Raw genomic sequence first — 72,089 nt, 5'->3', positions numbered from 1 at the left:
TTTTGAAAATGACTTTATTTATTTGAAAACGTCCAATTCAGTTTAGTTTAGTCAATAATTAAGGTCCAATAATGGTGTAGATGGATGGGCCTCGAAGAGACCTTTCAAATGATATATTATAAGCTCAATTCCGATGAATATTGAGGAAGTTATGGCCAAAATACTAAACTGGGCCCGGTTATTTATTTTAATACGGCCCAATGATCTAGAGGAGGGCCCAATATTAATTATTATTCCTAAAATTATTAGGATTAATTATAGTTTTCTAGAAGTTTCTAGAAAGTTCCTTTTAATTCTAATATTGTTAGATTTAATAATTAATTATCTTTAAAAAGATTTTTATTTGGAATAAAATATTGTTTTGTTATCTTAAAAATACGTATTTTATCTTCTGTACGGATTCCGTAGATCAAGTTGATTAAAGATCGGATTCCGCGTAAAGAAAAACGCGCTAGTACAGGCTGTCGCCAAACGACAAGTCTGTCGCCACGCGACAGACTCAGTCGCCGCGCGACAGACCCTGTCGCCTCGCGACAGAGTGGATTCCTGGCGACAGCGTGGAGTTTTATTCCTTATCAAATTCTATGATTTTTCGGACTATTTTCATTATAAATAGCGTCCGAATTTCTGTTTTCAGAATCATCAATCAATCACCAATTCTCATCAACTCTTCCTTAATTCTCTCTTTTCTCTCTTAAGCAATATAGCTTAATTCTTTCTCTCTTTTTCTAAACTAGCTTTTCAAACACAATTCCGCATTCACTAGACTTAGAGTCTCTTAGCCAAGTTCGAAGTTGCCTTCGCCCTAGACGTGCAAGGTTGATAATTTCTGAGAGTTTGGTCCAAATCTAGTCAAAACTTTATTTAATTTGATTTCAATTTAATTATTTGATCGTTCTTTATTATTTTCATTGAAGTTTACTAACTTGTGTATTTTGTTATTAGAAAGAGGTACGAGGCTTCAAAGTAAGTAGATTAGCTTACTCCCTATTTCTTTCACAATGTAGATTGCATGCTTATTATTATTATATTCCTAGTATCATGTTAGGATGTTTTTAATGCTTTCTAGTATCGTGTTAGGATGTTATTTTATGCTTTCTAGTATCATGTTTAGGGTGCCCTTATTATTTCTAATATCATGTTAGCATGTTAGTACCACGTTAGGTTAAAGCTTTGATCTTTATTGCTTAGTGACATGCTAGGATTTGTTATTAATCTTATTAGTATCATGCCTAGGATCTTGCTATTATATTTAAGCTTTATTAGGCCTTATCATGATATTATCATCATGATTATCATCATTATTGTTATTGTTTATTATTAAGTTGCTTGATATTATTTATATTGTTATTGCTTGATCACGCCTTTTATGCATACTTAAAGAGAATTTGTACTTGAAATCACGCTTAATAAGATAATTAATAATTTGGTTTAGGCTAATGTGATTTTAATTCAAGTGATCGCCAATAATAGTTTTATTTGTGCATTAATATTCAACCAACATAGATAAACAGGGTAGGTTCAATATAATGTTTGTATGTTATTCGAAAAGCGCGCATGAATACGAGCAGAACAAAGTAGAGGCCTATTTTATAGGGCGGGTCCTTTCTTTTGTAGATTGGATTCATACCCTCATCCCCGGACCCTATTTGGTTCAAGACCTTATGGAGTAGTTGATGGTCCTTTTGGATTGTCTTTTGGGTTTACAAGTTCCTAAAACTTGTTGGCGATTCTTTTTGCTCTTTGTCTTTCCCTTTGGAACGCCACCGTACTTTAGTGTATGATCACAGTGGGGTTCAAGTTTGCGGTTATCATAATGCTTGAAATATTCCCTACAGTTTTTGGCGACTCCACTGGGAGGATTTCTATTTATATTCCTGAAATTTATTTAATTTTGGCAATTATTTAGAATGAGCGGATGAGACTCGAAAAATTCTAAGTATTTCATGTGCGTGATTTGATTAACATTATTGTCATATGCATTAAAAGGTCCTCATGGGAGTACCCCATGAGTCAATCCATAGGAATTTTACACGTAGGAAATTTGAGAAATATCTTTCATGACTAGAATCGAAAAGATGATGCGAAATCTGGAAAATTCGAAGAACATAGAAACTTGCCAAGGCATGTAGGAACTAGCGTCTAGAAAACAGGGCTTGTCGCCCGTAAAAAGTTTTTGTCGCCTGGCGACAGGAGCTTTTTTGCGGCGACAGTCCCTATAGTCTGGCGCCAAGTTCTTCCAATACCGAGCCAGGGGTCTGTCTTCTTGCTTTGACCATTTCTAGTGTTGTTGGCTCGATTTTGCTTATTGATTGAGTCATTTTCTCACTTTTCTGAACCCCATATGTGTTCTACAAATGGAAATAACCCTCTGGGGGTTCCTGCTTCACCTGCCCAATGGAATATTCCACTATCATGTGCAAAGTTCAGATTTGGGTACGTGTAATGTTTGTGAATCCACCAAACCGTGGCGTCGAGTTCGATTTCATCACGAACTCGCGGAATCCTGTCCATTCGCTCCAACCCTCCCGGTAGGCTTGTGTGCAATGCATATGGATTCTTAACCATGGACCTTTTTGACTTAACCTATATCCTTGAACTTTAGAGAACTAGAGCCATGGTTAGGTTGCAAACTCATCATATTGTGACTATGTGAACTACTTGTTTACCTTGTTTGTATATATTATATATGTGTTAACCGTTTGTTTGACTTGTGTTTTAAAGACTAAATAAATTGACTAATGACTAAAAGGACTTTGTCTAATTAATTAATTAATTTTGAATTAATTAAAGGCTAATAAATTAATCAATTCGACTTAGTACGACTTTAGGCATGTCCATTTAGAGTAAAATTACTGGAAACAGTCCAGATTAATGTTCCAGCAATGGCACAGGAATTTGGACTGTGGCACTGCAATTTAGTGTCTGTCGCCTGGCGACAATTTTGTCATCTGGCGACAGGCTCTAAACAGTGGCGACAGTCCCGTTGTTTTAGCGACAGTCCAGTTTTCTTGCCCGAGTCATCACGATGAGTCTAATTAACAGTCTACTAATCAGTTTATTAATGGTTCAAACCATGTTCAAGTCTTTAATTGAGTTTAGGCACTTAAAGTCCAATGGTCATACACTAAGAGTCAAAGACTTTGTTCAATTAATTAATTAATTAATTTGAACTAATGAACAAGCCTAAAATCAAGTCATAGTTCCTTTTAGTCAACCCGGATTTTTATTCCCGTATACTACACATGCGTCAACTTGTTTTGGTCATAGCCGGAGTTCTAGGAAGAACCACGAGTCGTATAACCTATGGATCGGTAGCCCTGGGTTTTATCTTTATTAGGGCGTTGGTTTCGTCCCAATCAGAGTCACAGATTAAACGTTATGACTAAAATACCACAGCCTGTCCAGTTTAATGCACATACGTGAAGTCTTAACTTAGTCTTTGCTTGAGTCTAGTCACATAGTCTAGCCACATGGTCATGACACAAGTCTTAACATGTCACCTAAACTCACTAGTCTTATCACACACTTTGTACATGTCACCATGACCATGTCTTAGGTTCATGCATGAGTCGTTCTTCCGTCATTTGAGTTAAGGGTCCATTCTTTTCCTAATTCTTCCATATTTCTTCATCTACATCTTCTTCCTATTCTCCACATACTTTCTTCCATATTTCTTCATCTACATCATCTTCCCACTCTCCACATACTTTCTCCACAAACATTATTTCCTTCATTCTTTCATGATCTTTTCCCATCTATGCATGTTGAATCGAGTTTGAGTCTTGTAATTGACAATAATAAAAAAAAGAGTAATGATAAGATAAAACACAAGGCAAGCTTCTCACTAAAATTTCATGTTTTCTTCTTCTATTTTCAAACCGTTCCCCCATAAGTCTAGCATAGGCACCTTGCATTTTCCTTAGATTTACTTTGTAGGTTTTTACTTTTTCCTTTTAATAAAATGAGCATTTAATTCCTTGCATATGATCATTGCATTGCATAATTCAAAAAAAAATAAAAAATAAAAAATAAAAAAAAATCAAGGTCGAACTAAGCACAAGGTATACCAATGATTTGAGGCACCCTTGTAGCCATATCATATCTTCACCCTTTAAATATATAATCCTTTTTTTGATAAACCACTTTGAGCCTCGTCTAACGATAGACCTTTCATTTTTCAACCCACATCTACTTAACCTTGGGATGGGATGGTGTGTAATTTATGCAAGTTCCAAATATGAAAAGCTTGAGTGATCTCAAAAGAATAAAATAGAAATAGCAAAAATAAATAAAAGTGTACAAAAGGGCAAGTGTTCCAATGTCTTGGATATAAAAATATCTTTGATAAGAACATGTCTCAGATTGCGTCTCTTATCGACTGCTCGGTACCGTGCCTGAGAAACATGAATGCCAAGTGAGTGATAGACCGCATGATCGGGATTGCCCACACTTATAAAAATAAAAAAATGCAAAAGCAAAAAAAAGAAGAGCAAATAAAAAAAATAATAATAAAAATAAAAGAGAACTCAAAAATGAGAAAACTCAAGCATAAAAATATAAAGATTCAAAAGCAAGGTTGCACACCTTGGGGGGCTTATTCAGGGTCTTGAGCCTTTATCCCCTTCTTCTCTAACCTTTAGCCTAACCACGTTACAACCCTTAAAAGACCTTTTTGAGGTATACATACACTTGTGCGAGGTTCGGCTAGAGCTACGTTTGGCCTGATTCCTAACGGATACGTAGGCAACCTCATATTGAGGTGCGTCCATAATAAAAATGCATTCATTTTCACATTCACACACTTACACCATGATCATATCAAGGGATTTCCAATGCTCATCCCTATTTAATTACTTAGAGCTAGACTTGGGGGCTTGATCCTTACATCATTAGCCTACCTAGCCTAAGAGTCATCATTATTTGACTCTTATCAAATAATACTTTTCCGCACCGTTAGCCTTTGCAGCTTAACTTTAGTGTCACTTTCACACACATCACAGATATATGACTAAATAGACTTCCAACTAGGAACCCTTTGTCATGAAGTCTTAGCATACATAACGTTGAAGCATGCCTTGTCAAAATCATTCATCACTCATCACTTATAATCATCATTGTATCAAAGTATGAAGTGCTTAGCCTCTGTGCCTAAGTTACCTAAATGCTTTCATAATCGAGTCAACTAAAATAGCTTAGGATGAATTAATCCTTGCACCTTGAGGGATAGTATCAAATGCATATACTTGATTAAGCTCATTCAACATGCACCATCAAACACTTTGATGCTTTTTCGCGTCTTTCTTTTTCGGGAGAAAGTCGGTACCCTCCACAAAAATGACGGAAAATTTTTTCTTTTTTGCATTTTCGAGTCGCACACTACACGAGTCATGTACATTGAGTCATGTCGTGTCAATTCACCTTGGGTCAACCTCAAGTCAGTCAGTCACATTGAGTTAACCTCAAGTTAATCATTCACCTTAGGTCAACCCTAAGAAACACATCATGCCTTAGGTCAACCCTAAGAAAAACACCAGCAAAGTCTTTTGGCAATTCTTTTGATTTTTACAGGATACAACCATTCATCAAAGCTCTTTTGTTCAGAGACGCGTGGACATATCATCAAGCTCTTTTGTTCAGAGACGCGTGGACATATCATCAAGCTCTTTTGTTCAGAGACGCGTGGACATATCATCAAAGCTCTTTTGTTCAGAGACGCGTGGACATATCATCAAAGCTCTTTTGTTCAGAGACGCGTGGACATGTTATTTAAAGCTCTTTTGTTCAGAGACGCGTGGACGTATAATCATCAAAGCTCTTTTGTTCAGAGACGCGTGGACATATCATCAAAGCTCTTTTTTTCAGAGACGCGTGGGCATTCTATCAAGCTCTATAGTTCAGAGACGAGTGGACATATCAAGAAAGCTCCATTGTTCAGAGACGAGTGAACATTCCTCAAGAAGACTCCATTGTTCAGAGACGAGTGAACATTCCTCAAGAAGACTCCATTGTTCAGAGACGAGTGAACATCAACAACAACAAGATGGCGTTCTCTAGCTTGTAGAAGGTCGTCAAAATGCAGCAAAACGGTTACCTTCAGAGACGTGTGCTCGACGGTGCAAGATACGCGTTTCTTAACTCTTTTATCTGTTTAACTAATGATAAGTTTGCAGGTATCGGCGTTATAAGAATGATTTGGAATTGCAGAACATTTTGAATCATTCTCCGTCCCTATTGATACTTTGACTCTCGTTTTTCGAAACATAAGTTTCTTCAAACTCAGTCAAAGTGGGGGCTTCTGTAGACACCCATTTGTGTCTCCCCAAAACCAAACCCAGTGATGAATGCCTTGCACGTTGTGTTATTATCGAATTAGGTGAAAGTGATTTAAAAGCCAAGTGTTGCGGTTTAGTTTTAATTAAATTCTTTTCTCTCTATTTTGAAAATGACTTTATTTATTTGAAAACGTCCAATTCAGTTTAGTTTGGTCCATAATTAAGGTCCAATAATGGTGTAGATGGATGGGCCTCGAAGAAACCTTTCCAACGATATATTATAAGCCCAATTCCGATGAATATTGAGGAAGTTATGGCCAAAATACTAAACTGGGCCCGATTATTTATTTTAATACGGCCCAATGATCTAGAGGAGGGCCCAATATTAATTATTATTCCTAAAATTATTAGGATTAATTATAGTTTTCTAGAAGTTTCTAGAAAGTTCCTTTTAAGTCTAATATTGTTAGATTTAATAATTAATTATCTTTAAAAAGATTTTTATTTGGAATAAAATATTGTTTTGTTATCTTAAAAATACGTATTTTATCTTCTGTACGGATTCCGTAGATCAAGTTGATTAAAGATCGGATTCCGCGTGAAGAAAAACGCGCTAATACAGCTTGTCGCCAAACGACAACAGACCCTGTCGCCTCACGACAGACATTGTCGCGTCGCGACAGAGTGGATTCCTGGCGACAGCGTGGAGTTTTATTCCTTATCAAATTTTATGATTTTCCGGACTATTTTCATTATAAATAGCGTTCGAATTTCTGTTTTCAGAATCATCAATCAATCACCAATTCTCATCAACTATTCCTTAATTCTCTCTTTTCTCTCTTGAGCAATATAGCTTAATTCTTTCTCTCTTTTTCTAAACTAGCTTTTCAAACACAATTCCGCATTCACTAGACTTAGAGTCTCTTAGCCAAGTTCGAAGTTGCCTTCGCCCTAGACGTGCAAGGTTGATAATTTCTGAGGGTTTGGTCCAAGTCTAGTCAAAACTTTATTTAATTTGATTTTAATTTAATTATTTGATCGTTCTTTATTATTTTCATTGAAGTTTACTAACTTGTGTATTTTGTTATTAGAAAGAGGTACGAGGCTTCAAAGTAAGTAGATTAGCTTACTTCCTATTTCTTTCACAATGTAGATTGCATGCTTATTATTATTATATTCCTAGTATCATGTTAGGATGTTTTTAATGCTTTCTAGTATCGTGTTAGGATGTTATTTTATGCTTTCTAGTATCATGTTTAGGGTGCCTTTATTATTTCTAATATCATGTTAGCATGTTAGTACCATGTTAGGTTAAAGCTTTGATCTTTATTGCTTAGTGACATGCTAGGATTTGTTATTAATCTTATTAGTATCATGCCTAGGATCTTGCTATTATATTTAAGCTTTATTAGGCCTTATCATGCTATTATCATCATGATTATCATCATTATTGTTATTGTTTATTATTAAGTTGCTTGATATTATTTATATTGTTATTGCTTGATCACGCCTTTTATGCATGCTTAAAGGGAATTTGTACTTGAAATCACGCTTAATAAGATAATTAATAATTTGGTTTAGGCTAATGTGATTTTAATTCAAGTGATCGCCAATAATAGTTTTATTTGTGCATTAATATTCAACCAACATAGATAAACCGGGTAGGATTAATATAATGTTTGTATGTTATTCGAAAAGCGCGCATGAATACGAGCAGAACAAAGTAGAGGCCTATTTTATAGGGCGGGTCCTTTCTTTTGTAGATTGGATTCGTACCCTCATCCCCGGACCCTATTTGGTTCAAGACCTTATGGAGTAGTTGATGGTCCTTTTGGATTGTCTTTTGGGTTTACAAGTTCCTAAAACTTGTTGGCGACTCTTTTTGCTCTTTGTCTTTCCCTTTGGAACGCCACCGTACTTTAGTGTATGATCACAGTGGGGTTCAAGTTTGGGGTTATCATAATGCTTGAAATATTCCCTACAGCTACCAATACATATCGTCTTTGGCCGGACGCTGGAGTGTACGGCCCCAAGATGTCCATGCAACATTTTGCAAAGGGGAGCGGACTACTAATGGCCGACAAGCTGTTAGCTGGCTGATGGATTAAGGTCGCGAACTTCTGGCAGTTGTCACATTTCTTTACCATCTGCATGGCATCTGAATTCAAGCTTGGCCTGTAGTACCCTAAGTGGGTGGCCTTTTCAGCCAAGGCTCGTCCGCCGATATGGGAACCACAATGCCCTTGGTGGAGGTCGTCCAGCACATCATGCCCCCTCTCAAGGGTAATACACTTCAGGTAGGGCTTCACAAAGGCTCTCTTGAACAACTCCCCATTTTTTATCTCGAACCAGGCCGCTCTCTTTTTCATCAGCCAGCTCTCTTTAGGGTTGTCCAGGAGAATTCCATCACTAAGATAGGAAATAATTCCGTCCATCCAAGTTGAGCTTCTGTCTATGATCTAGATGGGCTCGGCATCAATACTCCGCTTCTCTTTCACTTCCGAAAACACCGATCTGGGAGTGTCACATGATGCCGAGGACGCTAACTTGGAGAGCGCATCCGCTTGATGATTTTTCGAATGGAGAACCTGTTGTAAAGAAAAATATTCTAGGCACTCGGCCTCTTCTTTTACCATCTGAATGTATTTCATCATGGCCGGCTCCCTATCTTCAAAGCCACCATTAACTTGGCTGATTATTAGCTGGGAGTCCGAGCAAGCTTCAACTTTAGTTGCCCCGACCGCCTTACACATTATAAGGTCGACCAACAAAGCTTCATACTCAGCTTCATTCTTTGAGGTTTGGAGTCGAAACCTCATTGAATATTCATACTTATCTCCATCACCCGGTTGCTGTTGCACTACCATCCACGTACACTTTCCAGATCTGGTCTCCAGTCGGCTGTAAATCAGGCCGAGTCATCTCAGCCAAAAAATCCGCAAAGGCTTACCCCTTGATTGCTTTTCTTGGTTCGAACACAATGTCGAAGCCTCTCAGTTCCAGAGCCCACCTGAGCATGCGGCCACTAGCTTCTAGAGTTGAAAACGGCTTCTTTAGAGGTGGGTCCATATAGACCACAATTGAGTGTGCCAAGAAGTACGGCCGCAGCTTCTTTGATGCCATATACAATGCTAGGCCAAATTTTTCAACAGGGGGGTACTTAAGCTCGACGTTGTGAAGTACATGACTTATAAAATAGACTGGGATCTGGTGGCCGTCCCTTTCATCAAGTAAGACGACACTTAAAGAATGTTCGAAGATGGCAAGATACATTTACAACCTCTCATTCTTGAGTGGACGGACGAGCCAAGGTAATGTATGCAGATGGCTTTTTAGCTGTATGAATGCTTCCTCAGCCTCTTCCGTTCACTCGAACATGGCTTTCTTTTAATAGTTTGAAAGAAATAACGACACTTATCCCCAAACCTTGACAAAAATCTACCAACTGCTGTTATATAGCCGATCAGCCTTTGCACCTCTTTGATTATTCTTGGTGACTTCATGTCCAAGCCAACCTGAATTTTTTCAGGGTTGGCCTCAATTCCACGTTGATCCATCAAAAATCCGAGAAATTTACCGGACTCAACACCAAAGACATACTTCTTCGGGTTTAACATCATCTTATGCCGCCTGAGTTCGGTAAAAGTTTCTCGCAAATCCTTCAAATGGTCGGCCGACTCTTTCTACTTGACAATCATGTCATCGATGTATGCCTCCAAATTTTGGCCGAGCTGATCTCTAAAGACTGTATTGACAAGTCGCTGAAAAGTAGCAGGGGCATTCTTGAGGCCGAATGGCATAACCTTGTAACAGTACAACCCTTGCTCAGTCACGAACGATGTCTTCTCTTGATCTTCTTCCCATAGGGGAATTTGAAGGAATCCGGAGTATGCGTCCGTGAAACTCATTAGGGCATGCCCGGCCGTTGAATCAACCAGACGGTCGATTGTAGGCAAGGGAAAGCTATCCTTAGGGCATGCCTTGTTTAAGTCTGTGTAATCCACACACATTCTCCAAGTTCCATTCAGCTTCTTCATAAGAACTACGTTAGCTACCCAGTCCGGGTAATAGCATTGTCGAATGAAACCGGCGTTCTACAGCTTTTTCACCTCAATCGCGACCGCCTAATTCCTTTCCTCTCCGTGATTTCTTTTCTTCTGGCAGACAGGTTTTATCATTAGATTCACGGCCAGCTTATGCACGGCCAGGTCAGGACTTATTCCTAGCATCTCACCAACATCGAATGGAAATACATCTTTGAATTCTCTCAGCAGCTGAACTAACTCATCCCCAAGCATACCAAAAGCTATAGTGCCTACACTGACCGTATGACCTAGTTGATCGGGGTCAAGCTCTATATCTTGGTGACTGCCGGCCGGCAAGGGCCCCAACTCTTCTGGCCGGCCGACAGTCATTAGCTGCTATGCTTGTTCTGTCTTGGCCGTCTTACGCTTCTGGCCGACCTGGTATGCTGGGAGTGAGGTTCCATCTTCTTTAGGCTCGGACGATTTTAGTCCGCGTGCGGTAGGCTTGACAGCCAAATGATTACATTCCTTAGCCAATTTTCTGACTTCCTTGAATTGTTCCAATTTTACCGTCCGTCCTCTCAAACTTTAGCAGCATTAGAAGAGGTACAATGACTGCCTTAGCTGCATTCAGTGTGGGACGGCCGAGTATAACATTATATCCTGTCAGCTCTTTAACCACCAGAAGCGGACAACCATATCTCTTCCTTCTCCTTTTTGCCCGAAGCGGATGGGCAGATCTATCCGCCCAACTGGGTGGATGACATTCCTCCCAAATCCTACCAGCGGGTGAGTGATGTCTTTTAGAGCATCCTTTAGGATGCTTAGATTCCTTAGGGCGACTAGGCTGATGATGTCGGTCGAGCTGCCCGTATCAATTAATATTTGTCCAACCTTCAAGTTGGATATCTTCATGATCAACACCATAGGGTCATTGTGCAGGGCTTTGACCTCCCCTCAGTCAGCCTCACTGATGGTTACTTCGGGAAAGGGTTCGGCCTTTACTACATCCGTTTGCATCACCTTTCCCAAGTTCCAAGCATCCTACTTGTTATTTTTCATGGTGGGGCCACCTAAATCAAAGGCTCTTGATATCACGGCCACAAAACCCGAATCAGTGTTATTCCCATCATCTTTCTTGTCATTCTTCTTGTCATTTTTCTTTTTCTTCTCGGACGTGTTGTCCGTCCGTGTGTACATGAACTTGGACTTCATCAAATAAGGATTCAACATGCCCTTCTCGGCCAACTTGTCCAACAACCTCTTCAGGTTGATACAATCGTTCGTGTCATGACCCACATCCTTGTGGTATGTAGTGACAGTACTTGTTCTTGTTCCTGTACTGGGCCGAACCTCTCAAAGGCTGGGGCTTTTTAAATTCAAACTTATCCTTAATCTCTATCAGAATAGAGTAGCAATCCTTGTTGAATTCATACTGGGGCGCGTACGTCTTGACTTTCTCTTACTTAACCTGCTGGCCGTCGGCCACCCAGAATTCTTTTCTCTTGTTTTCATCTTTCTTTCGACCGGCCGAGTCTTGCTGAGAAGGTTGTTTCTTCTTAGCCCCCTTGGCCGGTGCCTCTGATTTTGCAAGAGAACAAAAGTCCGCCGCGTCAATGTAGGCTTTGGCTTCCCGCAAAACGCCTACGTATGACCAAATCTTTTTTCACACCAAATCAAATTTAAAAATATTATCCCCGGAGAAATTCAAAATATGTCATTTCGTCCGGGAGATTATGAATCTAGGCTTTTTATTGGTTAAACCTTTGGACGTACGAGCGTAGTCCTTCATTTTTCCCTTGTACAATCGTTGCTAAGTTGAGACTTGTTTTCTGGGTGGAATGTTCCAAGAGAAATTCCCTACAAACAATAAACTGAGGCTGGTAAAACAATTAATGCACCCGGCCGAAAGGCTATTGAACCAATCCTACGCCACACCTTTTAAGGTGGCCGGGAAGAATTTGCACTAAGTAGCGTCATCTACGCTTTGCAAGTATATCGAATATATGTACGAAGTGATATGCTCCTCGTGGTTGCCCGTACCATCATAGGCACCCACGAGTACGCTCTTAACTTTTGCTGGTTGAGGAGAGGTTAAAATATCTTGCGAAAACGGAGGCGGCTTATCTCTAAGAGTCAGCAAGCGCATCTGCCAGTCTATTGGCTGGGGCTGCGCGAACGGTCTGACTAGGTAGGGAGCCTGACCAAACGTCTGGCCGTATGGCCCATAATGTCCGAAGACTTAGGGACTCGGCTGCATCAAGCCATTGAAACCCTAAGGGGACTAATATTGGAGCGATTAAACTAGAATAGGGGTTGGAATGCAGACAGCTTGAATCGTGCTAGAGATGGTCGTGTTGATATGCTGGGAGATAGGGTGGTTAGAGAAATCATCCAGCATGGTTGGGGTAGAGGCCGTGTTGGAGTAGGCGGCACGATCCCGTTGTTTCTGCCGAATGTAATCCCTTACGTTCCTAAAGCGTCGAGACGGCTCAGGGTCCTATCTTTGAGGTTGTCGGCCCCTCCCCCTAGCCGACTGGGTTTTCGGCAACAGACTAGACAGGTTTGTCCGTGGCACCCTAGGAGACCTTCCGTGCGGCCGGCGGAAGGGAGTGTTCCCAGCATCTGTTGCATTAGTTCTATTCTGCGTCTTCTTTGGAGCACCCTCTCCCTCTTTCCTCAGCGGCTGCTTAGAGATAGAGGCGCGGTTGCTCTCAAACTCCTTGCGAAGCTTGTTGAGTTAGGCCAGCAGAGTAGCTGCAGTAAATGGAGGTTGCTCGGCCTCATGGAATGAGGCGGTCAGTGGAGCGCTGGAGTGTATTGTAGTGACTATATCCTCTACATGTCCGTCCTCGCCTTAACGAGGGCCGGTATTAGGTGTCTGACCATCTATTAACATAGCATACGAGTATCCCCACAGACCGCGCCAAATGTTTCGGGGTATTTTTGGATTTCCTCGGATACTGGTGATGCTCTTCAGGCAATGAGACTTGGACACCTGTAAAATGAACGAATATTCCATCACCACAATATTTGGCTCCGACGATCAAGTTAGAGATCGGAAACGGAAAAGCTAGAGAGAGAAAGTAGAGAGAAGTTAGAGCTATTTAGTGCTCTATTTAATGTTATGTCACAATCCACCCCTCCCATCATAAATGATTGGGGTATTTATAGGGGTGGGAGTGTGTGCCCCTTTAGGGTTTGACCGTTTGTACCCTAAAATTCCGTGACATGATTAGCTGCGCAATCAGAGAATGCCACGTGTTGCATGGGGGCGCCGCTTTGCGGCTTTTAATGATATCTTTCGGGATTTTGGCCCTGATGTAATAAGGGTCTTTTTCTTGCTGATTTCAGGTGCTCATTTGGGCATCAGACACGCGTCATTTTCCCATATGGACACGTGTCGCCCTCTGACTGGGCTACGTGTCACTACGGGATTGGACCACGTTTATGGGGTAATTTTTACCCTAAACACAAAGGACTAATAAGCCATTGCTAGGTATGCAAGTGTTCTTTCAATTTTTGAAAGGCCGCCTCAGCAACATCTCCCCATTCAAATCTATTCTTCTTCCTGATTGATTGGAAGAAGTAAAGAGATTTATCACCTGACCGGTAGAGGAATCTCCCTAATGCCGCCAGGCAACCGGTGAGTTTCTGAACTTCCTTGATAGTGCGGGACGATTTCATGTCAATTACCGCCTGTATCTTCTCGGGGTTAGCCTCTATCCCCCTTTGATGAATCAGCAATTCGAGAAACTTCCTAGACTCAACACCAAAGACGCATTTCTTAGGATTTAACATGATCTTATTCCTCCTGAGTGTGGTGAAGGTTTCTTGGAGATCAACAAGGTGATCCGTCTGTAGCTTGGATTTGACTACCATATCATCAATGTACGCCTCTACAGCCCTCCTCTACAACCAATGTTTATTGTGTTTTTATGGGTATTTTATTCCTCCTGAGTGTGGTGAAGGTTTATGAATATGAAATGAATTTAGTGACTTTGTAATGGTGATTTCATGATTGAATAAAGATGAAATTTATGGGTATTTTGCCATGTTTATTGTGTTTTTATGGGTATTTTTGCCAATACAGTGTGTTTGCTAAAGTTGTAAAGACAAGAATTGACATTCATATATAATCAATAAACTGCCATTTTCAATCCCAAAAATGATAGAATATACAAATCTTCCCAGAAACAGCTGTTGACATTCATCCATAACAAAGTTCAAATTGAAATAAACCACTTGTTTAAGCAAAAAACATATAGCTCAAAAAACAGAATGTCCACCATGTTTACTCAACTAATAAGTTATTACAGTTTTCTTGGTTGTGATACAAAGTTGCAAATAGCTCCTGATCTGGTGACTACAGATGGTTGTGGTTGAGTTGCAGCTAACCTTGCACTATTTTTGGTATTTCTAGGTTGAGAAGGATTAAGCTGAACATTAGTAGCCTAAGAAGATGCATCCTTTTTGTGTTCTTTTTTTATCCACCCTATTTTTGCTTTGTAGTAGCTCCTCCCTTACAAGTCTGAGCATTATGGCCATAATCTTGACACTTGCTGCACCTAACAGTCTTAGTTCTCTTGCCCTTCCTTTCCTTTGTATCATCTCTCTTTCTATTTTTGCAAGGTTTCCCAATTCCTCTTTTTAACTCTGGTTGCATTATCTTTGGCACATTGAACTCAGGCCACTGTTGATCATCAGGTATGGACTTAATCCTATTTGCATAGGCTGCCTTGTACCTTTTGACGGAAAACTACTCATCCACAAATGCATGAGGATCAAACTTTGAATCTAATATAGCCCTCATTCCTTGTTGTAATGGTAGTGGAGGGTAATCATATTGTTTACATTTCCTTGGAATTCTTCTGACCACTCTAACACCTATGTTTGCTTCAATCTCAGACCCATTTTCAAGTTCACTAGCACCTATGTCAATTGCAATCTCTGGTTCAACTCTTACTATGTCCCCTGTTTCAAGCCCCAACCAGTACTCAAATCCCTTTCCTCTCCCTCCAGCACCCCTTCCTCTCCTACCCCCTCTCCCCCTATCCCTCCCCCTCCCTTTCCCTGTACTTCGACCAACCCCTCTCCCTTTCCCTCTCCCTCTCCCCCCTCTATTACCAACTAACTGAACATCTGCATTTAAATTACCCTCATCTTCAATTGGTTGATCGCCTAGCTCCACCACACCTCTGTCTTCACCCCTAACCCCACACCTCCCACCTCTAGTTTTAACAGTACCTCTTTTTTGAGTCAAATCACCCATTTCATCCAAGTTAACATCATTAGATTCAACACATGTTGCCTGTGACACTAACTCTTTGCTTCTCCTAGTTGGTAGTTTTGAAGGTCTGCCTATTTCAGGTATAAAGGGAACCGCAGTTGCATTATTATCTCTCCCAATCCCACTGTAACCAGAGACTGAAATACCAGCAGATTCTGCAACACCTTTCATTTGTTATGTTCCTTAATCTATCTTGCATTCCTAGTTGTCCTTAACGCCTTAGCATCTTTAAAAATCTGACTTAGACTATCAGCATCATACACCCATATGTGTATCTCATTCTTTCCAGCAAAGTCAGAGAACATCTTCATTAAGTCCTTATCACTATTAAGATAATGGTAATTTTTCTTATGCACATATCTAAATGCGAGGAATTTGGGCATTTCAATACGACGTTCAACAGCATAATCCAATAATCTATAATCACATCGGTAGGTTTACCTTATCGATGTCCTCGACAACAACATCTACATCACAACTTCTAAACTTGAATTTCAACACAATAGCATCACCCATTCTGGATTTATTGAACCAAATACACATCTCAATTCAACTTGCAACATTAAGTCAATAAATCTGTAAACATTCATCATATTCTGGACAGAACTAACAACCCTAGAAATACACAAGAATTTCTCCATTACAACCACACGCATTCACATATACAAACCCAAAACAAACCACACACCAATTAACAATAAAATAGACCCTAAATTTCGTGAAAGAGTCAAAATTTTAGCACATTAAACCCCAGATTTCTCAAACAATCATCAATGGAAAAAACAGGGCAATTATAACAGCAACACATATATATTCAAAAAAAAAATTTAGGGTTCAGATAGGATGACATACCTTCCAAAAGGCGAAATTCAGCACCTTGGAGAGATTTGGATTGAAATTCGTAGATTGATGATTGTTGTTTTAGCGCTCGAAGTTCATCAACGCAGCAGCAGAAGTTCGAACGTCTTCAACTAAATGTGCCTTTAATGAATGATCAGTGGGGGTGCATTTACAAAATTAAAAGGGGGTAATTTGGTCCATTCCATATTATGTAACCATGGTTAGTCAATTTAACTTAATTATGTCAGATTTAGTAAAAAAAATGCTATATTAAAAAGTAATTAGATTACTAATGCTATTTAAGAGATTTTGAAAAAAAAAAATTTGCTACTAGTGAGAATGTGCAATAGTTAGTTGCTACCAATGAGAATTTCCCTGTTTTTTTTTAAGACTTCTCATCTTCATTTTATTAACCTGCAATAAAAGAAAAAATGAGCAACAATTACACAACTGATTAAAAAATATCAATTCTAAATATCACTCAAATCCATAAAAACACGTCCAACCATTAAAATAAATCTTCTGGATTGCTCCCCAAACATTCAATATCGAAAAGCAAAAGACGAAATAACGAATGTGAAAATTAAAAAAAAAAAATCAACCCCAAATTTATAAATTATACTTAAAATTACAAAAAAGGGCAAAAAATCAAATGGTAAAACAATGGTTACGATCTACCAATGGTGACCGCCGCAAGTCCTATGACGTTGACTACCTCCTTCAAATCGGGTCACAGTGACATGGACGAACTGCACAACATGAGTAAAACCATAAATTGAAATAAAATATATAAAATTATGAGAACTATATTCTCAACATAAACCATTTCAGAAACCCTGAGAAAACACTTTCAAAACTTACCTCAAAATCAAGATTTGATTATGATTAATCAAGCAAAATCAACAAGTTAGATCTAAATCATAATAATTTTGATAAAGAACCCCAGAACAAAAGACATATATAAAAAAAATTCGTGCATCACACGGACTTATATCTAGTTTTTTAAATATGTTCAGATTGTTCACTTGAATTTGATTGGTATTTCAGTTAATCATTTTTGGGCTTTTTACAGTTGAGTTTTTAGGAGATTGTTGTAATGTTTCATCTCAAAGCACCTCATAAAAGATGTAATACAGCTATATGAATATCATTTTTATTGATATTTGGTTCAATTAATCCAAAATACAAGAGATGTGCATTGGAAATTTGTATTTAATTGCTCACACTTATATTTTGTAAACTAGATTAGGTCTCGTGCCATGCACAGTAATTTAACAACATTTAATCAATTAAAGAAAAAAAAATTGTATTATAAATAACATAGATAAAAACAAACAACTATAACATATTTATATATAATGAAATAAACATGAAATACTGCCTATAATGAAAGAGTTGATTAGACATATATTAAAACTACATGACTGTATGAGTGTAATCAAATTCAATGATAAATTAGTAGTATCAATATTCTTATCAACCAAAATTATATAAGTATTTCAAATCATATATTACAACTAGTGAGCGAGAATAATAGCCCTGATTTAATGATATTTGGTTATTTTTTTCCTAAAACATGATAAAATATGAACGTAATGGAGATACAAATAAATAAATAAATAATGATAGTTTAATCAAATTTTCTTACATAACTATTATATGGATAGATAAAGTGTCTATAATGTTATTCATATTCGAAATAAAGCGAGAAATCAATTGAAGTATTAAAAAATAATAATACAGAGTAATAATTATAATTATAATTTGTGAAGTACGAATCTGTTATTTAATAGATTCATCATTTGAATATTATAAAGAGATATATAATAGAGTAATAGAGTAATATCTATAAAGAGATATTAGCAAAAAGGGGAAGAGATATTATTTAATGTTATTTAATCTGTTATTTAATGTTATTTAATATGTTATTTGGTAATAGAGTAATATATATATATATATATATATATATATATATATATATATATATATATATATATATATATGTACATAGGGGAAGAGGTGTTTTTGGAGGGAGAAAAATACACCAAGAACAGATATGATGTCAGCGGTAATTACTCTAGTATTATTTACTGATTAATAATAATAATAATATTATTATATATAGATAGATTATTGATTTGAGTGTATATGAAGATTTAATTTGAAAAATTATATCTGCGATATATGCAATAATATTTTGGTGATAATTTTAGATTTTTTTTTTTCAAAAAAATGGCATAAATCTTTTTTATTTTTTGAAAAAAATATAGTGATCAAATCAGAAGGTTATATTTTAATAATATTGAATATGGTAAGTATATATGATGAAGATTTGATGAATAAAAAAATAAAAATAGAAAATAAAAAAATAATTTTAAAAAGTGGTTTTGGAGGGAAAAGAACAGCACCATGAAGTGACATGTGTCATTTCTTGGTGTCTGTTTTAGGATTATGTTATTATTGATGAAACTTGTTTTGGGTGTTTTTGTCCCTTGGGAGAGTTACAACTCGAAGACTGGTCTGGAGGGCTTCTGTACCTGCAAAATCAACGGAGACACCGTTTGGGTGGTGCTCCGCCTCCAACGCTCAAGTTAGTAACTTGAAGGAGAGAAAAAGGTGCGGAAATTTAGGTGGGGATCTGCTAGGTTTTCTAGCTCAGTTGTCTCTATCAAAGGGACAGTTTGTAGTGAATGGAAAAACGTGCCCTCCAAAAGAGGGGAATCTCCCTATTTATAGGGTCATTGGAATTTATGCCTCTGATTAGGTGACAGAACCCTAATCAGAGATGGGCTGCGCCGTTTTACGGCTTTCTCGGGATTTGGGCCTGAAGGCCGACTTTTTCCCCAAATATCCGGAATGACACGTGTCACACAGGGATAGGTCCACTTTGGACCATCCCAAGGCTGACACGTGTCACCCTCTGATTGGGCCACATGGAGGGGTAAAATTACCCTAAACAAAACTATTACGGAGTAGTAAGTTTCACCATCATATGTAATTAAGGTACCACAAAAGTTAACTTACGACTTTGAATATTATGAGAACAATTAATAAAGCCCATCTAAGTATACTATTTAGGGGCAAGATGTTTGTACTTTTTGATTTTTAATAGGTCAACAAATTATTTGATAATGAGCATAATCTTTAGGGGTGAGCAAAATACTTTAGGAGTTAGAGGCGAAAAATTATTTAAGGGAGTTGTGGTTGTATATAATTTTTAGGGCTTCTATCACGTTTTGCCAATCAAGCGTGGAGTCCATAACTAGTATTATAAAAAAAAAATCTCTTTTCAGTCCGACCCTATAAATTTTCTTAAATTTTGTGAATATCATATATTTTCTTAAACTACTCCCTCCGTTTTGTACTAAATGCAACACTTTTCATTTTCGGTCATTTCCTAATAATTGCAACACTACTAATTTTGGCAAGGTCCATTGTTATTTTATAATTTATCTCTCACACTAACCACACTTTTACGAATATTTTATTATTATTTTCTACCAACCCCACTTATACATCTTTTTTATCGTTTATCTTTCCTAACAATACTTTATACTTCCTCCGTTAATGGTTATTTGCAACAAAGGAATATTTTATATCTCACAAATAATACCCTTTTGTTGCAAATAACCATTAACGGAGGAAGTGATGAATGACATTTATGGCACTCATTTGGTCCCTTTTTGGATGAATTCTATTTCGTTTTATCTCTCTTTTCTTTAGTTTTCCTTAGTTTTATTCTAGTTTTCTTCATTTTATGCTTTTTGTAGTTAGTTTCTCTATTTTATGCATTTTCTAGTTTACTTGCTATTTTTTACCTTTTACTTGCTTTTTATCCTTTGATTGTAGGTTGTGATTGATTGTCCAAGGATTCCCGAGCTTCCTCTCCATAGTTTTCCATTGATTTTCATGCCTAAAGCTTGTGCAAGAAGTCTCAAGTCAAAGGGAGGTCTAAGGAGCATGCTTCAAGGTCTTGTATATGCCTTCCTCATGGCTTATACCCTTCAAGAAATTCAAGGAAGTTCCTGCCTACTTTGTCCTCCATCACCATCATCTAGGATGTGTGCACCGCATGAGCTAGGACGAAGAAGAAGAGGATAAGCAGCAGCCTTGTGCGGGCGCACTCGAGGAGTGTGCAGCCGCACATCTGTCGAGTGCGGTCGCACTCGAGGAGTGTGTAGCCGCACATCTGTCGAGTGCGGCCGCACACCAGGTGCGTGCGGGCACACCTGTCTGGGTGTGCTCCCGTGCGCACCATTCTCTCTCCTCCGAGCACCCGCACCGGCGTCGGTCTATTTTTGGACGACATTCCCAACTTCCTCTTTGTATTTGATAGTTATTTCTTTCCTTTTATAGGGAGAGAATTAGATCTTCATTAAGGAAGAATTAGATTAGATTAGATTCTAGAGAGAGAAAAACACTAGTTCTTAGCATTTTTAGAGAGAGAAAGTGTGGGTTTGATGATTGATGATTGAAGATTGCTTCATTTGACTTGATTTCTATCAAGTTTGTAAGGATTCTTTACTCTTTAATGCAATTTAATGTTTGATTTCATTAGTATTGTTGTTGGATTTGGTTAATTGATAGTTTGATTGATTTTGATTGAATTTGTTGGTTTCAATTTGATTTCAATTGATGAATTTGGGAATGATGATTAGTTTAGCTTTGATTTTGATGTTCTTCATGGATTGTGAGTAGTTTATTTGCTAGGGTAGGGTAGTGGTGAAGCATGTATTGATGATGAATTGAGATTAATTTGGGGGAAATTGATTGAGTTGATAATGTGATTAAATTGGTTGATTGATTTTGTGCATGTGTGTGCTTGATTAAGCTTGATCACCCTTGTTATTCACACTAGATTGCATTGTGAGTTCACATTGATACGGACCATTGATTTGTGGCTTACATTTTCTCGATTGAGATATCTTGTGATGTTTCCTAGCTAGTGTTTGATGTAGTTGACGCTAATTAGACCTCTAGGAGAATAGCTTGATGTACTCTCTTGGTTGCAATTTCGGTTTTCCCTCACATTACTTGACTTGATTGGTTAATTCCCCAAGTTGATTGAACCTCATCGTTGATGCATGTGGATCCATTCCCCTAGTGCCTTAGCATTCAATTAGTACTAGCTTTTTGCATTGCCTAGTTTAGTTCTAGTTTCTACCATAAACCCCTACTAGATTTCGGAATAGCTTGACTTAGGCATCGTGCATTCGACCTCCATTCCTTTGGGTTCGACCTTGACTTACCACTACACTTTATAGGGGTTAGTTGAGTTACAAATTTTGTTTGATTGGGTGGGGTGGTAGCCCAACGACCTACCGTTCTTCATCCCATCAAAATGGCGCCGTTGCCGGGGAATGGTGCTTTGAGTGCATGTTGTTGTTGAGTCTATTCCATTCTATTTGCAAAATACAAAAAGATTTTACACTTTAGGCTACACTTGTAGTCGTGCTACTAATATTTTCTTTGAGTTTTGTGTGTATAGATCCCAAGCCATGGGAGGTATTTCAAGAGTTGCCTTGAAGGAACTTGGAGTGCCCGGTGCATATAGGTATGAGAGCGGCATAGCTCCACCTACAACACCGGCAAATGACTTTGAAATTCGGCCGGCAATGATCACCCTAATTGAGAGGAGACAATATAGTGGGGAAAAGAACGAGAGCCCATTGAACCATCTTAAGGAGTTTGAAAAATATTGTAACACAATCAAGGTCAATGGAGTATCTCAAGAGATTATCCGCCTTAAGTTGTTCTCTTTCTCTCTCATAGGAAGATCTTTGGAATGGCTAGATAAGGAAGTGAAGCCCAATTCTTTGAGAACTTGGGATGATGTAACCAAAGCTTTCTTGTTCCGTTTCTATCCTCAAAAGAAGACGGCGGAGGCAAGAGCTTTGATTCAAGGGTTCAAGCAAAAGGCAAATGAAAGTCTCTATGAAGCATGGGAAAGATTTAAGGATTATCAAAGGGAGTGTCCACACCATGGGATTCCTACCTATCAAATCTTACATATCTTCTTTGGTGGGTTGAGTTCTCATGGGAGAGCAAGTTTGGATGCCGGAGCCGGAGGCCCAATCATGAACAAAACGGAAGAAGAAGTGGTTGATGCAATTGATGAAGTGGTTCGTCATTACATGAATTGGCAAGAAGCGGAGAGAGAACCAACAAGCAAGGGCTACTCAATCGAACAACTTAGTGCCATCAATGATTTGACTACTTTGATTGCGGATTTGGGGAAAGAAGTTATGTCTCTCAAAGAAAAGCTTGAGAAGCCCCCTTCCCAAGCTCCAATTCTTCCCTCCCAAATTAAGGGGAGAGGTACATCTTCTCACTCTAACTCCAATCTTTCTTCTTATTTCATGATTGTGGAATGTTGGCCATGTGAATTATGTGGAATGAATGATCACAATGCTTCTATGTGCCCAAATGTTTCTTGTAGTGAATGTGATGGAAATGAAATGGAACACGTGAATTATATCAATAATCATGCTTGTGCACCTAGAATTGATGTTCAAAGGAATGTTGGAAATAGGAATTATCATATGAATCATGATGATTATAACCAAAATGGAGGTTGTAGAAATCATGGATACCAAGGGATTCATGTTAACTATAACCATCATGGTTGTAATGGTCATGGTCATGGCCATAGACATGGGGATCATAATCAAGGTTATGATAACCATGGTCAACAAAGAAGCCAAAATCAAACTAGGGGTAATTGGAATAATCAAACTAGGGGATATTTTCAAGCAAATTTTCAAGATGGTTCCCCAATTGATTTAGTTCCAAATGCTCAAAGTTCAAATGATAATTCCTATGATCAATCATTTTCTTCTAGGGAATTTTTGGAAAGTGTCATTGAGAAACAAGCCAAAACTTTGGAAATGTGTATGGTTTTGAATGAAGAGAAGTTTAATTACATGTTGGCATATAACAAGGATTTGAGTGAAAAACTTTCTCAATTGACTAGTGTGTTCAAGGAATATGCAAACTCTTCTTCTTTGACTCCACCTAGCCTAGATTCTAGGAACCCTATGGATGCCATTGTTACTAGAAGTGGTAAGGTCCTTGAGGGAGGTGAGCCTAAGAAGAGTGTTGCTAGTGAGAGCACTAGTAAGAATCTCATTGAAGTTGAAGGTGATGAATGTCCTTTGAGTGAAAATGTTGATGAGGAACAAGTAGAGAAGGTGATAGAGAAAGAGAAAGAGAAAGAGGTTTGCAAACCAAGGCTTCCCTATCCCCAAAGATATAATAGATATAAGTTGGATGAGCAATTTGGGAAATTTGTAGAGATGCTTAAGCAACTTCATCTAACTCTTATTTTCACCGATGTTGTTGAACAAATGCCAAACTATGCTAAGTTCCTTAAGGAGATTTTGAGTGGAAAAAGGACTTGTGATATGATGGAGACCATTAGCCTTACCGAGCATTGTAGTGCAATTATCATGAACAAGATGCCTCCTAAGTTGAAGGATCCCGAAAATTTCCATCCCTTGTGCCATTAACAAGACCCAAATTGATAATGCCTTATGTGACTTAGGAGGTAGTGTTAGCCTTATGCCATATTCAGTTTATCAAAGATTAGGTTTAGGAGAACTTCTACCTTCCAAGATTACTTTGCAATTAGCCGATAGGTCGATCAAGATTCCTAAGGGAAAGGTAGAAGATGTGCCTTTAAGGGTTGGGAAATTTGTTATTCCGGTTGATTTTGTAGTGTTGGACATGGATGAGGATGCTACAATCATCTTAGGTAGACCTTTCCTTGCTACATCGAGGGCTATGATAGATGTTAAAAGTGCTAAGATTTCTCTTAAGATTGGAGAGGAGGTATTTGAATTTGATTTGAATGAAGGAATGAAATATCCCTCTTCTTCTTTAGAGAATTGCATGAGAGTTGAAGTGCTTGATAATATTGTGAATTCCATGCATGAGCACTTACTCACATCTAATGATCCTCTTGAGTGTGTCTTGTTGAATAAGGAAAAGATAGGTATCCCAACCAAGGAAGTGCAATTGTATGAAGATTTGCTTGATGGAGGCAATATAGGGAGTGAAGAAGAAACTTGTATGGGGATATCAAGTCAAGATGCTTTGCAAGTGGCCTCAACCAAAGAAGGTAAAGGTGTTCCCATGGTAGAGTTAAAACCTCTACCATCACACCTTAGGTATGAATTCTTAAGCCCTAATTCTACATATCCCGTTATTGTTAATGCATCCTTGAGTGAGAGCCAAAGTCAAGCGTTATGTGGTGTTTTGAGAAAGCACCAAGGTGCTTTGGGGTACACAATTGATGATCTTAAAGGCATAAGCCCCGCCTTGTGTACACACCACATAACACTTGAGGAGGGCACCCTACCTTCTATTGAACGACAAAGGAAGCTACATCCCCAAATGGGAGAAGTAGTTAAGAAAGAGATCACCAAGCTTTTGGATGCGGGTATCATATTCCCCATCTTAAGCTCAAGGCGGGTCTCCCCCGTGCATGTCGTTCCTAAAAAGGGGGGTATGACCGTAGTTGAGAATGAGAAAGGTGAGCTCATTCCAACTAGAACGGTCACCGATTGGAGGATGTGTATAGACTATAGACGTCTAAACACATCAACCAAAAAGGATCACTTCCCTCTCCCTTTTATTGACCAAATGCTTGAAAGGTTGACTAGGCACAAATTCTATTGCTTCCTTGATGGATATTCGGGATTCTTTAAAATTCTTATTCATCCCGAGGATCAAGAAAAGACAACCTTCACATGACCCTATGGTACTTTTGCATATAGAAGAATGCCCTTTGGATTGTGTAATGCTCCGGCGACCTTTCAAAGGTGTATGATGAGCATTTTTGGGGACATGCTTGAAGAGGAAATGGAAGTTTTCATGGATGATTTTTCCGTGGGAGGTGTTTCATTTGAGGATTGCCTCAAAAATCTTGAAAAATGCCTTGAGAGATGTGAAAAGGTCAATTTGGTGCTAAATTGGGAAAAATGCCACTTTATGGTGGAAGAAGGTATTGTTCTAGGCCATAAGATTTCTCATAAAGGCATTGAAGTTGACAAAGCTAAGATTGAGGTGATAGAGAAGTTGCCCCCTCCGGTCAATGTGAAAGGGGTAAGATCATTTTTGGGTCATGCCGGATTTTATAGAAGGTTTATCAAAGACTTTTCTCTCATTGCTCAGCCCTTAAATGATCTTCTCCAAAAAGATGTTGATTTTGTCTTTGATGATGCTTGTTTGGAAGCTTTTAATAGATTGAAGAAAGCTTTGACTTCTACTCCTATTGTCCAAGCCCCTAGATGGGATTTGCCATTTGAGCTTATGTGTGATGCAAGTGATACGGCCATAGGAGGTGTGTTGGGTCAAAGAATCGACAAAAAGCTCCATGTCATCTATTATATGTCAAAGACCCTCAATGGTGCTCAAAGAAATTACACAACAACGGAAAAGGAATTCTTGGCTATTGTTCATTGTTTTGAGAAATTTCGTTGTTATTTGTTGGGGTCTAAGACTATAGTCTTCACCGATCATGCGGCTTTGAAGTATCTCTTTGGAAAAAAGGAATCCAAACCGAGGTTGATTCGTTGGGTCCTTGAGCTTCAATCTTTTGATCTTGAGATCCGGGATAAAAAAGGTGCGGAAAATTTTGTTGCGGATCATTTGTCTAAACTTGAGGATTTTCAAGTTCAAGATGATGGGTCTCCTATAGAGGACCGGATGTTGGATGATTCATTATATGTTATCAATGTGAAGGAGCTCCCTTGGTTTGCCGATTTGGTGAATTTTCTTGCTTGTGGGGAGTTCCCTCCTTCCTTTTCCAACAATCAAAGGAGGAAGCTCAAGAGAGAAGCTAGGCACTATGTTTGGGATGAGCCAATCTTGTACAAAAGAGTTGTGGATGGATTGTTGCGCCGGTGTGTGCCAAATGAGGAAATACCAAATGTTTTGAAGATGTGCCACTCGGATCCTAGTGGTGGTCATATGGGTGTTTCAAGAACGGCCTCTAAGGTGCTTCAATGTGGATTATGGTGGCCTAAACTCTTCAAGAATGCTTGGGAGTATGTCAAAAGTTGTGATCAATGCCAAAGGACCGGGAATATTTCAAGAAGGAATGAGATGCCCCAACAACCAATACTTGAGTTGGAAATATTTGATGTTTGGGGTATAGATTTTATGGGTCCTTTTCCATCTTCTTATGGGAATCAATATATTCTTGTTGCCGTTGATTATGTGTCAAAGTGGGTGGAAGCCATTGCTTCTCCAACCAATGACCATAAAGTGGTGATGAAATTGTTCAAAAAGATAATATTCCCTAGGTTTGGCATCCCCAAAGCGGTTATAAGTGATAATGGCTCCCATTTTGTGCACTATGCTTTCCAGAAGATGTTGAAGAAGCATGGAGTGAACTAAAGATTTGGTCTTCCTTATCATCCTCAAACCAATAGGCAAGTTGAGGTATCAAATCGTCAAATTAAGTTGATTCTTGAGAAGACGGTTGCAAGGAGTAGGAGAGATTGGGCAAACAAGCTTGATGATGCCTTGTGGGCATATAGAACGGCTTTCAAGACTCCTATTGGTACCACTCCTTATCGCTTGGTTTATGGGAAGTCTTGTCACCTTCCGGTTGAGCTAGAGCACCGCACTCATTGGGCTATTAAGAAGATCAATTTTGATTTAGCTAGTGCAGGTGAGCAACATTGGTTGGACCTACATGAGTTAGATGAGCTTCGGTTGGATGCGTATGATTGTGCTAGCTTGTATAAAGCTAGAACTAAGGAGGTGCATGATAAGCTCATTGAGAAGAAAGAGTTTGTTCCGGGAGATAAGGTGCTCCTTTTCAATTCCAAAATGAGGCTTTTCCCCGGAAAATTGATGTCTCGTTGGACCGGTCCTTTTGTTGTTCAAGAGGTGTTCTCAAATGGCTCTATTGAAATTTGTCCTTTGGATTTCTCGAGGACTTTTAAGGTCAACGGACATAGGCTCAAGCGGTATTATGATGAAGTATTTGTGGGGGTCATCCATGATATGACTCTCTATGATCCACCTTGAAAGAGGTGGAGGATGTCTAGCTTAAGACTCTAAAATAAGCGCTTCACGGGAGGCAACCCGTGTTTTCTAACTTTTTCTTCCTTTTTCTTTTGATTTTTCTTTGTGTTTTGATGGTGTTTTTATGGTTTAATCTTGTTGTGTTTGATGTTGTAGGTTGGTTTGAGTTGATTTCCAACAATTTTGATGCCAATTTTGAGGTAAACTTGTCCCAATTCTTAAGTTGGAAAAGTGGGTAAGTATGGAGGATGGTGAGTACTTGTGTTTATTTTCATGATTTTCATGTTTTTTCACTCTCTAATATGAAGTATAGCTACTGCCTACATGGTTCCCCATGACCATCATAGGGGTGTGCGCACAAGATGAGGGAGGAAGAAACTCGGAAATAAGCTCCAGTTTGTGTGTGCCCGCACATCAGCTATGTGCGGCCGCACACGAGCTTTGTGCGGGCACACATCTCCTATGTGCGGCCGCACCTAGCTGGGTGTACGAGGGGTTTGTTTTCCCTCCTCTTTTAACCCGATTTTCCTTCTCTCTCTCTCTCTCCTACTTCATTCTACTTCCTTCTTAGATCTATTGGGGTTGCTCATAGTTATACTTCATCTTCATCATATTGTTTTTCATCTTTCTACATCAAAATCTCCATAATTCTCACTACTTTGTTACCCAAGTCTTCATTCTACATCATTAAAGGTAATTTTCTCACTCCTAGTTTGAAAATTTTGGGTACTTTTCAATTGGAACTTGTTGGTATGATTGTTGGAGATGTTTATGAGTAGTAGTGTTTTCCTTGCTTAAATCTTGTGATTTCCTATCAATTGAGAGTATAATTGCATGTTTTATGTGATAAAGTTTCAATTTTTATACCTCATGAGAATTTGAGCATGACTAGTACTACCCTCACTCTCACCACCATTACTACCACTACTTGTTCTTATGTTGATGACTATGGAAATGTTGATGTTGGTTTTGTGAAATTTAATTATGATGATGATATTATTTTAGCATATTATGAATTTTGGCATGAATCTTGTTGGATTTTCATATGATTAGTTTTAGGGTATTTTGTTGATGTTGATGGTGATAATGGAGATAATGGTTGTTGGTAGTATGGTATATTGTTGCTTTTATTAATTGTGATTTGGGGTAATATTTGTGTCAATTATGATGCTTTGATTATGCATTATTCACCTCTATTGAATTTTTGCTTAACTCATGGAATATTGTACACTTTATTTTTCCCCATATTCATGATTGATTTTTGGCATACTATTCCTATTTTTAAAACCATTCTCTTTGTCCATTATTTTGTAGATGGGTGGTTCAAGGCAAGCAAAGCGCACCAAGGTTACAAATTCAAGAAGAATTATTGATCCACCTTCCACTATCAAAGAAATATACGGCATCAAGTTCACGGTCCAAAAGCATTGGGACCGATTCGAGAGTCTATCATCAAGGAAATTATATTCTACGAGATTTTATGATCCTGACACCACTACTCTTCTAGGGATCGACGATGATGTTCGATTGTTAGAAAGGAATTTGGGCCTTGAGCAATTCATTGATCTTAATGCTCCCACCTTTGTAAGGCTCACATATGAATTTCTATCATCGCTCGATGTGCACAAGAGTAGTAACGACAATGAATGTCCAACACTATCTTTCCAAGTGTTCAATGACGATTATTCTATTCCCCTTTCATTCCTAAACAAGATGTTCCATTTTCCGGAGCCCATCGAGGGAGTGCCTTTGATTTATCCGGCCTATGAAACTCTTCATCACGACCATAAGTACGATGAGGATGATTGGTGGGATAGCATTTCTATTGAAGACGCTTATTGTGCTCAATCTTCAAAGTCGGCCTCAATAGTCCATGGTGCGATGCGCTATTTTAGCCGCATCCTTATGCATTTTTCTCCAAGGAATATCTTGGAGCCATGTCTCAAGAACAATTAAGTTGGCTATGGTTGGCTAGTCGACCCAAGGATGATGAAGTGGAGGTGATCGACTTTGCAAGGCACTTGCTCGACCGTTTCATCGACATTAGGGACGGCTTCTTTCTCTCGGGGAGCATACAAATAGGGGGTATGATTACCATCATTGTGTTGTCGCTTAACAAAAAGTATGCATCCAAGATTGGGGATCTTAAGGAGACTAAGGACCCAAGAGAGAAGTCTTCATCTTGCTTGTTGGGCACGTTTGCCTTGATCAACCAAAAGTTCATTAAGCGCACCATCATGGACGATTTGTTCATTTGGAAAGTGTCGAGGACTACCGATTGGTGCCTTATCCCCTACAAAGGGTCGATGGTGAGAGACAAAAATTCATCCTACCCTTGGAAGCCGCCCAAGAGAGATATTCCAAGTTCTTTTCGTCGGGTTTCCATGCCTTCTTCGGGAAATGCTCATCCCAGGTCTAAGGCCTCATCATCTAAGGGAGGTAACCCTAGTACTTCTTCTCCTACTCCTCTTTCTCCTTCATCTCCTTCCTTTCATGACTTGTCTAGCTTGCATGAAAAGATTGATGCCCTTACTTTTGCTCTGTCTTCTTCCTCTTCTATGGGGAATGGTTGTTTGGAGGGTAGCTATGATTATCATGCTAGGAGGGTGTATGACTATCATGCACTAGGCGAAAAAACCACTTAGCCACCGGTTCAAAACCCCCCTAAGCCACCGGTTTTGAACCGGTGGTCATTTGGGGGGTGGCAATAACCCCAAGAAAGGCCACCGGTTCAAAACCGGTGGCAAAAATGATTATTGCCACTGGTTAACCGGTGGTAATTATTACCACCGGTTAACCGGTGGCAAAAACCCATTCCCGCTTTTTTTAAAGGGGTTTTTGGCACCGGTTCTGCTCAAAACCGGTGGCAAAAATGGCCCAAAAAAATAAAAAAATTAAAAAAATTTTTTTTGCATTTTTTCCACATAAATTGATATATAAGCACTAACATATATATATACTTACATATTTTCATTAAAAAAGGCTGTAACATTACAATTTTGGTCCAAAAAAACTTAAAAAAAAAACAGTAGCATAGCAGAACAACAGCAGCCTTGTGAGGCAGAGGCAGTAGCTGCAGCAGCAGCAGCCTTGCGAGGCAGCCGCTGCTCTATCCCGTCTTCCAGTGACATCTCAGTAAGCTGATCTTCTGGGTCCACAAGATCAAGTTCCAGCTGGATGCCCCTGCAGATCCAAATAACCCCAAAAGCTTCACTACTCCAGCATTATTGATAAATAATAATCACAAAGAATGACTATGTTACACACATTTATGTGATATGCCTCTAATTAATTTTTCCTAGCACACAGAACATACCCTCCCCGGCTGATATGCCTCTATAAGACTATAAAAACCAATGAACAATGTAAGAGCTGGTAAAAAAAAATGAAAAAAAGACTCACATGAGTCGCATTTCTCGGCCCAAATAAACAAGTCCAACATTCATATGAGCGACAAAGCAAAAGCGAAAAAATAAAAAAGATAGCAGATGCAATGACTAGTTCCCTTCACCTTAAAATAATCTTTATTCATTAAATATCAATTTTGATCCTAAGAATCCGAAATTTCATAATACTAGAGTGTAGTATAACAATAAAAATTAAAAAAAAAAAAAAAAAAAAAAAAAAAAAAAAAAAAAACCATATTAACTTCTGAAGGTTATATATGAAAGTTGAACTGACCTTTATAAGGGCCATTCGGGCTGCCTCCCTCGCTTCTTGTCTTTGCCTTTTGAGTTCAGATTCTTCTCTTGATCACGCAGCTAATTTTGCAGCTCTTATTTTTGAACCCATGTTATCTGTCTCTTGTGAAATGAATAGCTTAAGTTAAAATTTCATGTATTGTACCGCACTGAATTGAAGATAGTAATGAATGCATACTCACCTTCATGTTGCCGCCTGTGCGTGATTACTACACAATCAGCACTAAATTCCCTTATTATGATCATAATTTGAGTATTACTTGATGCAATATAAAATAATTGACATACAATAAGATTACATGTACTCACCGTATTTCCCGACAATACCAACCTTCTTGGTTCTCTTGGCCTGTTTACATAAACACCAGGATAAGTCAAAAATTTGCTAAGCAAAAGCTGAGCATAATCATCGCACATTCTACACGAATATATAAACCTAATAAATACAACAATTAAAACAAACAAACCTAAAAATGTAACTTTCACACCCTCAAGTTTTGACATTATACACCATCTCAAGCATTCAACTCACTCATGGTAAATACCAGTATATGAACCAACTCCCCAACCTTTTTTAATAAATATAATGATGCATACAATACAATATTGTTTAAATATGCTAAAAATTAATATGTAATGTACAATTTTATTAAATCAGAGTGTGACAGCAACAATCCAAATCAATTGAACTAAACTGACTGTCAAAATTTACAGATTACAAACAGATGTTTCATAAACCCTAGATAACAATTGATTTCAACCTCTAAAGCCAACAAAGATTACAGATTACAAACAGATGTTTGATAAACCCTAGACAACAATTGCTCACAACCTCAAAAACCTCAAAAACCAGAAAATTAAGTTAATAATCAGCATTAAAATGGAAAAATCGACTTCTCATCAGATCAAAAAAAACAAAAAGCACAAAAATTATTACTGATTTGGAGTGATTAAACTGCAAATTTCACAATAAACTAAAACAAACAATCAAGCAATTAAACCAAAAACTTATTGACTAAATCGGATTCATACACAATAAATTAATTTAAACTAGGATTATTAGCGATAATTGAAAAGAGAGAGATTGAGAGGAGTACCATTGCGAATAATGTCGAGATCTTAAATTAAAATTCTTAACCAAAACAAAGGCAATTTAACATGAATAATTGAACCAAAACACAAAGCTAATGGACCCAGAAACAATAACCTCAAATTTCCGATTATCGAAGGAGGGCAGCGGTGGTTCGTTGATGCATGCATGGTTTAAATAATTGACCGACGCCGCTTGCGATGGAGGACGAACGACGACGATTGATTAACGAACCCTGGCTTTAATGGAGAGAGAACAGATCTACGCTTCAATGGAGAGAGAGGGGAGTTCGAGGGAGAAGAAAGGGGCTTAGGGTTTTGGATGAGGAGAGAGGAGAAGGAGACGAAGGAGATCAAAGAAGGAGATGAGAAGAAGATGAGAAGAAGAAGGAGATGAGAAGGAGATCGAAGAAGATGAGAACGAATGAGATGAGAACAGAGAAGAGAGGGGAGAGCAGGAGAGAGAAAGAGGAGAGGGGAGAGGAGAGAGAAGGAATATGCGGCTGATGATGAGAGGAAAAGCTAAGGTAGGGTTTGGGGGGGTTTTTTTTTAACTCATTATTGCCACAGGTTCAAACCGGTGGCCTTTCCAATTTTTGCCACGGGTTTGGTTGAACCGGTGGCAATTGTTCTTTGCCTTATCCCGCCACTTAATTAAGCCACCGGTTTACAAAAACCGGTGGCCATTGAGCGTTGCCTTTTTCAATTTTTCTACTAGTGATGTTTCTAGGGGGGATATTGAGCCTTATGTGAACTAACCGTACCTCCCCGGTCCAAGAGGGCCCTATCCCACAGTGGGAGCCTTTTGACAAGGCGGTGGGGCCCCGTCTCTGCTATCCCTATTGGGAGGGCCCACATGTGGCACATAGTGCCATTCGTGGGACCTCTAGAGGGGATTATGATTACAAGAGGCCGGGAGGGTGTGACTGGACTTATGATCCAGCTAACCCTGCTCCTTTCCCTTCCCCTGAGACTGAGGGAAGGTGGGGTCGTTCTGGCCCCCCTGTTTTGGATGATTGGTTTGAGTATTTTGCTGCTGATGCCCTTAGGAGGTTAGGTAGGGCTAAAGGGAAGGAGGTTGTTTCTATGGGTGGGGAGAGTCCTAGTTCTACCCCTACTTTAGTGCCGAGTGAGCCATGTTGGCTACCCCTCTCCGTATGCATGCTTTATGATTGTGTTTCATGTTTGCCCTATGGTTGGGTTTAGCTTGGGGGAGGAGTAGCTCATTTCTAGCTTGGGGGAGTTGGTTTAGGTTGGTTGTGGTTTGCATGTCTTCCTCCTTGCTAGTGGTTCATTTAGCATCTATCCTTCTTAGCCTCCATGTCCTTAGTCTGATCTGATGTCTATGTGATGTTTTATCTGTTGTTTCTCTGATGATGACTTACTATGTTCCCTATCTATCTGCTCTGCTGTTATTCTAACGATTCTTGTTGCTGATGATGTTTCCTGATGTTTCACTGTCTCTGATATATATTTTTCATTTCCTGTCGTTATGCTGCCGAATTTTCGGCTGATTTCATTTGGAAGTTACTGACAATTTTCTTTGTATATAGATTCTTTTATTTTCTTTTTCTCACTTGGTTTCTTGAAGAAGCTTTTGTTTATGGAATGCAACGAGGTGGTTTCTACTTACTTCGTTTATTTTTGCTAATCTTGGAAGCTCGGTGAGATCTTTCTTATTTTTCTCTTTATTTTTCTTGGTTGCATAGAATAAGTTTAGTTTAGGGGAAGTTGAATGGTTCGAGGATGGATGCTTGTTAACACATAATGTGTTTGGGATCGATGACGTTGTTGTCGATCGATCACTTGTTTGACGATTGGGATTCTTATGTGTTTAACTTGCCTTCTAGTCCATTTCATATTATTTCTCCTATATATATTTCCTTTTCTATGTCTCTCTTTCTTTTACTTTGTTTTCTTTTATTTTCCTTTTCTTTTGCTTTCCTTTATTTTTCCTTTTATTCTTGATGTGATTTTGAGGCATTATTTTTCATTTTTCTTATGGAATGAACCTTGTACATTGGACTTGTCTTTTGCATGATTTTCTTCCTAGGTTGTAAAGGTATGCACGGTTTGAGACTATGTTCGGTTGACTCTAGGATAGTGTATGCTAGGGTAGTTGGTTTGAACTAGGAGGATCATGAAGCCGGATTCTACTTGTTTGTGGCATGTTGGTAGTTGCTCCCTATAGTCGATTTGACACCATTAGTGAGTTTTTGCCACATCCTTGTGAGGTTACTTGTTTTTCTAGCCTTCAACATTCCTTGTATGAGCGGCGTGGATCCTTGACTATGCAAACCTAATCTAATAAAGCTTGATGTATGATTCTCAAACCCGAGACCGAACTATCTAGAAAGGACAAAGGCACCTTTTTCGGGGTGGTATTTTTTATTTTTGTTATATTTTGTTATTTTCCTTATTTTTGGGTTTACATTTGCCTTCTTGCAACCATTTGAGCCTTATCCCTTCTTTTCAAGCCACATCTTTAGTTATTTGACCTTTTGTTTCATTTTCTTTCTTTTCTTGGTTTTTGTGAAGCAAAATGATCCTTTGAGAAAAAGTTTTTGGTGGATGAGTTGGAGTTTTGGTTTTTATGTATGCAAGTTTGTGATATCATTCTCTTTGTGAATAATGGCAAATATTTGAGAAAAATTCGTCCTACTTCAAAAAGGCATGGACAAATAAGTTGATTATAGAAAAAGCCGTCCGAATTAAGTAAAAGGCAAGGACATTGAACATTCAATACAAATAACAAAAATAAAAAAGTTGAAAAAGTGTAAAAATTCAAAAATATTTTGATGTATTCTTTTCTCCTTCTAAACATTGAGGACAATGCTTCATTTTAGCTTGGGGGAGGAGCGTGTACGCTTTTTGTATATATTTCTTTGTGAGTATAGCTTCAAGTAAGCTTGGGGGTGTTGTTTTTGTTTGGTGATAACTTAGTCTTGGTGTAAAGAAATGCGCAATCTTTGCTTCACTATTAGGAAAACCACCAAATTTTAAATTTTAGCCTACCTTCACCCTTATTGCCTTACGTTACAACCTTGGGGAAAGACCTTTCGACCTAGATAGTTGAGTCACTATTTGGGGGAGGGCATCATGGGTCATTGCCTAAGGAAAGGGGATGTATAGTCAAGATTGTCGAGTAGCCTAAAAATAATTCTTTTTCCGGTTCCTTCGAGGAATCATTGGGACACTCACTAAGGGGAGATTTGAGACTAGTGGGGAGAACGCGGTAAGATTGTTTGGGATGAACGTGGATTGTGATGACTAGTTCCTATGCCTAGCATACCCTATGTTTCAATCAACCTTGGATATCTTGAAACGTGCATACCTTAACTACTTGAGAAAGATTGTCATTCATTTGCATTATAGTCTTTATGTTAGTTCATTTCGCAAAGGTTTGTTTTCATTTTATTCTCCTTCTTTTTATGGTTTGCCTCATTGATGTTTGGTAGAGAGTTATGGGTCAAACTCTTAGGATACCCTTACGAGACCTCACTCGTCCTCATAGGCGACTTTGGGGTTTAAAGGGCTTGTTGTAGCTAAAAGCAACCGTGATTCCTACGACAGTGAGTTTTAGTGTAAATTCTTATCTTGAGTCTTTCTTTTTCGTTTTCAATAAAATTTTCATCCTTTTTCTTTCTTGCTTTGTTTTGCTCGAGGACGAGCAAAAGTTTAGCTTGGGGGAATTTGATGATTGACATTTATGGCACTCATTTGGTCCCTTTTTGGATGAATTCTATTTATTTTTATCTCTCTTTTTTTAGTTTTCCTTAGTTTTATTCTAGTTTTCTTCATTTATGCTTTTTGTAGTTAGTTTCTCTATTTTATGCATTTTCTAGTTTACTTGCTATTTTTTCCCTTTTACTTGCTTTTTATCCTTTGATTGTAGGTTGTGATTGATTGTCCAAGGATTCCCGAGCTTCCTCTCCATAGTTTTCCATTGATTTTCATGCCTAAAGCTTGTGCAAGAAGTCTCAAGTCAAAGGGAGGTCTAAGGAGCATGCTTCAAGGTCTTGTATATGCCTTCCTCATGGCTTATTCCCTTCAAGAAATTCAAGGAAGTTCCTGCCTACTTTGTCCTCCATCACCATCATCTAGGATGTGTGCACCGCATGAGCTAGGACGAAGAAGAAGAGGATAAGCAGCAGACTTGTGCGGGCGCACTCGAGGAGTGTGCGTCCGCACATCTGTCGAGTGCGGCCGCACACCAGGTGCGTGCGGGCGCACCTGTCTGGGTGTGCTCCCGTGTGCACCATTCTCTCTCCTCCGAGCACCCGCACCGGCGTCGGTCTATTTTTGGACGACATTCCCAACTTCCTCTTTGTATTTGATAGTTATTTCTTTCCTTTTATAGGGAGAGAATTAGATCTTCATTAAGGAAGAATTAGATTAGATTAGATTCTAGAGAGAGAAAAACACTAGTTCTTAGCATTTTTAGAGAGAGAAAGTGTGGGTTTGCTGATTGATGATTGAAGATTGCTTCATTTGACTTGATTTCTATCAAGATTGTAAGGATTCTTTACTCTTTAATGCAATTTAATGTTTGATTTCATTAGTATTGTTGTTGGATTTGGTTAATTGATAATTTGATTGATTTTGATTGAATTTGTTGGTTTCAATTTGATTTTAATTGATGAATTTGGGAATGATGATTAGTTTAGCTTTGATTTTGATGTTCTTCATGGATTGTGAGTAGTTTATTTGCTAGGGTAGTGGTGAAGCTTGTATTGATGATGAATTGAGATTAATTTGGGGGAAATTGATTGAGTTGATAATGTGATTAAATTGGTTGATTGATTTTGTGCATGTGTGTGCTTGATTAGGCTTGATCACCCTTGTTATTCACACTAGATTGCATTGTGAGTTCACATTGATACGGACCATTGATTTGTGGCCTACATTTACTCGATTGAGATATCTTGTGATGTTTCCTAGCTAGTGTTTGATGTAGTTGACGCTAATTAGACCTCTAGGAGAATAGCTTGATGTACTCTCTTGGTTGCAATTTCGGTTTTCCCTCACATTGCTTGACTTGATTGGTTAATTCCCCAAGTTGATTGAACCTCATCGTTGATGCATGTGGATCCATTCCCCTAGTGCCTTAACATTCAATTAGTACTAGCTTTGTGCATTGCCTAGTTTAGTTCTAGTTTCTACCATAAACCCCTACTAGATTTCGGAATAGCTTGACTTAGGCATCGTGCATTCGACCTCCATTTCTTTGGGTTCGACCTTGACTTACCACTACACTTTATAGGGGTTAGTTGAGTTACAAATTTTGTTTGATTGGGTGGGGTGGTAACCCAACGACCTACCGTTCTTCATCCCATCAGGAAGTATTATAAAAAAAAAAAAAGAAAGAAGTACTAATGCAGTGTTATTATGCATTTGCAAATGCATAACAAATATAAAAATATTAAAAAAGTGTATGGAAGAGAGAGAAAGGAGGAGAGAGATAGGTAAGTGGGACCACTTTTAAATCTACCAATTGAAAGTTTAAATAATACCATTAGTTATTTAGTGATATTATATATGCACGTAGTTAGTACCATTTAATGAATATATAGTACCACTAAATGCATACATAGTATCACTGAAATATTCAATGGTACTATTGATCACCCAATGATACTATTGATCACTTTATGGTACTACTCTAAAATCAAAATATACATTGCGTGCAATTATACTCTTACCCCTCGTTACGTAATTGTTCTTGCATAACGAGACTCCCTATAAACAAGCTCATAAATAATTCTCTTTTGAGCCCCACCCTATAAATTTTTTTAAGCTTTGTTAAGAATAATCATCGGCGCATAACACCTACTCCCTCTATTTTTAAATACTTGTTCCGCTTTTCTTTTTTCGGCCGCTTTAAAATATTTGCTCCATTTTTTTTGTGAAAGCTTCTACAATATTTAATTCATTTCTCACACTTAGGGTCTGTTCACATTTACTTAATTTCAGTTCAGTTCAGTTCAGCTCCTAATTTCCTTCTCTCATAAAATATTCATTTCAGCTCTATTCAGTTCAGTTCAGCTCCAATCAGTTCAGTTCAGCTCAATTCAGTAAATGTGAACAGGCCCTTAGTGGACCCAACGTAATACTCTTTCTCCTCCTATTCTTCCACTACTTTTGCTTTTAACAATTTTTTATTTTCTCAACTACCCCATTACTTACATATTTTATTACTTTCTCCAATTTCTTCTAAAACCCCGTGCATGTAGATATGGAGCAAGTATTTAAAAACGGAGGGAGTATATGTTAGCAAACATATAAGATGACATTCTTGAAATTAAGTAAAGTTTGTCACATTAAAGTGGGCCAAGGTAGAAGGGATTTTGGTGGAAAATATGATGGCAAAAAGTACCACTACGTGCATAATAGTACACAAAAAGTACTATTAAGACAACTTGTACTTAATGGTACATTATACATGCATAATAGTACACATGAATGTACCACTGTAGCATAATAATACACATGAATGTACCACTGCAGATAAAACATCAAACGAAAAAAAAAATGACAACCCCAAAAAGCCCTCCTATATACATGCTTAATATATAATTTTTTTACGAGAATATATACATGCTAAGGGCCTTTTCTCATTGATTAAATTGAGCTGAACTGAACTGAATTGAACTAAATTGAACTGAACTGGACTGAACTGAATTGAACTGAATATTTTATAAGAGAAGGAAATTAGGAGCTGAATTGAACTGAACTGAATTGAACTTATTAGAATTGAACTAAACTGAAAATAATCGTATGAGAACATGCCCTAATTCATGCTTAATAAATAGGTGCTATGCGCCTATATGCACTCTTGTGAAAATCATAAATTTACTTTAACTCTTATAAAGCCCGCCCTGTCCCATAATTGGGTGATTATTTAAAAATCCGCGCCCATTTACTTATGAACAAATTTGCCCGGAATAATCCCACCTTTGGCTCATCCGCCCAAAATAATCCCACCATTCGATTATTTTTAACGGACATTTCACCAAATGCCATTGACAAATTTAAAAATTCATCAAATGCCATCGCACTTTTCAGAATTCAGCAAATGCCACTCAGTTTTTTTTAAAAATTCACCGAGTGCCATTAATGACCAACGGCCGTTAACTCCGTTAGTCATTAGGGGTTAATCATGACACATGTCATGATATAATTGGTCCATTTATCTTAATTCATAAAAAAAATTGAAAATATAAAAAAAAAATCAGAAAATTAAAAAAAAAACCAAAATGATTTCAAAAACCCCGACCAGCCAAAACCCCCATCAGCCACAACCACCCTCCCCGCCGCCGTTCCCGCCGTCCCAGCTACTGAATTCTGTTGTCCCACAGCACCGACGCCGCCCAAGAAGCTCTCCCGCAGCGCCGACCACCTAGAAGCTCCCTCGCAGCGCCGACGCCGTTCTTCCTCTCCCCCTCCCACGAAACTCCCTCTCCACCAGCACGAAACTCCCTCCCCACCGCCACGAAACCCAGTCCTCAACCCTCAAAATCCTTTCTGTCCCGATCCCAGCCCCCTTCCCTTCCCCAATCCCTTTTCCGGCTACCTCCCCTTCCCCACGCTCCGATTTCGACCCTTATCCCCTTCTAACTTGGCGATTTTGGCCCTCCTCCTCTTCACAACCTTGATTTTGTTAATGGTTGTGGTGGGTAAAAGGGTAGGGGAGGGTTGGAAAGCAGCTCCGAGTTGGAGAACGGCGCGGCAAATCTGGCTGCTCTAGGCCTCGTCTGGCTGGTGGTAGGGGTGGCGAGGTGGTTGAGGTCGCGGTGGGGCTAGGGTCTGGGGTTAATTTTAGGTTTTATAGGGTCGGGGAAGTTTGTGTAGGTGGTTTTTGGGGTCGACGATGGGTCAGGTGGGGCGCTAAAGGGCCGGCCGGTCGATTTTTGGTTGTTAAGGTGGTGGCCGGCCGTTTTCCAGCGATATAAGGGGAGGGGCTAGGGTTTGGCGGTGGTAGGGGTGGCTGGGAAAATTTTGGGTTTTTTTTTTAATTTTAATTTTCTGTTTTTTTTTTATAATTATTTTCTAATTATTTTCAGCTTTTTTTTTAACTTTTATTAATAAAGATAAATGGACCAATAATATCATGACATGTGTCATGATTAACCCCTAATGACTAACGGAGTTAACGACCGTTGGTCATTAATGGCACTCGGTGAATTTTTAAAAAACTGAGTGGCATTTGGTGAATTCTGAAAAGTGCGATGACATTTGATGAATTTTTAAATTTGTCAGTGGCATTTGGTAAAATAGCCTATTTTTAAATAATCCGACCTTTTTACCTATTCTGCTTTAAATGGTCCCAACCAGTCAACACACGTGTCAACCTATGATTGGTAAAAAAATTATTTTTAAAAATAAAAAATAAAAATTACATACAAAATAGAATTTTTTTTTAAAAAAACTAATCCCATATTTCGGCAACCCCCAGCCACCGCCCCCTTACCCAATTCCGGCACCATCTCGCTTCCCCTCCCTGATTCCGACCACTCCCTCTCTTACCCCGTTTCTAGCTGAAACCCAACACCCAAACCTGCAACAACATCTGCTACTACTGCTTCTCAAAACCACCAAAAAAAAGGCACTGCTACTTCTCCTTCGCAAATGCACCGCGACAAAACCTGCAATAACAACACAACCACTCTCTCCATAGTGAACGCCAAACGACCAACCTTCCACAATCAGCCGCCACCCACCACAGCTGCACTAACAATCGCCAGCAAACACCATAAACTAGAGAAGCCGCTTCGAATGCCCACAAATTAGCCTCAAAATTGCAAAGTTTTCACATCTAGTGGTTGTTAGTTTCGGTGGTTTTGGCCGGTGGCTAGGTAGAGTAAGTGGTTTTGGTTGGCGGGCTGGGTAAGGGAGGTGGTTTCGGTGCCGGAGAGATCGAGGGTGGCCATTGGTTTTTTTCTTTTTTATTTTTATTTTTTTTTATTGTTCAATAATTTGTTTTTATTATTTTTTTAAAATGTTTTTTGTGGATTAGACCAATCACGCGATGACACGTGTAAAAATAATCCTAAGCCACAAATGGTAACTTGTCTAGCCGGTTTCAAGTCACTTGGGACCATTAGAAACGGATTGTATACATAGGTCTAATTATTAAAAATACTCGAAAGCTTGGATTATTTTGGACGGATGAGCCAAAGGTGAGATTATTTCGGATAATTTTTCCTTTATTTATAAGACAAATCTAACCCATTTATAACCGTGGCGGGTCATGGCTTTTAATAGTGCTACAAGCCTACAAGCCCTCCAACCCTACCTCTCTCTCGGATATCCATTGAAGCGCAGTTCACGTTCTCCGTTGAATCGCGCGGCGCCTTCTAATACTTGTATCCCCCATTGAAGCAGCTTCTTAGGTAAGTTGTTTGATTTTGTTATCATCATATCAATTTCACAATCTAGGGTTTATCTTTGATCTAATCTAATTTAATTGTCATCTAGGGTTCGAAAATCTGAACTATTGGTTCTAAATTCTTAGATTATGAAACATCATAACCAGCGATATTTTACCAGAAAAGAAATATGAGCCTAATTTGATTATTGAATCAAATATCCCTAAAATTATGTATTTTTCGAGATAGTTGAATCGAATCAAATATCCCTAAAATTATGTATTTTTCGAGATGGTTGAATCAAATTTATCCATGTATATTTTGATAGTTTTGAAGAATTTGTATGTAGATAAATGATAAAAATTAAGGATAATCAAGTTTGATCCTGCTAAAATCAGGCTTTAATCAGTTCTATGATGTCCGTAATTTCGGTAGAAGGAGGTGATTGGGGGAGGGGAGAAGCTGAAAGCATTTGAGGAATATATTTGCATCTTTTTAACACATAAACTAAAAATTAGATGGAAAACATCTTTATTAGTGTTACCATGATTTGGATAATTTGGTATAATTAGCTGGGATTTTAATAAGATAGCGTAGGTATAGGTATCCCTGGTCTAGTTCGTCGGTTTCCTGCAATCCTAAAACAAAAGCAGGGTTTCATTTCTTCGGTTTCCTGCAATCCTAAAACAATAGCAGGGTTTCATTTTCATTGTACATGGGCAGAGCTGATATGATCCTGAATTTGAAGTTACGTAAATATGACCATGGAGGTGCAGGTGACTATAACGCAGAATCCATGTGGGAGGTGTTATTAATGGCGAAACCTCCTGAATCCTGGTATTTCAGTGAAAGGGGGAAGTGTTCTTTTGAAATATTTCAATCCAACACATTCAAAATCCCATGTAGCTACACGCACAATTCAAATTGCCATATTCTAGTTCTTAGATACCACTTGACGTCACATTAAAATCAAACACAAACAATCCTGAAAAATACTTGGGTGATGCCTTTGATTTAATGTCTAACATGGCTTTCCAGCTTTGTAATTTGACAATCCTGGTTATCAGGTGAACCCAAATCACACATTAAAATCAAACACAATCAATCCAGTGCAAAAAAAGACCCTCTTTTGTCTACATTAATCTTTGCTTCCCCTTTCACGCTGTATTCCATTATTTATTAAAAAAAAAAGATGGCTTGTATGCGTCCTCATGGGTTTCCCTGAAAGTTCTCAGTTGATTGAGGATCTGCTTATTCTCAGAAAAGATTTACATATACCAGTCATGGCTGAGGGTTCCGAGATCGATGAGCGTGTGGACCTTGATGACGATAATTACATGGAAGAAACAGATGAAGATGTTGTCGATGGCATTGAGGATGAGGCAGAGGAAGGAATTGGTGATGATAAGGCTGAGGAGCAGGATGAGGAAGTAAGAACTGATGGTAGTGGAAAAGAGCAATCATCGGAACCTGATCAAAGTCCCATTGGTGATGAACATGGGGAAGATGAGGAGAAATATCCATCTTCAATCAGTGAAGAGGACAAAGAGAAGCACGCTGAGCTTCTTTCTCTTCCTCCTTATGGAGCTGAGGTTTTCATTGGTGGGCTTCCCAAGGATGTTACAGAAGAAGATTTAAGAGATCTTTGTGAGCCTTTTGGTGAAATATTTGAGGTCAGCACTATATTTCCATATTTATTCCTGCTTATGTTTTTTTTTTTTTTAATACTTGTAACACATCTCTTTTCATGCTTGCCGATCTATTATTTCAATATCATCAAAGCTAGTCAAAGAGAAACATATGAATAGCGTAAAAGTCGAATTGTTGCAAGTATAAAAAACGGAGGAAGCATATATTTTAACCCTTGTCTCCACCCCTACTTTTTTTTTTCCTCTTGTTCCATAGATTCATAATTTTGGGTGACTTGCAGGTAAAATTAATAAAAAATAAGGATACTGGTGAATTTAAGGGATATGCTTTTGTAGCATTCAAAACAAAGGAAGATGCCCAGAAGGCAATAGAAGAGTTGAAGAACAAAGAATTTAAGGTAATTTCATATCTTTTCATGGTTGAACTTTACTTTCCCTCCTTTCATGCTTTCATTTGAGTTTGGCTTATGAGATTGCTAATTTTTATGTCATTGCTTCATCACTGCAGGGAAAAACGGTCAGGTGTTCATTGTCTGATGCAAAGCACAGGTTATTTATTGGTAACATCCCTAAAAGTTGGTCAGAGGATCAGTTCAAACAAATGATACATGAAGTTGGTCCAGGGGCAGAGATAATTGACCTTAAGCAGGTGGACTATAGTACATTATGAGTCTATGTGAATATGTGATTGTAAAGTAGTATGGTCTGTTTCTGTTTCTCTTAACAGTGTTTCCTCTGCCCATGACAGGATGGTTTAAATCCTGGCCGTAACCGTGGCTTTGCCTTTATTGAGTATTACAACAATGCCTGTGCTGATTATGCTAGACAGAAAATGTCTAGCGGAAGTTTTAAGCTGGAAGGGAACACCCCAACTGTCACCTGGGCTGATCCGAAGAGTGCTCCTGACTCTGCTGCTGCTTCCCAGGTAGTCAATATTATATTTCTACCTCACAACTTTAATAATAGCCTTCTATGTTAATTTGAAGCATGAACTTTAGCTAATGTCCCAATCCTAAGAACCCAATGAAAGGAGAGAAAGAAATTGGAAACAAAGCAGGATTATTTTATTTAAGTTAAATGGATTTTGCCAAACCCATGTGTAGTTGACCTTTTTTTGTTCCTCATACATGCTCCAAGAAATTATACAAAATTGGAATTATCTTTAAAATTTGTTGTATAGTTTGCTCATTTACATTCAAATTGCAAGCAAATATGATACTCATTGGGCTTATTGTAGTAATGCATTGACTTTTGAAGCTAGTTTTTATATATATATATATATATATATATATATATATATATATATATATATATATATATGTATTTTTTTTTTTTTTTATTCTAATAGAAACAAAATTTCAAGGTAAGATGCTAGTATACTATAGAAAGCTACCTTAAAGTCTCATTAAGCACGCCAAGTTATAGTTCCCATAGACCTATGTTGCTCATGCAAACTTTAGACTAAATTTGTGGGCATGAATCAAGGGTTTTCAATTTCAAAATTTTTTTTTACGGCTTTTCCGTTGTACAGGGTTTGTATCACACGGTGTTGTATTGTTAGGTGCACAGCTTAATTGCTTTTAAGCTTTTGATTGCATGTGTTCTTGTTTCAAATTATGATTTTGTACTTGTAAGTTGTAACAAAGAAAAACTTAACTTTAATGGTTAAGAGGCTATTATTATTTGGTTGTTGGTTGCTTTTAATTTTTAGACTAAGCTTTAAAATTTGGGAACTTTGTCAGAAGAGGCCTTTTTTATTTTTATTTATTTATTTATTTTTTTCATTTCACTAGAAACAACCTTTCAAACTTTTTTTTTTTTTTTTTCCCTAGCAGCAACCTTTCAAATTCTTTCTTGCAAATTCAAATCTTAAACCAAATGCGCCTTGACCTATATTTTGGCCATTGACCGCCGTTCTCTGAAGATTGGGCATGCAGATCTTGCACTGCTTCTTTTTGCTATGTATCGTCTTTTTCTTACCTCTTCCCCCTTGGTACTTCCCTTAAAGTCACCTCCTATAACTCCTTTGTTTCACCAAGGTGCCCAAATTTCTTCAAACCCCATTTCAGTTCTTTCTATCTTATTGTCCATACCCACTCATTTTCACCATTGGCAACACAATTGTAGATAATACACCATTCATCTGTCGGATTTATCAAGCTTCCTGCCTATTTTCTTATGCTTGTCCTCTTCACTTCCATTCGAGAGGGGTGAAGATGTGAAGATAGGGAATTTGAGGAAAACCCTAATTCTAAAATTCAAAATTAAATCCAGAAAATTACAAGTAATTAGAGAGGGAATTAGGCATTTCCTTGTTGAACTATATTGGGAAACACTTGATATTCAAATTTAATCAAGAACGATGAAGAGTATTGCAAATGGAGAGAGAAAGAGAGAAGTGGGATGATTAGGAAGTAAGTCGAGAAGAAAAGTGAGGGAAAAGGATAAAGGTCATGTGACATGTATTCCCCAGTCTATGCAATGCCAGGAAATGTCACCAGTGGCCGGAATAGCGGTTAAGGTTTCATCTTGCCAAAATTTAGAGAAATATTTTAAAAGGCTGTTCTCTCACAAAATCTGACTTTCAAAAGGTTTGTTTGACAAATTTTCCTTAACATTACAATGGTCATATACTCTAGGTTGCATGGAAACGGGTACGGGTACGAAGACGGGTACGGGTACGAAGACGGGAAAGGGCAAAATAAAAATTCCAAGAAACGGGTATGGCATGGATACGGCAAAAAAAATTGATTATAGAAATTTAAATTGGTTTTTATTTGGAGTTAAAAATGAATTATTTAGATTTTAAATTGAATAATTGTAATTGATGACCACTAATAAATCAAAATCGTATGTATACAATTTGCAAAGCTTGTTTGTTTTGTTTACCCATCCCAATAACAAAAAAAAACAAAATAAGCCCACCTGTCCTGTAAACGCAGTAAAAAAATACGAAGTATATAACAGCAGTAAATTAAAACCTTCCACAAACCCATTTCCTAAGTCCCACCTACCCCAAGAAGCTCTATACGTGACACCTGTCAAACTCATTACTGTCCCACTATTTACTTTATTTTTTTTTCACTTGAAAAAAAATCAGATCCAAAACTATCACTGGTGGTCACCACCTAGCTAGCACTACCAGGAAGTGAAAAAGAAACGAAAAGAAGTTAAAAAAAAGGGGATATTATCAATGGTACACCCGTGGTATTGACTTTTATCAATGATACACCTGTGTTTTTATTATTTATCAACGGTACACCTGTCGTTTGGACTTTTCTCACTAATACACCTATTCCGTTTGAAAAGTTAAAAAACCGTTAAAAATTTTAATTTTTTTTTAAAATCTAAATTATTCTAAAATCTTTAAAAAAAAAAAAAATAACCCAGCCTCCCTCCCCACCCCATTGCCACCCCTTCCTCCCCGTCACCATCGGTCCCCCTCCCCCCCCCCAGCCAGCGGCCGACGCCTAGAGGGGCGCCCGGCGCCGGCCACCCCACCTACGCCCCCCTTTAATTGATGACCACTAATAAATCAAAATCGTATGTATACAATTTGCAAAGCTTGTTTGTTTTGTTTACCCATCCCAATAACAAAAAAAAACAAAATAAGCCCACCTGTCCTGTAAACGCAGTAAAAAAATACGAAGTATATAACAGCAGTAAATTAAAACCTTCCACAAACCCATTTCCTAAGTCCCACCTACCCCAAGAAGCTCTATACGTGACACCTGTCAAACTCATTACTGTCCCACTATTTACTTTATTTTTTTTTCACTTGAAAAAAAATCAGATCCAAAACTATCACTGGTGGTCACCACCTAGCTAGCACTACCAGGAAGTGAAAAAGAAACGAAAAGAAGTTAAAAAAAAGGGGATATTATCAATGGTACACCCGTGGTATTGACTTTTATCAATGATACACCTGTGTTTTTATTATTTATCAACGGTACACCTGTCGTTTGGACTTTTCTCACTAATACACCTATTCCGTTTGAAAAGTTAAAAAACCGTTAAAAATTTTAATTTTTTTTTAAAATCTAAATTATTCTAAAATCTTTAAAAAAAAAAAAAATAACCCAGCCTCCCTCCCCACCCCATTGCCACCCCTTCCTCCCCGTCACCATCGGTCCCCCTCCCCCCCCCCAGCCAGCGGCCGACGCCTAGAGGGGCGCCCGGCGCCGGCCACCCCACCTACGCCCCCCTTTCCCCATTAAGGCAGCCTACCACCCTCCATTTCCCCCTTTTCGTTTCCCGACCCCAATCCCAAAACCACCCCTAACCACCGTTCTCCCGTCGAAAACGCCCCCTTCCTCTCCCCCCTCCCCCGGAAACCTCCCCTCACCTTTCCCCCTCCCTTAATTGACCCCCTATGGATCCTAACCCTAAACCACCACCTTATTGAAACCCTAAAACCGCCGGCGAATTAAGGGAGGGTTAGGGCGTTAGAGTCCTTAAGGGGACGATTAAGGGGGGGTTTCCAGGGGAGGGGCGGTTTCCGGGGGGAGGTGAAGATGAGGGGGGCGGTTTCGAGGGGAGGACGGCGTTTAGGGGTGGTTTTGGGATGGGGTTCGGGAAACAAAAAGGGGGAAAAGGAGGGTGGTGGGTTGCCTTGGTGGGGGAAAGGGGGGTGTGGGTGGGGTCGTCGACTCTGGCCGCTGGCCGCCGGCTGGGTGGGGGAGGAGGGACTGGTGGCGACGGGGAGCAGGGGTGGGGACGGGTGGCAGTAGGGTGGGGAGAGGGTGGCTGGTTTTTTTTTTTTTTTTTCAAGTTTTAATAATAAATTTAACACTTTTTTAACGGAATTAACACTCTTTTAACGAAATTAACGGAAGAGGTGTATGAGTGAGACAAAGTCGAAACCACAGGTGCATCTCTGATAATTATTAAAAACACGAGTGTATCATTGATAAAAGTCAAAACTACAGGTGTACTATTGATAATTTCCCTAAAAAAAAAAAAAGAAAAAAGAGAAAAAAATGAAGTGGTCGCCGCCAGTTTCGCCTGTCGCCGGTGGTCGGCTACAGGTGGCTCTCTTCCCTCCTAATAATTGGGTGATCTTCAATTTTTGCAGGCAAGTAAAGTGGTTTTTTTTTTTATTTATTTATTTTTTTTTTATTTTTTTTAAATGAGGTTGGGCTCAATTTGTCTCGGGGCCTAGCCGTACCCAAAAACCCGAGTTGTACCCAAAAACCTAAGTCGTACCTCTGTTTATGGATACGCCCAGGGGATGTATTTGGGCCGTACCTATACATATTTTTTTTCTTTTTGCTTGATAAAAGACATAATAAATGTATTTGTTTTGAGTTTGATGAGTAAAGAAATTACTCCGTGTTTTTTTTACGTGATACATTTTCCATTTCCGGCCGTGTTTTTTTAAGTGATACACTTCCTTTTTTGGCAAAAAAAATACATTAAAATATTATATATCTCTCTTCTCATGGTCCCCACCCAAACCCACTACTACTTTTTTATTATATCTTTCCTTTTACATTCATAACTTTTCAATAAACTATTAACCTTACTATCTTTCTTTAACAATTTTTTAATACTCCATTGCCCCACTTACCTCTTATTTTATTTAAGTCAATTAAATTGCCTAAAACTATGTGCCGGTCAAAGTGTATCACTTAAAAAAACACGTAGGGAGTAAGAAAGAGTTGCTAAGAGGAACTATACATTGGCCTTGGAATTCTTATAAAGATGGTTTTAATCGAGAAACTCAAGTAACCCTTTCGGGAAAGTGTATCTATGTTGTGCTTAATAAAGAGTTGAGCAGGTGGTTCTTGAAACTCTTATCAAATGGTGACTTTCGACATTAATAGAGATTGCCTCAAGTAACCCTTTCAGAAAAGTTTATCTATGTTGTGCTTGTTAAAAAGTTGACCTGACTTCTGACATTGATAGATATTGTATCGTTCTTGACGGAATTTTTCTATTTTCCATATGTTGCAAGTTGTTTATTTTGGGACTATCCAGTGATGCCAGTGAGATGTAGTTTAGTTATTGAATCAGATTAAAATCGATTTGCCTCCACATAATACTGATGAAAGCGTGTTCTACATATGATACTGAGTATACAAGACTTCAACTTTGTATGAGATTAGTTGCGTTCTGGCATTTCGCTGGCCTAATGATGACATTGTGATGCAGCTGATCTAGTTGATTCTTCCCTGAGATTAACTGCAAAATAACAACATAAACCGTTCAGTATGCAATCATTAATGAATGTTCATTATTCACCCCCCCCCTCTAATTTTAGATCTAGTTTGTAGGAGAATCTTGTTATGGACAAGCAGGGAAATCCCTGTTTCGAATATCCTGCTATTAATGGATAGTATCGACTTCATTTGTTTGATTGGCCAATTCATTTGTTTGTTTTGGCTATGGGTTATTGCAATTGCCCAATGAAACATTGACAGATTTCTAAATGTTTTTGTGTTAGTACTAACACTTTTATTTTTTTTTATTTATTTTTTTTTTATTGTTGAGTATATAAGATTGAAAGTTAAATCTTTATTGAGCCACTAATACAATATTAAGAATTCAGGTTTGACATTGTTTTGAATTTTCAGGTCAAGGCACTCTATGTAAAAAATATTCCAGAGAGTGCTACCCCTGAACAACTGAAAGAAATTTTTCAGCGCCATGGAGAAGTCACGAAGGTTGTGTTGCCTCCTGCTAAAGGGGGACAAGGCAAAGGGAGTTTTGGGTTTATCCATTTTGGTGAAAGGTCTAGTGCTCTGAAGGCTGTCAAAGACACAGAAAAGTATGAGATAGATGGTAATGGTTTAGTCTTCACTTTTGATTTCTGAATTTATTATAAATGAAATAGATGCTTTGGTTTTCTATTGCCAGTTTTTATATGGGTGGGATTAATCATGAGAAGGGATGGAAGACTTAGATACATAGTGTATATTTTGTAGATCGTATCAAAGTGACACCTAAGATCGCTACTTGGCATTTTTTACACTCTACCTCTGACATACTTCACCATTTTGACTATCAAAACAGCGAATTTGCTTTTCTTTGCTAACTTTTCTTATTATGGGAAAAATACATCTACAAGCCCTTGTGTTAATCAGTTCATTATTGTTTATATCTGAATTTTTGACATCTCTTTCGCTTTGAAGCCTTTGATAGAACTTCTATCCAAAAAATTTTGCATTACCTTGTGCTGCTTTTTATACAACCAATTTTTCGTTAGTATTTTACTGTTTTATTAACAGACTCTAATATGATTGTTTTGTTTATTACAGGTCAGGCGTTAGAAGTTACTATGGCCAAGCCACAGACAGATAAGAAGTCTGAAGCAGCAGCTTCCTTCACTGCTGGTTCAAACTATCTTCCTCCACAAGCTTATGGTTTTGCTGGAAATCCATATGGTTCAGTGGGGGCTGGATATGGTGTTGCTGGTGGATACCAACAGGTATGTTAAGAACTTTACTTCATTTTCTCCACTAAAATTACAGGCTCTTATCATGTGAATTTGAACATAATTACAGCCAATGATATATGGGAGGGGGCCGATGCCAGCTGGCATGCAAATGGTGCCTATGGTTCTACCTGATGGCCGAATTGGCTACGTCTTGTAAGTTGACATTATTATTGAGATTTTATAAAATCCAAAACTGCAAATCGGTTGCTCATTTTCATCTTTAATCTGTTAAATAACCTGCAGGCAGCAGCCGGGAATGCAGATGGCTGCACCAGTGCGGCCCCGTAGGAATGACCGTTCCAATGGATCAGGTGGGCCCCAGGGAAGGGGTAATGGAAGTGGAAATGATAGGACTAGAAGATTCCGACCCTATTAGTAATTTAGTGTGGAAGGGGATTTTAATCTTATTATGAGAGGAAGCAATGATGCCCGACTTCCAGTTTGGGGAAGTTGAAGAGACAATAGGGCGTATAAAAGCAGATGCAGAAAATGAGATGTCAAGCGAGTCAGGATAATTGGTAGTATTTGTATTAGTGTTGGTGGTTTATTTGTAAAATGGACTAAACCTACACTTTGACTGAGACTACATTTGGGAACCCCTAATCTTCTGGCTATATTTAATTTCCATATTGTTTAGTGCAATCAGATGTATTTTGAATCAGGGGTATGTTAGTGTAATTGCTTTGTTTGAGCCCTTTAAGGACTATCAATGAGTTAAGTGTTGAGTGAAACTGGACAGTTGCTGTTGCTTAAATATGTCGCTTCTATATCATTCAGAAAGCATTGATTAATTAATGTTAGCATTCAAATATGGCAACACTGAGCATTATACATTCTTATAATAGATCATAAGATCAATGTAGCTAATCAAGCTTGGTGTGTAGAAGGTGAAGAACTCACCTTGTGACTAAGGTTACAACTAGGGGATTTCCTTACGTTTTCCCTTTGTTGAGTTGTGTAGTCAGCTTGACAGTCTTGTGAGATGTGTCTGCGGTCTGCCTGACTAAGGATAGCATTTACCAATTGCTTGGTGTGTAGAGTTGAAAATTTGAGAATATGGTGACAGATTATAAAATGATGTATGCATTTTTAGGGCAAAGATAAAGAATCAAAAATAAAATGATCAAGTTATACAAACTCAGTTTTATTAGATGTTTTTAATACTAAAGGTTACGGTTGCACTTATCTTTTACATGTTATTTTTTCTAATACTAGTTGAACCACCACGTGCAATGCTAGCAACAGACAACTTGGTTTGTAAGTATAGTAGTGTATTATTTTTTGGTTGTATAGTAGTGTGAGTATAGTAGTGTAGATATTGATTGCATATGGTTGTATAGTATAGCTAAAATATGTTGTAGACTTAGTGACATAACTCTCTCGGAGGACATCCAAAAAATCCCCGAAACATGTGGCGCCGTCCGTGGGGAGAGTAATTCTAAGATGGTTTCTCAAGAGATTATACCGCCTCCTGAGGAAAAGCAGCCGTCGCCTAAGGTTCATTCAGACCACGATACAGAGGTCGAAACATATGTGACTAAAGATGGATCCCTCATTTCTAAATGCGTCCGTTTCAAATATAACAAGGAACAAGGCGGAGACCAGGCAGGTCCGAGCAAGTCAGCAGGCCAGCCTTATCATACAAGACATACTGCTCACATCACTCGTGAGGAGTTTGTCAATTTCATGAGGGTTTTAAAGGTGAGACGAGAGATCTCATCAAGACCCAGACGGCTAGTCCAAGCAAAGTACAGTTGTCCAAAAAGCGTTCTCACTCAAGGAAGACAAAGCCAGTCAAGGACAGGCAACCCACTCCGCATCCCAAGCATAGGGAGGGGGACAGACCCATAATAACTGGAGTAATCTACTCCGTCTCCTAAGGGACGTCCAGTGGAAACCTATCTTGCATGTGTAGCCTGATGACAGCAAAAAGACTTACGCTGATGCTCGACATATCATTCAGCATAAGTGAAATAGTCTACCTTCATGAATACTTTGATGAGATATTTCCAATCTACACAGGAATACCTGTCAGCAACCAGTCCGTCAATACAAGTTCTTAGATGATAGGCTCGGTCTTGTCGTATGTACTCCAACAAACATACATGTCGTTTGCCCAACCTTATCAGCAACATGTCCTCTTTGGAGGCCAGGCGGCATATCAAGTCCAACCATTGGACTAGTAACCCCGTCTGCTAAAACTTAGAGAACAATCCTCTGCGTTCTCCAAGGATAACTCGATTCAACAAAGAGGTAACATCAATTCCCAACATGAGCCAAGAAGTGGCGTTGCTTGCAATGCAGAGTGGCTTACTCCCAAGGTCTACATTCAAGGAATATATGGGCAGAAAGAACCTGAGAACCATGGTAAAGCTTTAGGCAAGGCCCATGAATTCATTAAAGGGGATGAGACAGATAGAGTCATGTTAGCTAGAAAGTCTGCCTCTGCCAAGCCAATCAGACGAGCAGAGCTCAGTCGAGCAGAAGCGACAAACAAGTAAGAACTTAACCCTGCTAGATACGGCAGGGCAGACCAGCAGAGAAGAGACAATGAAAGGTATCTGGCTAGAGGAGGCAAGGAAGAGGTAGGTTACAAAACAGGTACGAACAATATACCCAGTTGACCCACAACCAATCTCACATCTGAAAGGAATGGTGTGCTTCGAACAAGTGTATTATTCTGATAGAGGGTTTAGAATTATTAGAAAGCTAATTATTCAGTGAGGTTGAGTAATCGGAATGCCTAGGTGGAGGCTGCTTCTAATCAGTAATGTTAATGTATAATTAATCTTACAGCTTAATCTTGACTGAACCCTTCGGGTCACATCCAAGCAACTAACGGACCGAAGTGACGAATTAATTCGGAAGGGATTAATGAGTTGCCCGAGTAATTTATATTTAGACGTCGGAATTTCGAGCTTGGAGCGTCGAAAACGAGCATCGGAAGTTGAGTCGAAAATAATAAAAGACAAGACGAGAAAAATACTAATAAATCAACAAAGTTACCAAAATACCCTTAGCATCAGAATGCCCTGAGCAAAACCGAGTGCTAGGGGCATATGGCCTATCAAGGTGGCTAACATTGCATGCTAGCGCACCTTGGCTAGCAAGGCCAGCTAGCAGCTCGCACCAAGTGCGCGGCATGCTAGGAAGCCGCAACTAGCAGCCCGCCCACATGTGCGAGGCGTGCTAGCAGGCAGTAGCTAGCAGGCAGTAGCTAGTAGCCCTTACTCGGTGCGTGGCTTGCTAGCAGCAGCCTCACGCGCCGCACTTTTAGTGCGAGGGCTTGCTGGGCCAAGGCACAAGGCAGCAGGCGTGGTAGCCCACCTTGGGTGCCCAAGTGTGGGGTTGCCACATGGCGCAAGCTAAATGGAGGGCTTGATGGTGTGTTGGCCGGTTTTGGGAGAGGGAGTGGGGAGCAAGTTTGGTTTTCCCCTTTCTCCAAATGGTCCTCACCTAATCTCTCATGTGAGCTTGCCACTTATTGATTTATTAGTAGCTTGATTATTAATTTTATTATTGAATTAAAAAATAGAAAAATCAATTGTCCCATAGTGATGGGGGAGCTTTTCTCACTCTTGCTTTTCCCTATAAATACCCAAGTTGGGGTATTGGGAAAAACACTTGAGTAAGTGTTGAAAAAGGCATCACCATTGTGAAAACCTTTGAACATATTAATTACTAGGGTTTAGGTCGGGCTTAGCTAACTCCTAAGCATTGGACCATTGTCGGTGTTTGAGTTGTGGGTGGACTTCGTTGGAGGTCCTCGTGTGAGCGAGACTTGAGCTTTCGAAGTAAGGGCCCCTTTTGGTGGGTGAAGCACGCGCCAAAGGTATAATCTCTTTCTTAATCTTGTTTTTTAAATTAATTATGCTTTACGGTTATAATTATTATGAGTGTGGCCTTAACTTGGGTTTTCTTCCCTGGTGAGTCGGACTCATCGGTATCGGAGCCTCGCTCGTTTATTTTTATAATCATTTTTTTTCAAGGATATTTATGGCTTATATTTTTTCTGGTTTTAAGTTGCTAATTATATTATTGGCTCGGTTTTATTATTTTAATCCCGTTTTTTATACGATTTTTCGTCCCGAACCCAGATTTTTGCCCAAAAAGAGTGAATTTTAGGTGAAAAGGCGTTTTGGAAATGTTTTCATCCTGTTGGGGCTGTGTTTTTAGCTAAAATTAAACCAGAAATGCCTTTTTCATGGGATTTTTTCGTTTTGACGAAAAATTTTAAGTTTTTCTTACATTGAATCTTTATGGCATAATTTTGGTGATTATGTATTTGGTTCTTTCTTTAATGTTTATGCATTATTTTACCTCTTTAAACATGGTTACTTGGTAGTAATTAGTGCTTGAAAGATTGGTTAGTTTTCACATAATTGCAAATTGTTTGTATTAAGTGTGACATCTTTAATTTTTAGGCTTCCAAGTACTAAAAATTCAATCTTTAATTATGTTATGTGATTAAAACTTGGAGTTACTAAATTCCATGAATTTTTGTTGAACTTTGTTGATTTAATCATTTTTTAGTTGATTGAAATCATAAAGTTTAATCTTGTGATAGAAATTTCATTAAATCTTCATGTTGGAAGATAATTTTTCAAGGATTCACAAGTGTAAAAGATGAAATCTTTATTTGAACATTTAGTTCATATTTCCAACTCCCTTATATTTTGTCAAAATCTCATGATTAATTTAAACTAGTTAAATTAATAGTGAGTAATTGCCCAATTTAGTTTGTTGCATTAAGTCAAACCAATTTTATTAAAGAATGGTTCTTGGCCCATGCATTTTACAACGATAAACAAGTAACCATGCATAAACACGCGAGTATTAGTAACTAATCTAGGTGGTTAATCCGATTAACACGCCTAAGTAAAATAGTCAAAGTTGTTTAACCGATTATGTAATTAACGCAATTAATAATTGAAGCTCCCACTAAATTCCGCATCCATCTTAATTAATACAATTAATTAAGCCGGTAAAACCCAAAAATTGCCAAATTTAGATTTTGCAAATGCCGCTCAAAACCGAGTCCTAGCCTACAAAATTTTAATTAATATAAAATTAATTAAAATAAATAAAATGGCTAAAAACGCAAAATATAGCCCAACGCTTTTGTGTTCCTAGCACCAAGTAACGAGGCTTGAGCTTGGCACCAAGCCTCGGCAGGGGTGCAAGGCTGCTGCTGTGCTGGGCTCGTGTTGCCTAGCAACCATAGCCCACACAGACCTTCGCATACCCTGCCTACACACACCAAGCAACGCACTAACCTCCCTTGCACACACCACAACCACAGGCTGCTGCCCACGCGCACAGCATCACGCACCCACCGTCGAGGCGCCCAGCAGCTCCATGTGGGTTGCGTGAGCAGCCCAGCTGGCCGAGAGCTTGCTTGGGGCTTTTAGGCCTAAATTTGTGTGCTCATGCCTCGGGAAAAATTCCAGATTTTGTTTATTAATCAATTCTAAATTAAATTAATTTTAGAATTAATTTATTGAGGAAAAATGAAATTAATAACTGACGAGTGGACAAACATAAGTCGTTATCTACCCTTCCCAAAGGTCAAACAAAATTTATAAACACTTAACCAACCCTATACTAGTATATGGTAAGTAAAGGGTTGAACCCAAAGGAATTGTCTATAGTCAAGCTATTTCGAAGTCTATAGGTAGGGTTGTGAATTTTAAAATAGGACAAACACGACAAATAAACTAGAAGAAATCAAATGTAATAAGCACTAGGGCTAGGATCCACATGCATTCATGATGGAATAAACTAATTGGGAGGTCAAATTGGCTAAGTCAAACAATGTGAGGGAAGATCAATCATGCAACCAATGCAGCATATCAAGCTTTTCTCCTAGAGATCTAGCTAGCGTCAACTACGATAAACTCTAGCTAGGAAACACCACAAGATACCTCAATCTTGTAAATGCAAGCCACAAATCAATGGTCCGTATCAATGCGAACTTACAATGCAATCTAGTGCAACAATTAAAGTTGGCCAATCTTCAATCAATCACACACATGCACATGATCATCAACCAAATTTAATCACACTATCAACTCCATCAATTATCCCCAATTAGCACTAATCCATTACTCATACATGATTCACCATTGCCCTAGCATGTAATCTACTCACTAGCCATGGTAATTAACATCAAAACAAAACTAATCAACACATTTCTCAGGATCATATCAAGCAATCTAAAATCAATACAAAAATCAATCAAACTTCAATCAAATATCAATCAAACTAAAACAATTAACCAAGCATAAGAAAACAAATGGAATCAACTAAGATCAAACTATAGATTGAATTAAAGAAGAGTAATCCTTACAATACTTGATCAAAGATCAATGGAAATGAAGAAATTTTGAATCATCAACAATCAACCATGAATTTCTCTCACTAAAACCTAGAGTTTCTCTCTTTAAAATATGATCTCTAATTCTTCTCTAATGATAATCTAAAAAACATTCTCTTCCGAAAAATAGAAGGAAAATACTATATATAGGAAAGATAAAAGAGAAAAGTTGGTTAGATTGTCCAAAAGGACACCCCGGGAGGTGCGGTCGCACGAAAAAGGGTACGGAACAGAGACCCAGGCAGGTGCGGCCGCACCAGGCTGATACGCGGCCGCACCACCCAGGTGCGCGGCCGCACCCTGCACGTGCGCGGCCGCACCTGGCAGCAGAACACCTATCCCCTTCTTCGTCCTAGCTCATCCTCGTGCGCTCGTCTTGGTGATGATGATGAACACCAAGGTAGGCAGTCTTGAAATGGATATTTTGGTGAGTTTGTGGCAAAGAAGATGCCCCCACCGCATACGTGCACCGATCTCTTGACTTGCTCCTTGCGTTCCTTCAAACTTGAAGCTTCAAAAGGCGAACACGAGGCATCCAGTTTTAATGAGAAATGTGTGAGGAAGGCTCGGGAATCCTTGGAAACACGATCATAACCTGAAAACAAACGAAAACAAACAAATAAAAGAGAAAAAGAACAAATAAACAAAGAAATGCATAAAACAAGGAAACTAACTACGGAAAGCACAAACTAACAAAATAATGAGCAAAACTAAGAAAAACAAAGGAAAAGAGCTATGAAATAGCATGAAAATCATCCTAAAAGAGACCAAATGATTGCCATAAATGACACTCATCAAATTCCCCCAAGCTAAACTTTTGCTCGTCCTCGAGTAAAACAAAGCAAGAAAGATAAGGATGAAAGACTTATTCAAAAAGAAAAAGAAAGACTCAAGATGAGAATATACACTAAGACTCAATATCGTAGGAATCACGGTTGTTTTTAGCTACAACAAGCCCTTTAAACCCAAAGTCGCCTATGAGGACGAGTAAGGTCTCGTAAGGGTTTCCCAAAAGTTTACCCACAACTCTCCACCAATATCAAAGAGGCAAAACCATAAAAAGAAAAGAAAAGGGAAAAAGGAAAACAAAACCTTTGCTAAATGGACTTACAAAGAGACTACAATGCAAATGAATGAAAATCTTTCTCAAGTAGTCAAGGTATGCACTTTTCAAGATATCTAAGGTTGATTGAAACATAGGGTATGCGAGGCATAGGAACTAGACATCACAATCCACGTTCATCCCAAACGATCTTATCGCGTTCTCCCAACTAGTCTCAAATCTCCCCTTAGTGAGCATCCCAATGATTCCTCGAATGAACCGAAAAAAGAGATTTATTTAGGCTACTCGACAATCTTGACTATGCATCCCCTTTCCTTAGGCAATGACCCATGATTCCCTCCCCCGAATAATGATTCAACTTTCTAGGTCGAAAGGTCTTTCCCCAAGGTTGTAACGTAAGGCATAAAGGGTGAAGGTTGGTTAAAATTTAAAATTTGGCGGTTTTCCTAAAAAGTGAAGCAAAAGGGTGATCAATCCTTAACAACACGATCAAGATGTCACCAAACAAAAACAACACCCCCAAGCTTATTCAAAGCTATACTCACAAGAAATATATACAAAAAGCGTAAACGCTTCTCCCCCAAGTTTAAATGAAGCATTGTCCTCAATGCTTAGAAGGAGAAAAGAATACATCAAAATATTTTTGAATTTTCACTTTTTCAATTTTTTATTTGTTTTTTTTATTTGATATTCTTTGTCCTTGCCTTTTCTAAATTCGGACGACTTTTTCAAAATTGCACTTATTGCCCATGCCTTTTATAATGTAGGACGACTCTTACTCTTAAACATTTGCCATTATTCACAAAGAAGATTAAAATCACAATCTTGCATAAATGCAACCATATATCACAACTATATCACCACAACTCCTTCAAGAATGATCAATTGCTTCACAAAAACAATAGAAGAAAGAAATTGAAACAAAATGCATGGCCTCCCAATTGGCCGATTCATCATATAACATTACCCGCAGAGTGGGCTCGTTTATCTCAATTGGGAGTACTTCTTCGGCTCTACAGACCAAAAAGAATGGAGTTTCTCCCGTGGAGCTTTTTACTGTTGTCCGAATGGACCATAATACATTCACCAACTCATCGGCCCATAGGCCGCTTGCCTTTTCAAGCTTGCGCTTGATTCCATTTGAGATCAACTTGTTGTAGGCCTCAACTTGACCATTAGCCTGCGGCCGGGCGACTGAAGCAAAACAATGAGTTATGCCCTGGTCTCCCAACCATTCCTTGAGCTGACGCGTCTCAAACTGGGGTCCATTATCAAATACCATTGACTGAGGTACTCCATAACGAGTGATTATATTCTTCCATATGAAGGCTGACACATCCGTCCACTTAATGCCCCAGACGGCCTCGTCTTTGACCCACTTTGTGAAATAGTCCACGGCTACCAGTACGTAACGTCTCTGGCCGGTCGCTGGAGTGTACGCCCCAAAAATGTCCATGCCTCATTTTTCAAAGGGTAGTGGACTACTTATGGCGGACAAGCTGTTAGCCGGCCGATGGATTAAGGTTGCAAACCTTTGGCACTTATCACACTTTTTCACCATTTGCATGGCATCCGATCTTAAGCTCGACCAGTAGTATCCCAAATGAGTGGCCTTTTCAGCCAAGGCTCGTCCTCCAATGTGAGAACCATAATGCCCTTGATGGAGGTCATCCAACACATCATGCCCCCACTCTAGGGTGATACACTTGAGATAGGGCTTCACAAAGGCCTCTTGAACAACTCCCCATTCTTCATTTCGAACTAGGCCGCCCTCCTCTTCATCAGCCAACTCTCTTTGGGATCGTCCAGGAGAATTCCGTCCTTTAAGTAAGAAATAATCCCGTCCATCCAGGTTGAACTTCTATCTATGATCTAAACAGGCTCGGCATCAATGTTATGCTTCTCTTTTACTTCCCAAAACACTAATCTAGGAGTATCACATGATGCCGAGCAAGCTAACTTGGAGAGCGCGTCCGCTTGATAATTTTCTGAACGGGGGACTTGCCGCAAGGAAAAATATTCTAGGCTCTTAGCCTCTTCTTTTACCATCTGCATGTATTTCATCATGGCCGGCTCCCTAGCTTCAAAGCCACCATTGACTTGGATGACTATTAGCTGGGAGTCCGAGCACACTTCAACTTTGGTTGCCCCGGCCGCCTTGCACATTCTAAGGCCGGCCAACAACGCTTTATACTCAGCTTCATTGTTGGAATCTTGGAACTGAAATCTCATTGCGTTCTCAAACTTATCTCCCTCAGGAGACTGACATATGATACCAGCACCACACCTAGTAGCTGTTGCACTACCATCCACGAACACTTTCCAAATCTAGTCCCCGACCGGCTGCAGATCAGGCCGAGTCATTTCAGCAAAGAAATCCGCAAAGGCTTGCCCCTTGATTGCTTTTCTTGGCTCGAACGTAATGTCAAAGCCTCTAAGTTCCAAAGCCCACTTAAGCATGCGGCCACTAGCTTCTAAAGTTGTGAATGGCTTCTTTAAGGGTTGGTCTGTATAGACCACAATTGTGTGCGCCAAGAAGTACGGCCGTAGATTCTTTGATGCCATATACAGTGCTAGGCCAAATTTTTCACCAGGGGGATACTTAAGCTCAACGTTGTGAAGTATGTGGCTGATAAAATAGACCGGGACCTGGTGGCCGTCTCTCTCAGCAAGCAGAACGACACTTAATGAGTGTTCGGAGATGGCAAAATAAATGAATAACTTCTCATTCTTGAGAGGACTGACAAGCCGAGGCAATGTATGCAGATGGCTTTTTAGCTGTATGAATGCTTCCTCGGCCTCTTCTGTCCACTCGAATATAGCTTTCTTCTTGATGGTCTCAAATAAATAACGACACTTATCTACCAAGTGCTGCTAAACAGCCGGTCAGTCTTTGCACTTCTTTAATTGTTCTTGGTGACTTCATGTCCATGACGGCTTGGATTTTTTCAGGGTTAGCCTCAATTCCACGTTGATCAATTAAAAATCCGAGAAATTTACCGGACTCAACACCAAAGATACGCTTCTTTGGATTTAACATCATCTTATGCCGCCTGAGTTCGGTAAAAGTTTCTTGTAGATCCTTTATCGGTCGGCCCTTTTGATTTGACAATCATGTCATCAATGTACACCTCCATATTTCGGCCGAGCTGATCTCTAAAGATTGTGTTAACAAGTCACTAAAAGGTAGCAGGAGCATTCTTGAGGCCGAATGTTATAACTTTGTAACAGTACAACCCCTGCTCAGTCACGAACGCTGTTTTCTCTAGATCTTCTTCCCATAGGGGAATTTTATGGATTCGGAGTCTGCGTCCATGAAACTCATCAGGGCATGCCCGGCCGTGGAATCAACCAGACGGTTGATTTTGGGTAAGGGAAAGTTATCCTTAGGGCATGCCTTGTTTAGATCTGTGTAATCCACACACATTCTCCAAGTTCCATTCGGCTTCTTCACAAGAACTACATTAGCTACCCAGTCTGGATAAAAGCATTGCCGAATGAAACCGGCGTCCAGCAGCATTTTCACCTCAGCCGTGGCTGCCCGATTCCTTTCTTCTCCATGATTTCTCTTCTTCTGGCAAATAGGCTTCATCAATGGATTCACGGCCAGCTTATGCACGGCCAGGTTAGGACTTATTCATGGCATTTCACCAAGTTCTAATGCAAACATATCTTTGAATTCCCTTAATAGCTAAACTAACTCATCCCCAAGCATACCCAAAGCTATAGTACCTACATTGACCGTCTGACCAGGCTGATCGGGATCAAGCACTATATCTTGGTGACTGCCGGCCGGCTGGGGCCTTAACTCTTCTGGCTGGCCGGCAGTTGTTAACTGCTATGCTTGCTCTACCCTGGCCGCCTTACGCTTCTGGCCGACCTGGTATGCTGGGAGTGAGGTTCCTTCCTCCTTTACCTCAGACAGTTTTGGTCCGCGCAGTAGGATTCACAACCAACTGATCACATTCCTTAGCCATTTTCAGACTTCCTTGAATCGTTCTGATCCTACCGTCCGTCCTTTCAAACTTCAGTAGCATTAGATGAGGTACAATGAATGCCTTAGCTACATTCAATGTGGGACGGCCGAGTACAACATAATATCCAGTTAGGTCTTTTACCACCAGGAAGCGGACAACCATATCTCTTCAGGTCGGCGGAACTGCCCGTATCAATCAATATTCGTCCGACCTTCAAATTGGCTATATTCATGATGAAGACCACAGGATTATTGTGCAGGGCCTTGACCTCCCCACGGTCAGCTTCACTGATGGTTATTTCAAGAAAAGGTTCGGCCTTAACAGCATCCATCTGCATCACTTTCCCCAAATTCTAGGCGTTTTGCTTGATTCCTTTCATGGTGGGGCCGCCTGAAGCAAAGCCCCCTGATATCACGGCCACAAAGCCCGAATTAGTACTATTTCCATCATCTTCCTTGTCATTTTTCTTATCATTCTTCTGCTTCTTCTCGGACGTGTTGTCCGTCCGTGTGTAAGTGAACTTGGACTTCGACACATAAGGGTTCAACATGCCCTTCTCGGCCAACTTGTCTAACAGCCTCTTCAAATTGATGCAATCGTTCGTTTCATGACCCACATCTTTGTGGCAATGACAATACTTATTCTTGTTCCTGTACTAGGCCGAGCCTCTCAAGGGATGAGGTTTTTCAAACTCAAACTTATCCTAAATCTCCATCAAAATGGAGTAACAATCCTTGTTGAACTGGTACTGGGGCTTGTACGTCTTGACCTTCTTTAACTTAGGCTGCTTGTCATCAGCTACCCAGACTTCTTTTCTTTTGTTTCCTTCTTTCTTTCGACCAGCCGAGTCTTGCTGAGAAGGTTGCTTCTTCTCAGCCCCCTTGGCCGGTGCTTCAGATTTGGTGAGCGAACAAAAGTCCGCCGCTTTAATATAGGCTTCGGCTTCCCGCAAAACACCTGCGTACGATCGAATCTTTTTTCTTACCAAATCAAACTTAAAACCATTATGCCTTAATCCCCGGAGAAACTCAGAGTATGCCATTTCGTCCAGGAGATTATGAATCTGGGCTTTTTCTTGGTTAAATCTTTGGACGTACAAACTTAGTCCTTCATTTTTTTCCTTGTACGATGGTTGCCAAGTTGAGACTTGTCTTTTTAGGCGGAATGTTGTAAGAGAAATTTCCTATGAACAACAAACTGAGGGTAGTAAAGCAAATTTATGCACCCGACCGAAAGGCTGTTGAACCAATCCTGCGCCACACCTTTTAGAGTGGCTAGGAAGCATCTGCACCAAGTAGCGTCATCTACGCTTTGCAAGTACTTTAGGTTCTTGTACGAGGTTATATGCTCCTTTAGGTTGCCTATAACATCATAGGCACCCACGAGTATGCTCTTAACTTTTGCTGGTTGAGGAGCCGTTAAAATATCTTGCGAAAACGGAGGCGGCTTATCTCCTAGAGTCAGCAAGCGCATCTGCCAGTCAATCGGTTGAGGCTGTGCGGCCGGTCCAGCCATGTAGTGTAATCCCCCGTATTTTTAAATATTTTATAAATGAAAACTTATTTTATTTATAATATTTATTTGTTATTTTTTATGATTTAATTTCAAAAGTTTCAAATTATTAATTTGGGTCGAAAATTATTTGAACAAATTATTTTATGCACCTTTATTCTACAATTTATGTCCAATCATACAAGCCTAACTCATTTGTTTACTTAATCGACCCATTATTTTTATGAGGCCCAATCTTTCTTTTTACCCTACAATAATTCTCTCCTATAAATATCCCATGAATCTCCAAAAATTTCCCACACAAAAAGGTTAGTCTTATTTTCATCCTCCTTTGTTTCATTATTTTGCTTAATGTTAATTTAATTGTTTTGGGTTTTGATTTTAGTATAAAGATTATATTTTTAGTATCAAATTATATTATAATGGTATAAAGATTATAAATTTAAGATTATATTTATGTTATAAATTTCATATTTTATGAATTATAAACCTAGGGTTTCATTTTATTGAAAATCATGATTTTAGGGTTTTTATGAACAATTGATTTAGGGCTTTTATAGTAATGATTAGGGCTGGCAAAAATTGACCCGACCCGAAAACCCGACCCGAACCCGACCCGAAAAAAGCGGGTTAGGGTTGAGATTTTCGACCCGAAAACTTAAATGGGTCGACACGAACCCGAACCCGAAATTAAATGGGTTAGGTTAAGGTTGAAAATCTCAACCCGAAAAAGACCCACTTAACCCGAAATAAATTTCAGGTCAAAATCAGGTCGGGTCAACCCGAACCCGACCTGATAACCCGAACTATTTAAGTATTAAAAAAAAAATGTAAAAAGCCTATTAGCCCAGCCCAAAATCATAAAGAGGCCAAACTTCCTTATTGAAAACCCTAAAATCATCTAATTTATCCCTCATTTCTTCAGCCGTTTCTCCCTTGCTTCTCTCTCTTTAATTTTCTCTCTCCTCAAAATCCCTAAATCTATTCGACATTGTTAAATCCGAGTACTTTACCATTATTGAAGTCGAGTATTTCATCATCTCCTTCACTCCTCCACGAGACGCGTTCCTCAATTCCTCTCCTTCATCAATCAAGGTATCTTCGAATCTTCCTTCATAATTTTTTTCTTTTTTTTTTCGAATTTTGCTGTTGTTTATTTTATATTTACCTGATTTCGTTTATTTTGGTTTTTACATGCTAATTTTCGAATGTTATTACTAATTTTGGATGTTAAATGTTGTTGTTTAAGTTATTATAATTCTGTTTTTTCTAATTTTCGAATGTTAGTGCTAATTTTTATTGTTAAATGTTGTTTATGTTATGGTAATTCTTGCTAATATTTGTTGTTTATTTCTGTTTTTCATGAGCATGCATGTTTTAATTTAAATATTGGCTTACTAGTTAGATCTAGTCTAATTTAGATCATATGCATGTTTTATGTTAGTGCCTGCATATATAACTATTCTGTTTTTGGAAGTGCAATATTTGTTGTTTATTAATGTTGTTTTGCTTTATAGGTTTGGCAGCAAGAAATAGCCACCCATATTCAATTGGAAATGATGTGTGAACAATTTTGAAGCTTGAGGTGGTGTCCGTGGTGAACAAGGATGTCAGGCACAACATCGCTCGATCTTAATCCAAATGAAAATCTTATTGCATCTTCTATTATTGTTTGAGAACTGTAATTTTTGTTATAAAAAACATTGGTTTAATTTGTAAATTGTAATCGTTAATTAAATTAGGAATGTTATGTTACTTTGTTAAACTACGCTATTTAATTTTGGTTTGATTTAAAATGCTTAACCCCTGAACTACTACTGTTTAAAAATGAAAAAAAATTATTCAGGTCAATTTTGGGTTAACCCGAACCTGAATATATCAGGTTTGGGTCGGGTTAATTTCAGGTCAAATAAACTTGATTTTAACCCAAATAAAAAATCAGGTCAAATAAGGTCAATTTCGGGTTGACCCGAACCTGAAAATATCAGGTTCAGGTTGGGGTTTTCTACCCGAAGAGTTAAATGGATCAGGTTCGGGTTGGGGGGTAGCTGACCCGAAATCAGGTGACCCGAACACGAACCCGACCCGACCTGGTCCGTTTGCCAGCCCTAGTAATGATGTTTTGAAAATTTGGTGATTATAACTACTAATTAGTTAACTTAATTCCAGATTATTTTGAACACATAGATTCGTGTTTTAATTTTTAGATTTCCGTTCGTTAATATTAATCCCGTTTTAATCCCGACCAGGTTCTAAACTCATCCGATTTTGACAAAAAAAGTAGTGTTTTCCATGTGGAAACCATGTTTTAAGAAAGACTCACTACCTATGGTAGTGAGCACCACCCTCTCGAGGCCAAATTCAGCCTCTAAATATGATTTTCGGGCAGTTTTTGATTTTAACGAAGTTTTTACATACTTAAAATATTATCCTTGATTTTGATTAATAAAATTAATTATGTTTAAAGTTAATTAAGCATAAATATATGTTTTTATTGAAGTTTCAAGTGTTGGAAATAGTTTCTAAGTACTACTTTTGATGTTTTATAAAGAGGGTTTAATCACCCATTAAAAAGAGAGATTTTAGGGGTTTTTATATAATTTTCAGATTTTTATTAGACTTTGAAGTTGCTGTAATTTCATGTATAAGAGTGTATTTTAAGGTTTTTATGAAGAAAAATTTAAAGAACTATATATAAGCCTTTAATTTTAACGAAAGGGAAGGTTTTAGAGTGTTGTTTGATTTGGATTTTGAAGGTTTTAAAGTAAGTTAGTATTGCTGTAAATTTAATTGATTGGGTATTGATTGAGATGTTATTATTTGGCTTAGGAGAGGAGTTTATTGAAGGTGATTTCTAGTTAATAAAGTGGCATACCAATGACGTGGGGAAAACTATGTCGTTGAACTAATCCTCCCTACGGTCAAACAAATTTATAATCACTCAACTACCTAAATACAAGTATAGAGGTAAGTCAAGGGTCGAACCACTAGGAACGATTATGTTCAAGTATTTCTAATTAACGCCTAAGCTAGGTCGAAGTCCAAGGTGAAAGTTAACGCTATTCTACTTTCTAAATCAAGAAACAAACAAATGAAACACTAGGGAATGGGGATCAACATGCATTCATGATAACCAAGGTAATTAGGGAGTCAAGCAATCCAAGCTATGCAAAGACAAATAGTAGGAGCAATTAGGGGCATTCAACTAATCATCCTCACACTCTCTAACATAGATTTCTCTAGTGCTAAACAATATGAAGAAACATAATCAAATACTCAACTAATTATGATCAAATCGATATCAAGTGGTCATGTCAATCAATTCAATCATGCAATCAATGCTAGCAATCATGGTTAGCTACTCCAATCAAACTTATGCAACATGCAAACCTCTATGAATCAATTTAATCACAACACAAGAACTACTCTAATTCCCAAATCAATCTCAATCCATCAATCACACATGTTTACCCAAACCCTAGCAAGTAAACTACTCAAGAAACATGATCAAATCTACTATCAACTATAGAAAACAAGAATTAACAAAATATCAAGAACAATTACTCTAATCAAACATCAAATATCAAAATCAAACCAAACAAACATCAAATTAAACAAAGCAATTAAATGAGATAAAGTTTAGAAATGCTCATTGATAATAGAGAAAATCTCAAACACAATTGTCACACTTGCATCTTCAATCTCTCAATCACCATTGAAATCTCTCACTTTCTCTCTCTAAAACTACTCCTAAAATAGCCTAATCTAGAGGGAGAAGCTCTCAACCTAAGAGAGAGAAAACTAAGCTAATCTCCAATAGAATAAAAGTTGGTCCTAATAATCCCCAAAAAATGGGTATTTAAACTAAGCTAAGAAAAATAATAAAAGAAGGAAAATAAATAAATAAACTAAGAAAAGGAAAAATAGAAATAAGAAAAGAAAAATAAGAAAAGAAAATAAGAAAAGAGAAAACAAAAATAAAAGGAAAAAGAAAAGAAAATAAATAAATAAAAGGAAAAGAAAATGAAAATAAATCCCAACCAAAACCAAAAGTTCAGACCCTCAACTCCCCTCCTTCTCCTTTCGTGGCTGCTCTGAAATTCATCACACCACCATCATCTCTCGCAAATCTTCATCATCAAATCAGTACCATTAGCAATTTTTAGCAAATAATCTTGACCGCTCGATCTTATTAATGCTCACGTGAGAAGCTCGTGATACGGGTTTAAATTGAACCCAGAAAGCCGCGCCCGCGATGGTCTAGGCCGCGCCCTCTCCAGAGCCACCGCGTCCGCGGGAAGACCCCGGGACAACCGCGGCTGCTTACTGCCTGATTTGTGGCATCGAGCCCCGCGTCCGCTTCTCTCACACCCGCGCCCTTGGGGAATTCCAATTGAATTGGGAATAATCTGGTGAATCGCTGCCATGGTTCTTCAATTAGATGCGAAGTATGGTGGTGCGGTTTAAGTGGTGAAGGAGGCAGCAGGAGGTTGTTGTTCGGTGGTGATTGGAGGTGTCAGGTGCGGCATACGTGGCTGGTGGGTGATGGTGGTTCTGTGCAATTGTCAGCCGCAATTGAGTTGCGGGTTGGTCAGAGGTTGAATGGTGTTATTGTTGTTGTTGCCGTGGAAAGCAGGGGTGGTTTGGTGGCTGTTGTTGTTGCGATGTGTGGTGGAGATTGATGGTGGTTTTGGCAGTGGCTTGTGCTGAGGGTTGCGAAGGTGTTGCTGCCATTGCTGTTATTGTTATTGGTGTTGCGAGTGGGTTGCGTGGCTAGTGGTTGTTGGTGGTTGCGAGTGGTAATTGCTTGTGATGATTGGAGGTGGATGGTGTTGGTTGCGGTGATTCAGGGCGGTGGAGAATTGTTGTTGTTTGGTTGCTGTTGGTCGAATGGAAGCAGAGGAAGGTGAGTAATTGTTGTGGATGAACTGGGGAAGCAGGGGAGTGATGAGCAAATAAGTGTGGTGGAGGATTAGGAGATGGTGGGGTGAAGGTTAAGAGTGTAGCAGGGGTGATGAGATGGAATAAGACTCGTTGGCTTGTTATCATTGCAACACTTAATTGATTTTGAACTTAAGACCTCGACACATCAAGCTTGAATATCGGAATTCCGAACATGACAATGTAACTCGTGTCTTGTCCCGAGCATTCACCTACACGAACAACCAAACATGAGGGAGAAATAGAAGACAAATAAAATAAATAAAATGAAAATAAAGTAAAGAAAATGAAATGAAAATAAAATCAAATAAACTAAAATAAAATAAAACTAAATCTATAAAATCTAAAATAAAGAGAAAACAACTAAAATAACGAAAATAAAAGAAATACGGGAGAAAATACTAGAAAACCATAGAAAGGTAGAAAAGAGAGAGAAAGCATAAAACCGAGCATTTATTGAGCAAGAAAGCTGTGAAAAGAGGATAAAAAGGACCTAAATGCTCATCAAATGTGTGCCATTTATGACACACATCAAATACCCCCAAGCTTACCTTTTGCTCGTCCTCGAGCAAAACAAAACCAAGGGAGTGAAAATGACGAGCTTATTAAAACAAACTAAACAAGAGACGAGATGAGAATATACACTAACTCACTTTGTCCATAATGCCTTTCAAAAGATGTTGAGGAAACATGGTGTGCATCAACGATTTGGGCTTCCCTATCATCCTCAAACGAGTGGCCAAGTTGAGTTTCAAATCGTCAACTCAAGCTTACCCGGCAACGGCGCCATTTTGACAAGAGGAAAATGCATGTCGTTTTCTACCCTTTCCCCAAGCCAAACTAAATTTGTAAACACCGAACCAACCTTATATGAATATAGGGTAAGTTAAGGGTCGGTCCCAAGGGAATGCAATGATGAAAACTAAAGTCTAAGTCAAGCTACCTCGGAGTCGAAAATGAGATATTGGTTGGTACTAAAATGAACTAGATCAAATTCAACAAATAATCAAAGGTCTAAACACTAGGGATATGGGTTCCACATGCAAAATCAATGATAATGCTAGATTAAAGCTCAATCAATTAATTCAAGTATTGCAATGGACAAACAATAGTAGCAATCAAGAAAGTTCAAATACTATCTCCTATAGGCCAATCTAGTGGTCACTATGAAAGGCAAACCAAGAAGAATCATAAGCAAACTCAATCATTTAGAGCAACCTTTAAATCAATTGGTCATGTCATTAAGAGTTGCAATGCAATCTAGATTAATCTTATGGGGTGATCAATCCTAATCTAATCAATCTCATGCAAAACTATGTCAACCAATTTAATTGCAACAAATCAACCAATCAAAGAGCATCAACTAGCATTTCCATTAATCAAACATGCTTCCCCCTTTCCCTAGCAACTAATCTACTCACTAATCATGGTGAAATTCAAGAACAAAAAACTAGAAATTGCATTGATCATCATTCTATATCAAAATCTAATAGAAATCAAAGTATTCAATATTATCAAACTCAAATCCAAGAAAAACAAACATCAAGCAAAAGAATCAAATAACAAGTAAGTAAATGATGAAAGAAAGAAGAGAATCTCACTAAAATTGATGATTGAAAATGAAGAAATCCAAACTTGATTAATCAAATGTTGAGTTACAAATCCAAAACCAAGAACTTCTCTCTAACTTCTCTCTCTAAAACTAAGCTAATGAAAAATTATCAAAAAGTTGGATTCAAAAAGGAAATACAATTCTATTTATAGGCTAAGAAGAAATCGGCAGTTCCCGCGGTCTCTCTCGATAAACCCGCGCCCGCGGAAAAATGGGTACGAAACCCTCCGCGGGCTGCCTGGACAGGACCCGCGCCCGCGGCGAAATCCCCTGCTCCCAAAGGCTGATCAGGGGAGCCGCGGTCTCTCTGAGCGGAGAGACCTCTCCAAATTTCCCGCGCCCGCGGAGAGACCGCGGGGCAACCGCGGCTAGTTCCTGCCAACTTTTGGCATTTTTGAACAATAAGTGCCCGCGCCCGCGGCTTGAAGTCCCGCGGCTAGTAGAAAAATTGAAAAAGGCACCCCTAATTGGCCACCGGTTCAACCCAAACCCGTGGCAATATTAATGGGCGGGATGAGGTAAACCGGTATTGCCACCGGTTCAAAGTGAACCCGTGGCAATAATAATAAAGCCACCGGTTTTGAACCGGTGGCAATAGCCTATTTAATAAAAAAAAAAACCCGCCCTCGCTATTTTCTTCTTTCTCGAGTTCCTGTTTCATTTCACACACTCAATTCACACGCAGCCACCACAAAGCTTCCACAAACTCCCCCTCACTCTCCAACGACCGCCACCGCACCACCCTCCACCAGCAGCCACAACCACCGCCACCGCACCACCCTCCACCACCTGCGCGCACCCCCTCCACCAGCAGCAGCAAGCAGCAGCATTGAGGTTCATCTCTGCACCTCCACCAGCAACAGCATCTCCGCCTCCTCGCCGCCGCGCCATTGTGCCTAGCCGCCGCGCCGCTGTGTTCCCTCCACCACGGACCACCGTTCTTCTCTCTTCCCTTTCATCTCCACCTAGGGTTAGTTTTAATTGATTTTGCATTTTGAATAATGTTTAGGCAAATTAAAATTAAGTTAGTTTTGAATATAATTAACCATAATTTTTCTGAATTTTAGGTTATTTTATTATGAAATTTTGAACAATTCAGGTTGTTTTATTATTAGGTAGAGATTAGGAAAAAAGTTATTTGAATTTTCATAAGTTTTAATGGGTAATTTTTATTAAATTAGAGATTATTAGTAACCTTGTTACTTAATTAGTTTAATTTTGGTAGTATGTTTTATTGTGTAATTATTAATTGGTATGTTTTAATGTGTAATTTTGGGTTGTTTTATAGTTCTTGACAAAATTACTAACTTTTATGTTGTTTTATTTTGTTTATTTTTGTAGATTGATATGTAATGAAGCACAAGTTTATTAGCTACTCAAGTGGGAAGTTCGTGATATTACATCCATTGTACTTGCTATATTGGTATGAACTATAATCTTTATGGAGCTATATTTCTTTCTATTTATCCATTTGATAAAAGTTTGTTCATGATATTGCAAGTTGTGTCTTGTTGAATGTTTGCATCATCATATGCCTAGATACCCGTTCAAGGCTTTCTCATTAGGAGAAAGTCTTGTATAGTCCCCGGTTGGGACTGTTCTTGAATGTTTACTCTCACTTAGGTGGTGAATGTATGTCTTTTTTTCGATTTTAAGGAACATCTTGGCTTTTCATTTCTTCACCATGTTCTCTGGGTACATATGTGGGTAAGTAATTATCTACATCGTGTACTTGGAGAACTGGGGGGAAGTGCTGCCGGATTTTCCTTAAAATTGGAAAGTTGACATACATTCACCAATGAGAGTAGACATTCAAGGATGGGTTAGGTTGGAGTGATAAGGACACTTTGGAAACATGCATTTTTTCACTATATGAATGGTTTATTCACGGTGTGT

General features: G+C 38.7%; 1 protein-coding gene, 1 long non-coding RNA gene and 1 other non-coding gene across 5 annotated transcripts; 1 reads left to right on the top strand and 2 right to left on the bottom strand.

Moving 5' to 3' along the window:
* Positions 1-22,313: 22,313 nt before the first annotated feature.
* LOC145621836 (small nucleolar RNA R71) lies at positions 22,314-22,419 on the bottom strand. Its single transcript, XR_014108630.1, has one exon. It is a non-coding gene; the product is annotated as a small nucleolar RNA R71 (small nucleolar RNA).
* Positions 22,420-30,637: 8,218 nt separating this feature from the next.
* On the bottom strand, positions 30,638-32,606 carry LOC145621092 (uncharacterized). The gene is made up of 4 exons (XR_014108348.1): positions 32,376-32,606; positions 31,351-31,517; positions 31,149-31,264; positions 30,638-30,650 (listed from the first exon to the last, which is right to left on the bottom strand). It is a non-coding gene; the product is annotated as an uncharacterized LOC145621092 (long non-coding RNA).
* An 8,886-nt stretch (positions 32,607-41,492) lies between these two features.
* On the top strand, positions 41,493-51,450 carry LOC145620523 (heterogeneous nuclear ribonucleoprotein Q-like). 3 transcript variants are annotated; one of them, XM_081675209.1, is made up of 9 exons: positions 41,493-41,649; positions 42,887-43,298; positions 43,556-43,672; positions 43,783-43,923; positions 44,023-44,199; positions 49,850-50,057; positions 50,534-50,703; positions 50,780-50,865; positions 50,956-51,450. In XM_081675209.1, exons 2-9 carry the CDS (start codon positions 42,909-42,911, stop codon positions 51,086-51,088), a joined length of 1,422 nt encoding a protein of 473 aa, XP_081531335.1. In that variant the 5' UTR covers positions 41,493-41,649; positions 42,887-42,908; the 3' UTR covers positions 51,089-51,450. The 3 variants fall into 3 exon arrangements, with proteins under 3 accessions (XP_081531335.1, XP_081531334.1, XP_081531336.1); XM_081675208.1 differs by having other exon boundaries at positions 42,861-43,298; XM_081675210.1 differs by having other exon boundaries at positions 41,533-41,649; positions 42,854-43,298.
* Positions 51,451-72,089: the final 20,639 nt, after the last annotated feature.

The sequence above is a fragment of the Chenopodium album genome, chromosome 27 (genome assembly GCF_948465745.1).
Source record: "Chenopodium album chromosome 27, dcCheAlbu1.1, whole genome shotgun sequence".
Classification (NCBI taxonomy): Eukaryota; Viridiplantae; Streptophyta; class Magnoliopsida; order Caryophyllales; family Amaranthaceae; genus Chenopodium; species Chenopodium album.
This window is presented reverse-complemented; position numbering and strand designations above follow the sequence as displayed.

Bases quoted from the DNA above. Each gene is read 5' to 3' on its own strand.
- LOC145620523 (XM_081675209.1), top strand. From the start codon at position 42,909: ATGGCTGAGGGTTCCGAGATCGATGAGCGTGTGGACCTTGATGACGAT. The intron at 43,924-44,022 runs GTGGACTATAGT...TGCCCATGACAG, and splicing joins AGATAATTGACCTTAAGCAG to GATGGTTTAAATCCTGGCCG. The intron at 50,866-50,955 runs GTAAGTTGACAT...AATAACCTGCAG, and splicing joins GGCCGAATTGGCTACGTCTT to GCAGCAGCCGGGAATGCAGA.